Source organism: Varroa jacobsoni, unplaced genomic scaffold (assembly GCF_002532875.2).
Source record: "Varroa jacobsoni isolate VJ856 unplaced genomic scaffold, vjacob_1.0 contig00401, whole genome shotgun sequence".
Lineage (NCBI taxonomy): Eukaryota > Metazoa > Arthropoda > Arachnida > Mesostigmata > Varroidae > Varroa > Varroa jacobsoni.
Window position 1 is genome coordinate 95,713 of NW_019214458.1, and position 63,973 is coordinate 159,685.

The 63,973-nt window shown below is 40.3% G+C and overlaps 1 protein-coding gene across 1 annotated transcript; it reads right to left on the reverse strand.

Annotated features, from left to right (window-relative positions):
• Positions 1-35,570: 35,570 nt before the first annotated feature.
• On the reverse strand, positions 35,571-60,440 carry LOC111271160 (thyrotropin-releasing hormone receptor). Its single transcript, XM_022851757.2, has 3 exons — positions 58,471-60,440; positions 42,115-42,337; positions 35,571-36,996 (listed from the first exon to the last, which is right to left on the reverse strand). Exons 1-3 carry the CDS (start codon positions 59,809-59,811, stop codon positions 36,890-36,892), a joined length of 1,671 nt encoding a protein of 556 aa, XP_022707492.1. The 5' UTR covers positions 59,812-60,440; the 3' UTR covers positions 35,571-36,889.
• Positions 60,441-63,973: the final 3,533 nt, after the last annotated feature.

The window sequence follows — 63,973 nt, forward strand, 5'->3', positions numbered from 1 at the left end:
ACTGCTTCCAGTAAACGGCCTTCTGCACAATTGAGAATTGCCGAGTGCATCATCTGGGCTGGTTTGCATTTTCGTTCACAAAACAGATACCATAGGGTACATATCTACGTGTTGGTATAACCTATCGCGAACGCGACTCAAATAAAATTGTCATAAACGTATCCGTGCACGCGTCCTAGGCAAACGAGTTTGTGATCAAAGAACCTACTATCGCAAAAATTTCATTCAACAAGAACGCTTATAATATCTACGCCGTCCTATTACTGTTGTATGTGTTCCAGTTACCAATAGTGCGTATCATGCGGCCGCATAGCTATAATTACCCTTGTAAAGTCTGCATAGCGGGCCAGTACACAGTCAAATCCAGTCATCCGTGTGATTATTTTAATTGCAAATATACTACCTTATATGATCTTCGAAAGAATCGAATGTTGCCCGATATGTATGAAAGTACGTTGTACATTGATAGAATATGGTCTCTGCAACCCTTTGAAACCCACCCAAATGTTTCAACCCACAAATTACACCAGCCGCACGAATGAAGTACAAACTTCGAGGCAAGTGCGTCTGTGCGTCATTCTAGTTAACATATTTGCACTAGCCGGGTATTGTATCAGAACCTCGTGTAAGCCAGGTTCTCTGTGATGGCGTGCAAAAGTACTTAGGCTAACTAGGTTCGCTACTTGCTTCGATATGTGGCAAAGTTACTACATAGAATTATTCTCCATCTTTAGCATATACATACAAACAAAATATATTTTAGGACTGGCACCATCGATTACCACGTATCCAAAGTCTCATAGCAACGCCAGCATTTCAGCTAAAACGGCGGTCACATAGAAACTGCCAAAGCATCCTTTATCTGTATCGCGCTATTGTGCGATAAAAAAAAAAAGCTAGATAGTTTGTAAGCGAGAAATCGGCACTTACCTTAAACTGGCTCAAGCTCGTCAATCATGAAATCGGTCAATCTTACTCCTGTTTATAGACTAGTAATTAATTTAATTACTGTAAATAAGATTTTATTAGATAATATTAATTAGGCCTCCATCTATAATTTCTGATCACATTGTTACACATACGTCAATAGTACGGAACTTTTGCTGTCCTGTATTCGCATTAACTCTCGCCATTTGTGATGCGTAAAATAGGTTTGAATTAATGAATTGATTATAAAATCGTACCCGTCTCACCATAAACACTCTATAGCTGGCTGACAGTGTTGCAGAACCTAAAATTGAGGTCGAAGTTAACCGACTTTATCGGAAGCTTATCGCACGAGCATACCTCATAACAATGTTACACTCCCTAGCAAACGATGAAGCCTCTGCGAACCCGGTTGAACAGATATATTTAGCGAAGTGTTTTACAATTATAGTTTAATTAGAAACCCCATTGACTCACTAGCAAATGTTCGGCTGCTATATGTTAACGTTTAGAATATTGTCTGTTCATAAATTTATTATGGGAATAAATTTATGTGTCGATTTCAATATGTTATCGTAGAAATACTCTGAAGCCCTCCGCGTCACTATTGGACAGGTATTGTTTCACATGGCGACAAGGTGTATAAGTTTTAACTTCACTAAAATGCCATATTTCATGTCGTAACAAGGCTATTTCGTCATTGTTCAGGAATAATTGAAAAAAGTTTGTAGGCTATCTTTACATGCTCTTAAAGACGTGCTTGGCGCACGGCATTCAGGTGCCTAACTATTGACGCGACCTTATGCGTTTCAGAGTCCAGTATAATTCACGACGTTTTGAATTGAAGTAAGGTAGCCACTTACAAACTTTTATTTTTAAATCAATACGCGCCTAAGTTCCATTTTTACCCTACTGGATGTTTCTCATCAACAAATGTAGTTTGGCTCAATTTTTTAGCCGACTTTGTCTCGAATAAGAACGAAAAATTCTTTCGTCAATGCCGAAGCTGCTAAACCGTGACGAGGTAAACCTATAGGATAGTTGTGTAATGGTAAATATTTAAGTAAATCATCTAAAAGCTAAGCAATTTTTGTCTGCGTCCGACGTTGTCCATTCGTTCTATCTTTCACCATAAGGCGGCTCACACAAGGTTTATAATGTCCGACTTTCGTATCAGTTAACGACCTACGCTATAATTAGCTTTGTTTACATTATATCATTTACCCGAGTCTGTGATTCTGGCTTTATGTGAACTTGTGAAAATTCTCACTAAAACAAACTGGCGATTTGGTCATGATCCACCTGTAAAATCTATGCGGTACAAGTCGACTATAACAAAATCAGCGCACAACACAGGATTACCCGTCGTGTTTACAACAGCTGTAACAAATCTTTCAATTATCGAACACTACAAAGTCGCTTATTGTGGGGATCATTATTTCTGGGCGTCGGCAACTGATATTTATCTACAGACGGTCAAATGATAGACCCAGCTAGGTCTATCAAAAGGCTATTGATATTCGTCATTTCCTGAACTTGTACTACTCGGCCTTTATCGAAAGCCCAACGAACTCCATCTTTAACGGTAGAAGACGTTTCCGCATGGTTGTATTTGGGAATAATCAAACCTATGAAACTGTGTGCCCTTCATTCAGAGAGCATTTCGCGAACGCTACATCAGTAGAGTTGTGTGTAGATGCTACTTTTTAAATGGGGGCAAAGAGACCGTACGTTACTGAAATGTTGAAGTCATTAAAATCATTAACTTCATTCAAGGATTTAAACTTTTCGGACTGTTGTTTTTGCTTGAAAATACACAGTGTTAGTTATCTTGTATTATCTTGGTTGCTATCAGTGTATGTTAATCTAGGCTTTTATTCAGCAACATATGCAACACACTTCCCGTTAGATTAGGTGCCTCAATTCTACCTGAACGAAACGGCTGTTCAGTTAGACCTAATTCGGCTTCGTTTGACACCCTTTAAGCACAATTAAAGTGATTCTATCTCATATAAAACTGGTTAGAATGTAATCTAGTTTCTCTTATCCGTTATAATTGCTACCGACTTTTGAAGAATTATGAGTACGTTTTCAAGCATAATCTTCTGCCTCCGTCCTGGCTTCTCTTTATGACTTGGGCAATATATTAGCACAGCAAGCTGCTATAAGAAACCAGACAAAATTCATCCGTGCGGTAGGCGTAAAGCGATTAGAAAGGGTAGCGCGCCAAGTTTCAAATTTAGCGCGTGCAAACGAGCGTATAGCTGGTATAGTGGACAAAGTGTCATTTATAGTTGTGCTATCAATGAAAAAAACGGGCAGCAAAACCATTATTTAATCTTTAATCCATTTAATTTTAATACAACCCTGTTAACAAGTTATGTACCCATCTGGGTTGAGGCTAAACTGACGCGTTACGGTGGTGTCCTTTACTACGGCTTAACAGAATTTGAATCTCGCAAATACGTGACATGTTATAAACATGTATATTGGAACACAACAGACGTTAATTATTATCAACGTATATAGTTTAGTAATATTAGTTAATGTTTCTTGTTAGCGGAAACTGTGGCACGTATTTTCATTTATTGAGATAGAGAGAGATTATTTGACCGGTCGTCTTTATGCTTTTTATAGGGAATCCTTATAAATGATACCCGAACTAGGGATTGCAAATGAATAACAATGAACTTACAATCGCATAATTTTTGATTTTTCCCCTAGTGCTTGTACTTTTTCGTGAAGATTCTTAATAGAACGCAGATGCCCGCTCTAGAAAGTTGTAAAATCTTAGACTCTCATTCACCAGTTGACAATCTATGCGCCAACAATTCGTCGGAATTTACAGATTTGGTTGCGGACGCGCAGAACGTATCTATGAAGAGGTCCAAGTTTTGCAATAGCACGGCGGAACGCTATTAATGCCATAGAGACGACTCCCCAGCGATTCCCCGCGCCGTGCTTATTTTTGCCGCCAGCCCAAGAAAAGCGGCCAGAATCAATTTGCACTACGGAAACCGAAACTGTATTTTTATAGACCTATTTTTTTTATAAATAGATTTGAAAACTCATTTGACGAACATGGTAAACCCGTCGAGCAAACGAAGTTATAGAAATTTAAGCATTTCATTATTGAGTATTATATTTTCTGCAGGTTATCGCAGTTGCACCGAATACTTTCAATGTGTATTTGCTTTCAATGATTTCACCGTATACAACGCAGTCTGTCGTGGGGCTATACGTATCCACTATTCTCAAGCAGAACCAAGCTTGTCACCGCCAACGGCAGAGTTAAAGTAAATAGGATAAGCAGCTTTTGAAATAATATGAAAATGTCTGCGCCTGTTCTTTTAAGGCAAACGCAATCCGAAAATCTTCTAAATGCCGTACGAAACCCTTCCTATGTATACTTCATTTTATGATGAATTCATCCCATAAAGACCAGATTACTATTGGTCGATACAATGTCTTCTGTGCTTATTTTTCTTTGCAACCATTGTTGATTATACGACCGGCAACGGCAAGCTCCTATCTTTCAGTAGCGCACGTCTTACATTATAATCTCTATATTCCAAGGAGCTAGCAGTCCTTTGTACGATGACGATTATTATATTTTGTTTTCTCGCTGCTCCACGACGCTTCGAAGCGAAATTTTCTATGTTAATCATGAGACCATTTTATTAATCTATTATTGCGTCGCTACTTAGCACAGCTGGGACCTTCCGCCATATGCAATCCACTTCCTTTCGTTCCGATAAATTTCTCTGTGTTCTTTAATCAACAACGACCGTGTTGTTGCTAGCATCCTACAGTTGAATCTATTTCAACAGAAGCATTCCGCTGGGCTAAGCCTATCATGATCAAAAGTAAAGGGCCCGCAAAGCAGATCTATCTCCCATATGTCTATATGCAGGAAGCCGTAAGCCCGTGAGTTAGTCCGATATATCTATATGCGTGTATTTGCTTGGAATGTGTGGTTCAAGTATAGGTTCTTTGGCATCCCATCCTTGTGGCATGCCTCCCTGATCTTTGTTTTCCTCCTCTGGCTCGTGCGGTTTTTGCTTTTCATGTTTGTGCATGTCCGGAAACGTATGGGAGGCATGTGTTATTTCGCTTATCGCTTGTGATATCACAGATGATGCTACCAGTGTCCGATGCTAAGGACAAGATTAGTGGCCTTTGCTGTTGGGTCGAAGCGGGCTGCACTCAGACGCGTCCATCCGTCAAATTGGAAATGGTCAGTAACGTTCATCGTCCGCTTTGCCTCAACCGCTTGTCTCTTGTAGCAGCAGCGGAGGTGACAATTGTATCGGTAGTGCCGGCAACAACAAGAAAAGTGCGAGCGAGAAATGGGTAGACTCAAGGAGGTATCACAGCTACCGGTGTAACCCTTTCTTTCAGGCTATAAACCAAAGGCAACACGTCGTCTCACTCCGCGTTAGCCCATTTGTTGGATAAAAATGACTAAAAAAAAAACAGCGAAAATCCTATAGTTTTGTATTATAACTGCTGTTCCTGCTACTTCTATTCCGCCTTCGGTAGCTGCTACTGCTTTGTGAGCTGTCACCAACAGCGCAACAAAGGCAGTCGCGGCATACCAAATGGCAAATGGCCATCATCGACCTTCAGAGACTGTGCCTACACGGTTGTACACTCTTCAACGTTTCGTTTTAGCTGTCAGCGACAAACCCGAAGGATCATGACCGTCATGTGGTCGAAGCAGGAACCAATGGTGAACTAGGGAAGACGCAGGAAAAGAAGGAAAAAGTATGTCTCATATCCTCCAGCCAGCTCTGATCCGGCGCGATAATACACTGACAGTTTGAGCCGTATGTGGCATAGGATATTAGGGCATCGTGGCAGGAAAAAGTTACTGTGGCCATCCTGTCGCCTTGCGAGTAATGCAATCCGTCCGGGAGACGACGTGTGTCCATTGTATGAATTGACGAGGAAGCTAGACCGGCCAAGGTGAGGAAAACCGTCCTCGCGATAGCACGCCAATAACGTGTTGACCTACTAAATTAAAAAGAAAATGTGAGATGAACTGATACCGAACATTTCATCGTCGTGCTGGCGTGATGTCTAATGAGGTGAGTGACACCGGACGTAAAACCCAAACCAATATATTTAGTTGGAGAAAAGTTGCAAGGAGCAGGTAAATGGTACGTTGTCGCCAGAGGTTACTATCCAACTTCTAAGTCAGCACTACTAAGTTAAGAAGATAAAGATTTCCAGCCTCACGCATTGTAAACGTGGAGCGGAGGATGAGCCGAGAGAGGTCGTTGCACGGCTTACCGAAATAGCTGATGCAAATATTATGTAGTGATAAGTAGTAAAAATCGTTGTAGCACAATTTAGAACCGTATCGTATGATAACGATCGTAGGTTATATTCGATTGCCCGAAACTGTAGCAGCATTGTATGACAACAAAGAGAAAATCCAGTGGTGGTCCAAATGTGTTCAATGAAACTATACGTGTTGGCTGATTCGCTTACAGGATCCTTACTGCATGTAGTATTTTGCAACAAAGTAACCTTTGGCCGCGGCCGTCTTTCCGCATAACAGTAAACACACACGTACCGACTTTGTCTGACACTGCCCCACTAGTGGCTTCCCATTTTGTTCCGACATTGTGATGCTGTCTCCTTGATATACTTTCCATAAATACGAAATTGGAACTTCTATTGGGAATTCGAACTCTATCGTATCAGCAAATGGATGTCGCGGAAAGCAAAATTTGGACAGACCTTATTGGCAACGCTCTATCATAAACTAAGTTAGCCTGGATTACTCAATATCATTTCGTATAAATCTCCACAAGGCTACCGTCCGCTGTTAATACGAGCGAGTTGGTACTGGTTTTACTGGACAACCTCTCGTATTTGTCTAGCGTACCTAGGCCCCAGCACATCCCAAAAGTGCCAGTAACCATACTTGGATGTTCTCCATAAAAGACCTATGTCCTATAAGCAACAAGTCGACGATAATGAAGTGTTCTTCCGCAAAAAACCGCTATCTGTGAATCATTTATTGCGAAACCATTACGTTGTTAACCCGCGGCTACAGCATACTTGTCAAATTTCGTTTTCTTTTGGGCATCTGCTTTATAATATGTTTGTATTTTATAACCTCACTGAACTGGGACGAGATGTCGTGGCAAATGCTTCGTGGCAGACCGCCTTACCATTTAAACCTGTCGGCCTGCTTGAGATGTTCCGGTGGCTTACCCTGTGAAGCAACGTAGCAGACTTCTTGAGGAAAAATTTTGCCTGAGGTCGATACCTTCCCCGTTTTGTACTGCAACTATACCTAGTTGTAAGTTTCAGATAACTATGCTTTGCGAGAGTAGGCGTAAATTGCAAATAAATAAATTATTAGGCAGGTTAGTGTTTTAGTAACCGGTGAACTACCCGATGATATTCAGTTAACATCCGAAGAGCGGACCAATAATACAATTGTTTTTCTGTGCTTGTCCATCGTAAATTTAATGGACTAACGGTAGGACTGTGATTAGGGCTGTAAACGCCGCTACATAATTATTACAACTGTATAGTTCCCTTTTAAGTATACTCTGTGTGGAAGCGAATCATTGGGCCATTTTGTGCGTACTATCTATGAGAAGGCGGAGCTGCCCCCCCCCTTCAATACAGCTCTTCAATAGGCGATCACCATTTGGTTTGGCATGTTAGAACTTTTCAGTGTAATCCAACAACCATCTGCTGCTTCACAGACGACAACTGTTCGTTTGTGGTACTGCACGCTATAGTATTTTATAAAGTAACGCTTCTGTTTAGACCTAGCTTTCAAAGGCTAAAGCGAAACAATAATCTGTACACAGAAGAGTGTGTGATCTTACACAAAAAAAAAAAAAGAAAGCTATACGCCATTTGCGTATCTTACTTTCGTTCAAACGCCATTCATCGAGAGTTCCAGACACCGGGTATCGTTCCGCGTCACAGTTCGATGCAACCTCGAAGTTTGTTAGGAAGTCCATTTTATTCCACAGGCTTTCCCTCATTTTATTAGTAAGACATCTACGTAAGCACCCGGCCAAGCGGTGGAGCACACGATGCAATTTCGAGCTTAGACTTATTCAACAGATGCAACGTAGCTTTGTCCGGAGTATTTCGCCGCAACAACGATGCTTTTAACGATCTATATATGAACAATAGATATTTGCAACTAATTTCCAATGAGAAGACAGGTGCAAGCATTTTCAAGCCCCACTAACGTTATTAGTTATGCTATGGCCATGAAATATCTTCCACTGGTGCACGTAGAACTTAAATATAATATGAACATTGACTTCTTCCGCGAAAACTGATTTCAATGAGTTCCGTTGTGATGCCATACGAGCACTGGATCTTCGGTTGGCATTTCTCTTCACTAAGCGAGATGTCGTAAAATTTCTTTCAATGCTATAATCTTATTATAATCTAAAGTATTTGCAATAACGACGCCTATTACCCTGACAATCTACGATTGAGTAATTCGTCTTAGCATTTGATAACGGTGCCCCCTAACTGCTGCAGGGATGTCACTTAGACCATGGAGAGATTTGTCAAAAAATACAAATAAAACATGTCATAGGAAAAGCAGTCTAAGCGAGTAGATCGATACGCCACTGCCGACATCTGGCGTGGACAAGGTCCAGCGGAAGTGTCGACGCTGAAACGAGGCCTGAATTTCCCCTACGTTGGTTGTTGTAAAGGCCTGTTGTCAACATTAGCTGTTGCAAACGGCAAACCTTTCTGGACATGATGACACTAGGGTGGAAGAATATGAATAATGAGGACTTGGCACCACCTCCTAATTTTTTGTCTACATCAGAGAGAACAGTAAATCAATACGAGATCTGATCGAATTCGCTGGTGAGACTAAGGACGTAGAAAAGTTACTTGCAAGACAACACGTTGTACACGCCTGTGTACATTATTGATTGTCAATGCCTTGTTGCTTGCGTAGCTTACGTGTGCGGTCGTAATTTACGCAAATTTACGCTATTTAGTAATAGAATAGTGCGTGTCCAGGTGCTATGCTGCACTGTTGATTATTTGAATTAGGCAGGCTTCTCTTCGACTTCCGGCACACTGACCAAGTAGTGCACTTCAGACGAAAAAGCTGTTCAGATGCATGTAATGTTTACTATCTGAAGACGATAGGGATGCAGCGAAAGGAGCGAGTATCCGCCCCACGTCTGCTTTATTCAGTCTCATTGTTCGATCTGACATGTTATTTACAACTGCGTTTATCCGCAGCTAGTTTGTGTGACTCGGCTAACAGTACTAAAATTCTATGTTGGTAAACACGAAGAAATTGTTCGGAAAATTGTTTGAAGCTGCCTATGACTGAAACCATTTCTCTGTTGGGTTATCATTTCTCTGGGGAATTCTCTATTGTGTTATACCATTCTTTAACAACCCTGTGTTGTTTTCAACCACGTGAGTCACCCATAAAGATACCCAGACACATCGGTGCCCAGGTCTTTTTAGAGCTGGAAATTCGCCCGTTTTCGGACGACGCATGAGCATGTGCTTGCATCTGGAAGACATTTCTTGCTATGTACTTGTATTTAGCGCTTACTGGACACTTGAGACAGACGTTGCAGCTTGCTTAATCTCTCTAAAATTTGAATCTGCTTACAAACGTAACAGTCAAGGATTAGTTGTCATAGTAGTCTACCAATCTGTGTCGTTTGCCCGTAAGGGCTCCACTGAAAGCCTCCTAAAATCCATTGCGCTCTGAACGCTCGACGTAAAATTTTCCTTCCAACACGTGTGTACCTTCTACTTCACCGAACACAACGATTCGAATCGAACTTGCCTTCGACTGTAAAACAGGGTAATCAGGGCATAGGTAATGAGGTCTGTTACGTTTTATGTTTCTATTTAGATTTAATTTCAATGTGCAGCTAATGCAGAATGCTTACTTTCTGTAAGCTATAAATTATCTCGTGGGTGTGATCTATTCGAACGCAATTGTCAGTCTAAACTGAATATATACTAGGTTCTAGATGCATTTATATTGTATCGTAAATGGCATGCTTTATTAGAAGATCAGTACACGAGTTGCGTTGTCCTAACGCTTTGCATGGAGTTCGGTCATTCCCACTGAACAAATCGCAGTGAGGCAAGATAAGTAATGAAAGGGAGAATTTTTCACGGGGATGTAGCCAAACGTAACCTTTTACAAGACTGAGGTATTATCGCAGACCGAACTTCGTTAGCATCTTCAAGGGATACCTAAAACCTCGACTATGTTTTACTATACCGAGTAGCGTACATGTACGTACTATTGCAAATTTATGCATTTCAGATTAATTGTTTATTAACGAGACCGCAAACGTGACCGTTCTCCTTGTCAGTCAGCCAATACAAACAATCATTTAACTTCAACTGACCCTATTGAGCCGTGACATATTACATTATAGTCGCATCTATCGTATTAGAAAACAGGACTTTGGCGAATTCTGTAATAGTCATTGTTGTGCCAAGGCCCACTTAACCTATCATTCTTAATCGAAACATGGATATTTATAAGGTCAGTAGATAGTTATTAATTGCCAAAATACAGCATCTGCTGCATCTAATACAGCAGAAAATTTCACTATATCAGCTGTGACTACGATCCTGTCTATGTTCTATTTAATCGTAGATTTGATGTTCCAGATTGTCATCGTATCCTAAGTATCTAATGTAGCCTTTACGATGTTAATGGTTCAGAAAAAATAACTGTTTCTGAGGGGACCCGTGGATACTTCTATTTTTTTCTAGACACACACACAACCACAGTGTACACTGAGACCTTTCATATGTTTCGTAGGGGAACCGCTGTCAGCCATAGCCATAGCTATAGCAGATGGAAGGTTTTTCTAAAAAAAAACTTCCCTTATTCAGAATATTAGGGTATTCAATAAATGATGTACTCATCTATAGATTTACCTCATCTTCGTCAATGCGTCTGTACTGCATGTATAACTTGTCATGTAACAGCCTTGCCCAAGAGCAAATTTCCATCCGGGTCAATCAGACTAGCCAAATATTGGTCGAAACATATTCCTACTAGGTCAAATAACAGGCTTGTTCGTACTTAGACAAAAAAAAAAACGATCGATTAATGTGTTCGCTTTGCATTGCTGTATCCCTTTGACTGGTTGTCCTGATATATCCTTGAACTAATATAAAAGCTACTGATTTGTGGCCAATGATCGGCGGCCGAATTGCATTTTGCGGATTCTTCAAAAACTATAGCTCGTTATTGCAAGAATTTTACATTTGCTTATTTTAAATTTCATTACCCACATATTTGAATCGTCTTTCTTGTTTAAAGTTATTGCTTAAAACTCGTTTACTTCAGGTACACCGAACACTTCAAGCGCTTGTAATAGATTTTTTTTAATATATAATTTGAGAGAGTGACGATGTCCTTGTCCCATGTCGTGCTACTTTACGTAGGCAAATGACTATTACATCGTTCCCAAAGCTAGAATGACTTGCTCACTTCTACCGAGGGGCGACTGTCTCGCCAAAAGAAACGTTATTGTATCAGGAGCTATTTTCCTGTATATGCTTATTTCCCAAACAACCTAGTTTACACATATATTACTCTTCACTGCGACTCAGATGTACCGGAGTGATTACACAAGGCGGTATAGCGGCTCTGGTGAGAGTAGATCACGTGGTTTGCTATCGGGATACGGCGAGAGCTTTTTAGCGAATTCGCAGGCCCATAAATAGTCTTCGTCAACCGATTTTTCTTGGTCCAACGTAAACATCCCACCATATAAGTTCCACACTTGACCATCCATTACTAGAGATTTTATATCCGTATGCTGCAGCACTTCCAGACTGTTCGACTCTTGCTTGGCTTTTGGCTATACGCTCGGGTTAAGGAACAACAATGAGACTTGAGCGTCTCTGTTTGATTTCTCATTACCGTGTTATATACACCTACGTAGCAAAAGTGCTATTAATTAGTATCTATGAGTGTCATCGCTAAAATTTATTGCTGAATCTTCATTTGGAGCTACATCACAGCGTTTACTAGTGCTTCTAGCGATAAATCTGTCCGGCGATGAAGATCGATATTCATTCAATGGGGCCATTTATAAGTTTGATGCCGTTGCACTAATCTCTAATAAAGTCTTTAGACGTTGATACCTGCGGTTAGCTGTGTAACTTTTTTAAAGCTGCAAAACCATTGTTTGGGACACTAGGCTTGCTCCACTTTAAGTGTTAGTTATAAATGACTATTTTTATGTTCCTCAAAGCCAAAGCGGCACTATCTTCATAGGCAACCTTAAAGGTATAAAACAGGGTAACACGATTGGTATTTGCTATCGTGTAATCGTAATAAATATCCAGTGCTGTTTTTATTCGAATATCTTTGTTTTTATTTCAGTTTAAATAAACACAGTGCGAAATTAATTTAAAATATATGGAATGATACGCGATGAATGTATGGCACACGACACCTAATATGGTGGCAAGAATCACTCCAGAAAACAGCGATGCACGTAGAAACATGTAGCCGTCTAACGGGAACGGGCAATAAAATGAATCGCGCTATCCACGATGTTGGTGTAGTTGCGTATGCTATAGAAGGCCTTCGCTGCCAACTACCGTATTTTGCAGAAAACGAGACATACTTTTGATTTCTTTGTTTCGTTAATTATCAGTGTACACAATAGATTCGTCTTCTCCTCATTTTGTTGGAAAGTAGCGATAAAGATTACGTTATATCCTCGAATTGAACTATCTAACATTATTTCGAATAAATATGAAATTTCACATAAATAAAATATACGTTCTATTACAAAATTGGACCAATGGTTTCGGTTATAGTTGGACTAATACCGATGTCGAGCCTCTTGGTCTCTCTGTCAAAATCAACGTACGGCGAAAGCAACGACTCCAACAACTTCGACATAAATAGTTCATTTAGATTCTAATGCCTTTAATAATTTTAGTGTTTATTTAGTCCAGACCTCATTTAGGCCACCCGGTGGTATCCTTCCAACTTGCATATTTTTTCCTTAAGTAGATCATTGCCGAATCTATGAAATATAATTAATCAGTTATGTTAGCGTAGTGTTTTTTTTTTTTTTTTTTGTTTCCTATTAGTGTCAATCATTTTAATTATGTTGGTATCGTGTTGAACGCCACCGATTGCAACATGCTCTCAACTGGATCGCGTTACTGTAAATCCGCTATTCGAAACTGTGTCCTGAGCCCTATTTTGTACTATTCATCAACAAATGAATGAGTAGTTAGTTCGTCCTCTGAGGATAAGTCATCGCACACAAATGAAACTCAGCTAAAAAGCTCGATATTATTTCGGCTGGTTCTAAGAACCGGTAGGGATTCTTGTTAAGCCTAACGATATGTACGCCATGCGATAACATTTGAAAAATAGATCTAGAAACCCGAACTCAGGTACAACCGCATCGCTTGAAGCTCGAGTACGAGTCGATTTTTCCTGCTTTACAATGCAAATATTTACGACACGATATTCGAGTGTGAGCAGTGGTATATGCGAAAATTGTTGAACAAGAAACATGAACAATTGAGCAACAAACAGCCATCAACACTAAATACAGCTGCGAAAATTCCTTGTAGTTTTTATTGCTATATCTTCACAGGCTAGTAACACAAATTTATTTATCCTTTTGATTCATCAAACTATTAATCACAGATTTGAGATCTAATTAACTTCCCCTGGGCCTGGTCTACTGTTTGGATTTGAGCTTCGCCGAACGAAGGAGGCAACCCGTTTATAGGCGATCCTTTCCTAGAGTTCTCGCTTTTTTTTCGAGCGGTTTGTTTCTCTGGACATGTTGCATGGACCTCATCAAGCGCAAGTCTATGGAGCAATACGTGGACGAGTACAAATAGCTCAGTCGTTCATGGTTATTTTATTTATCTATATACAAGTTATATTAATTCAGTGCGTATTGCATTAAATCACTGTATGTAATGATGAGGCGCTTTACGACTCACGTGAAAGGTTTTCATTGAATCACGGGCTGCATTCACCATTTCACTACTGCTGGGAGCTTTACGGTAGAGCACTTCTTTCAGATCCCTCAAAATCCTATAAGGTATCCATGCGGAGGAGAGCAGAAGTCTAATGATGTCTGCTTTACATTTGTTCACGCTAGAGATTGTCTGCGTATGAGCACAGCATATATTAAAATGGTCGATTACGGTATTTCCACTTATTTCATACACGGGTCAGTGTCCCGTTAGCTGGATCTTGCCTAGTGGGTGCTATCTGCCTTATACTGTGCGCAAAAAAGGCTTTATCTGATCAGCATACCTATCATGTCGACGCAGTGATCGAACCGGCTATGGATCATTGAAAATCGAGGAAAATCCCTTTAAAGGGATAATTTTATCTATCGTACCACAAAAAGCGAAGAATAAGCTACGAGTGATACAGGCCTTAAAATAGACTCCAAAAGCGGGCAGTTTAACGCACTGTCAAGATACACAAAGCAGCCTTCGCGCTGATTCGTTCCGAAGCCGGCTCTTAGTTTTCGGAAAAGCTTGAAGCGGTTTCTGTGTTTGTTTTAGGCCAGAAATCGCACTCCCACAACCTTCTAGACTCGTTCAAGATCTGTTTCTTTTTAGCTAGATGTCATCTTCTCTAGCTAGAACAGTGGTACTTATTTGGTCTCAGATGTCGTTTAAATAGAGTTTTCTCATGGTTTGCATCAGTTTATTAACGAAAGTTGCCAATCGAAATGAGATAGCTTGATCGTAGACCTATCATTTTCTCATGCTTAATTAGTCGTTAACGGTTTGTTCGTCGAAATTTCTGACGTTCGCCGTAAAGCAATTCGACGTAGTATAAGACTGCGGGACGACGACGGACACGCAAGACTGAGTAGATTTACCTGCTGGTCAGAAACGTTAAAGCCGCCTTACAACAAGCAGATTGATGAGCTCATGTAGTTTAAATCTGCAGTAAGAGCTATGCTGAAGTACACTGTTGTTGCGCCCCACTCTCGCGCATTAAACGAACGGATTTTCCTGACGATCGGGCCCGGTACGCCTATTGTGGCTGGCCAGGGCCGCATTAACTCGGCGAAAAAAAAACATTTATTTCTAGCGTGAATGTTATTGCAGAGTTGCTGTCGTTGTCCTATTTCCGTATGAAAAGATTTGTGCGATGGCAATAACTTCTTAGGGACGCTTAAGTATCCTAAGCGGTGGATTCTGTGGGGAGCCAACACACTTGTATAAATTTGCTCGATTACAAGATAGTCCAAAAATTATCTCTGAATTATAGGGTTGAATAGGAATGCATCAGGTACTTGGCGCTATTTTTTAATATGTGTATTCAGCAATAAATTTACTATTCGTTCAGTCAACCAACTGATATTGATGCGTTGACAAGTGGACGCTATCGACAGAGTGCAACATTTCCCATATAACGATTTCATAGTAAAAACAAGTTTTTCGGTAACCGAACTCACGAGTTTTATCCTCTCTTGAACGTAGAAAGCATCAAGTTGAAAAGCATCTAGTTTGTTCATTGAAAAATTAGATGCTTCGTTGGGTGTACCAATTTCTAAAGAAGAAGTAAGTGATGTTTTGATATAACTGAGTGGTGTTACGCGAAACATAATAACTAGAATCTGTATTGTTAAGCGCAAGGTATACTACCGAAGCCTAATAAAGCATAAATACTAAGTTACTTTTCCACTCGGGTCAACTCCTGTACATAATATGTCAATTTTCCATTGATGTCCTAACGACGTCCGTGTTCTAGTAGATGTGGGCAGATCGAAAATGGACCTCGCTGTCCAGGCACTGCAAGTGGTAACGCATCGTTTAGAAAATTATCATCTGTATAAGGATAGTTGTTTAAGAAGTGTAGCAATAATTGCCTCTTATAAGCGGATTTGTTTATTGTAAATTTAATGTTTTTTTGTTTAATCGAATCTATAAAGCATGATAATAATGTCCGAATTGAATTTGCTACCAAGTTAGCCGCTCTAAAAAGGACACAGATTATACTACCGGCAGAAGCTGGTCACGCAGCAATGGGTTTAATTCGTTACAGCTATAGCCTTGAATAGCCTGTCGGCACACAGCGACCGCTAGGACTTAAAGGGTAGGTTCACTAATGTATGCATATTTGTGGTTCAGCCTGCATAATAGCAAAATTCCTGCATCCCGGACAAATTTTAGGATCCATCAGTTCGTTATTATTCCAGTGAGGCCAGCAAGATAAGGGATTAGTTATTGTCTAACCTTCGTCTGGTAGCCACTGGTGAAGAATACTGACCAGCTGGTACCTTACTACTTCGTCTACTGGCGTAGTTCTTCTCAAACACTATGCCTACCTTCCGCCATCTGTCGGTTCCGTGAATTCAAATCGAAAATGCGCCAGGTTTCTCTACAGAAACAACGCGGCTCAACGCCATTTGCTTTTTACTGAGGAAAAGGACCGCAATTTTTAATATCAAAATGTGCTATTTTTAAGCTTCTATTATCTCTAATAGTTTAAGCAAAGCCGCCAGTCCCTGTTATCGACAATAATTATAACGGAAATCACTACGCGCTTATCTATTACCCTAGTTTGTAGAAGGAAATAAAGACTGGCATTTATTGAGTTTATTTGATGCAGTCAAAAATGCTTCATTTGTTGGCGACAAGCAGCATTAAACCCAGGGTTTATGAGAGATACATCAGGGACATCGAAACGTCCATGTACGTTTTTGTTAAATTGTCAATTGGATAATTAATTAATACCTATATCCGATAAGTGCTTTGATATTTCTAGCCTGATTACGTCACAAAGGACTACAGAGGTCAGAAGTTGTCAGCAGCAGACGACAGAAAGGATATACCTGGAACAAGTACGCTAATATTCTATTAAGCCCTCATTTTTCAGAGCGTATACTAAAAGCAGAATCAACTGCTGATCTGATTGTGTTTCGGTAACTTTTATGACGGATATATTTGATGATACGATATTACAAAGCATCTATAGAAAAACTAACATAATAACAATAATAATCGGTCAGTAGCAGACTGAGCTTGCTCTCCATAATTTATTGATCACTATGACAGTATGACACCATGCGGCCTAAACTTAGGCCCAACATAACCAAACGCGTAACATAACGTCGCAGACTAGTAACAAATAGAAAATGGAAAAAAAAAGAAGGAAAATTACGTGGCAAAGAACGAGTTCTTGGACGCCGCCAAAGTGCGTATGATCTTATAAGAACGACACTTTTAAATAACGTGTATTTTTGTGTGGCATGAAACAATCAGTGAAATTCGCTTACTTTAAATGGAGCATTTGTTCCAAGATTCTAGGTGTGGTGTATAATACGATAATACCAAGCCGACGTTGGAGGCCATTAGGAAGCGGTATTAGTACTGCACTTCGCGTCTGAAATTTTTTCGCGATGTATTTTGCCAATTTGTCTTTCATTATACACACTACTTACCATTGTTGGGCTTTGCAAAGTTATTTACGAGAAATACCAATGCATCGGTTGATTGCACTGGGTTGTGCCGACCCGGTTTGTAAATTATAAAGCTACAAGGGACGACAATGTGAGTAGCATGTGATAGGTAAGTCAAACTTGTGAAAAGTGAAGAATATCAGAGTAATATCTAATATCACTTTGTTTTCCTTTAAGAGGGGGCTATAACGTTGAAATAGTGTTTTTGTGAACTACGCAATTCTGACTATGGAAGAAATCGCTTGCTTTACTACCTAAAGTAAAAATATCACCTATGTATTTTGTTGTACAACCATATTTATGGGCTTTATTCATTTTCCTTCGTGTTTTTGGTTAACTTTTTATCATTTACCATGCGAGAATCCTAATTATACAGTTGACTCGTCTGCACTAGGCCCTCTGTAGCTGTTCAACCGTTAAGAAACTTCAAGTCAATATAAATTATCCGCAGCCACCGATGGAATATATATTTCGAGTTATAGGCTCATAAATACGTATTTTTTTTTTCATCTTTTCGCAATCACCTAAGAACATATAATTTTGTTTTGAAAAAGAAAAATAACTTGTTATCGATGTGCTAAGGTAAGGAAAATATATGGCATCGAATTGCGTTCGGATATACATATCCGACGATCACCACTAGTATTCCTTGAGAATTCGACCGAAAGTCAGCCTCGTAACTACTTAGCTCAAATAAAACTAGTATATACGGTGTGCAGTACGACATATATACATATATCGTACGTGTAGAAGTTATCGGTCCCTAAACACGCTTGCGAATAGTTCGTAAATTTTTGCTGCTGCTCTGATGGGGTGTACGCAAATAAGAGAACGGCAAGTTCTGCAGATTTCATAGGTTTTCAAAGTGAGTCGTGGGGGGGGGGGGGGGAACGCCTTATCTTTAATAGAATAAAACATACGGGATTTGTTGAGATAAGCTATTTCGAACCCCTTTATTCCTAAAATGGACTTCTCAGAGGTTCTGGCTGCTTATATTTGCAATAAAAATCTATGCGTTTTATTCTATAGGGGTGGTGACGTCGTCTAGGTAAAGAGGTTGTCATTACTGCGTTGTTTCTCCCAGTTTCCATAGAAAGTTAAAGCAGAGGTTTCCTTTAAAGGTACGCACAATACGACTTCAACGAGAGAAGCAGCAAGAAAAGAACTCGACCTCCAAAATGCAGTTTTTATCGAGCAAAACAGACATGTTATAAGCTATACACTTTCTAAAGCACTACTCAGGCTACCAACACCAGATAAAACGTACTCAATCTCGTCGAGGACTATTTTTTTCATTTTCGACCTACATCAGTTCTTACCAAGCAATCATAAAAATGCGGGTGCCCGAGGCAGTCGATGGGTAAGGTCCCACATTAAAATCTTGAACGATCAGTCTCTGCCGATTGCCAGTCAACTGGCTCGTGCTTACTACCACAGGCAATTTTACCCACCTATAAAACGACAGGTAAACGCTGTTATCTTGGCCAAGTCAGCCTCATAGGGACTCTACAGCAAACTGGCGGCTAGGCGGGCGCAAAAATTATGCCTGACGTCAAGGCCGCACTTGTGTGTTAGCGAACGTAGCGATTTGTAGTTTATAGCTTAATAACACGCCGTTCTAAAGGTCCTTCTTCGAGCCTGCTTAGAGAAAAAACATCTCAAAAATGTTTATTTAATTTCATCGAAGCAAGCCGCCGCAGTCAAGATGTACTAGTATATAACGGACTTTTGAAGCAACAATTACTCTTAACGTTGTTACGACTAACATTTGCGTTGAATGCTATAGTACTGTGAGAGTATGCCACGCAGGCGGTTACTCAATATAGTAATTTAATGGAAACAGTCTTCAAGGCCAACAAGAAGAATCCTTTATCCAGATATATTAATACGATAGAGCAGCAGAACAATCAGCCCCTAATACTACAAGTAGAAGATCTATAAAGAAAAAAACTGATACAGATGCTGGTATCAACCGGATGATTGTTCGGTGCCTAAGTTGTATTGTAATAAAGAAACGTATCATCTTTGGTCTACTACACGATCTTGGCAAAAATGCCAAACGGGGTAGCACGCATCATTACTTGCCAAAACTGAACGAAGATTTACGAATTAGATGCAATTTAAATTACCTCTCAGATATCCTATACATTGGATACACATATATAAATGTTTCGAGTTCTACGCCCACTACTCATTTAAGATTGCTTTGTAGGGTCGATATCGAAAAGTCTCTATTATTTAGAACATTTTTAAGGCGACAAAGGCTGGACAATTCATGCAAAGGGATACCAGCTTCGATCGCATAAACAGGCGCGAATGTAAACGAGCGTATACTGTTGGATAGCAGAGTCGTCGCTATGGGTTCGTCTTCAAGAGAAATATTAGGAGTCGTACCGGAACAAAAACTCGTATGCCGCCGCATTATAAGTAATAGATCCCTGACAAATACGTGTTAAGCTCATTAGCTTCACTTAAGTATCGATTTAGTCCAAGTACACATTTGTTTTGGCACATACCTTGCAGCATATACTACAAAACTTGTTTGAATAAAGGAGCTTTTTATATTTATTTATTGTATCAGGGATTTGAATCAGCCCAAGAGGAAATATATTCTATAGCCGAAATATTATGTGGATGATTCCGCATCACGCTTCCGTGCGCATATATATATATACTGAAATATTGGCAGTTTCCTAATATGTTTACTCAAATTGGATCACTTGAAGTGAATGCATACACCCATAGAGCTAGTGATGTTACTAAGACAATTCTATACGTCACGTTTTTCGTTTTCGGGCGCGGTCTATTTGGATAGGGGGTCAGTAACCGCTCGACATCTAACGAAATCTTGTGTGTGACGGTATATTAACCTCAAACTGAATCGGCAAAGTAACTCAAGATGCGAACTTTAACTATCGAAGAGATGAACTTTAACTATCCACGAAAAAACAAGATGGAAGCTCGTACTGCCTGAATAGAGTGTATAATAACATCGGTAACAGATAACGTCGATAAGTACAAGCGATCGTAACAAGCAAGGATTCCTGCATTGCGCTCTTACCGATGGTTACACGGAAAGGCAAAAAGCTTTATTTAGGAACTGCTATACTCCCTACGCACAGCCATTGCTTATTATTAATTTACATATAATATACCAGTCAGTCATTGCTACCACGAATTAAATGAACCGATAATCTTCTATGCAGATTTAGAAAATTCGAGATTTAGAGCTGTTTCGATGTAAGCGCAGTGTCCTTGTTGTTGAGACCTAGAATTTATGCAGTCTATATTTTTAGCGGTTAGCTGTTTTGAGCTGTTATATACGCACTATAAGCTTCTGTTTGTCCAAAACTCAGAAATTTATAGAAGCTAACGATTTCTCTTTCTACGATATTGCGTGACAAGTACCAATTTGCCTTTTAAAAAAGGCGTCGGTCCTGATTGCCACAGCAAGGGTGTGTTTTTCAATCTCTTGAACATGTTCTTCTGCGAGGAAAAATACTGCAACATAAAATAGATATGCGTAATTATGAACCTATATACAAAACGGTTTCCTAACCGTTTTGTATATAGATGTGTTATCCTAAACACTGTTCAATAGCCACATCATTACGCAGCCAATAAGAGAGCTGTTAGTGCTGCCGCTAACGTGGCTACAATAGAAAGTGCATGAACGTCCTAGGAGTTTACCGATGAACCTTTCAATTTTTCACTCTTTTACGTATGGGTAAACGCTCGGTTATAAGTAGTATAAGTTCTAAAAATAAAGTTACAGGATATCACATCATATTTGATATCTTAAGATTTATACACTCGAACACAATCCTAACGAGGAGGCCTTGGCTAGTAATTAATCAGGTTAGCCGATCTAATTTAACGACGACGTAAAAAACGCATAAAATAATTTTCTATTGTTCTAATTTTATCATATGTAACGGAGGAAGTATATCAACAAAACACAAGTATAATTTTGTGATAAGGACTTATAAACTAAATGAATTGATAGAAATGTGACCTTTGAAATAGCCGGATTTCTATTACAAGGCAAGTAGAGTCACTGAATCGCAAAATAACATATTAGGCTACACGTAGACCTGCTGATCCTTGATAAGGACTAAACCTTCATTTCCGTATAGACCACGCTCGACAAAACAGCATGGCAAAATATATATATAGGCGCCACAATTGCTGCACTAAGTGCGACTATAGGATCAGTGTACACTATAACATGTCCGCGTTTGTTTGGTCGGTTTCCTATAATTCGTAGGTATATATATCGATACTAAACTCTGATGACAACATCTTTAGACCTAGACAGGACACTGTGATTTATGCTAAAAAGCGATTAATGGGGCGCTAAAAACAAATAATAGTTGTAGAACACCAGATGTATGCTAATTACCCCGAAAATTTCGTCAGTTGGTGTTTTACGCTTTTAACTGGGGGGGGGGGGGGGGGCGTCTGGGCGTCTTATCAGCCTTCCTACGAAAGCTATTGTGATATTTTTTGGCAGTTTTAAGTACTGTACATGTAGAACCCTCACTAAATTACTGCACTCCGGAAATCCACTAAATGTATAAGATCGTTTTTGGCTCCACCGACAATCCTCTTCCGTGCATGTTTGAATGTCGAACTCAAAGTGACGATAGAGTTATTTTTTAGGTAGCTTTCCTGAGGGCTAGCAACGAGTTTTATCCGCGTGGGGCTATGGATCATCCGCGTCGTCTAATCCATGTATCTAGTTTTTTTCATATATATCTAACCTTGTGCAAATGTTTCATTTAACTCCATCATTTACTAACCATCATTTACGTGTCGCTCTTTTTTTCTTTTCCCACCAAAAGCTTATATGGGAACTGCGCTGTAATCATGGGCATCCTATTGCCTCGAGCACCTCAGACGCTTTGAATATCAGGGATCCTGGCTGACCAGAAAGCCTGAAGGCGTCGTATCGACAAAATCTTACCATCACCACAGCGCTCAATTGAAATAATGCACATGACGATGATTGTTGGGCGATGCCTTCGTAAGCAACGTTCACTTTACAAGATGAAGAAGCTGCAATTCAGAATCATATCACGATAGTCGAACATGAAGCTATGCAAGCATAGATTGGACCTTGTGTTAGTCTTCAGATGAATATTATACTGTCAATGGGGTCAGCAAGGTACGAAGGAAAAAAGGAACAAATTCAATGAGTGACTTTTCCACTAGTGTACTTGGTTGTACAGCTGGCCAGCGTTTAAAGAAGGCTGGTGCCTTTTTACTGCGTAGGGAGCAGAATAGGTACGCATTCTTGCCTAGCATATAAGTTGATATTATATATTTGACGATCAATCAAATTGGGCCTAATGCTTTGTAGACGGGCTTTATCCTGTCAGCTGATCTATGCTGGAAAGCATGACTGCGTCTAGATAAATGTCAAAGGCAGTCTAAGTTCTACCTTGATTATTCTAGTAGAATAAAATGTCTTAGAGGATGTACCGCTATAACATAACCTATGCTGCATAAACAAACATAAATAACAAAATTTAATCGGACCATATAATAAATTGTTTGCACGCCTTCCACAGCATGCAAAGCTCCTTTATCGTTGGTTCATAGCAATTTTTAGTTGGAGAAAACTTTGTAGTTTTTGTCGGGATCGCATGTCCCATATTCTAAACTTGCTACACTAATCCCAATGGAATAAAGCTAATGTATAGGCAGAGGTTAGTACAGCTTTGTCAAAAGTTAACCATCGACAAACTACTTTAAACATATGTTGATAGTATCAGATGAAGTTTACTAGTTACAACTTCGACAAGAAGTGGACCTCGTGAAATTGTGTCAGAAACGTATAATGACATTGGATTGTGTGTCGGTAGGCTTTTTTCTATATTTAGTTTAGGCGGCTGAAAGTATAGGCAACTGCTGCATTGGCGAATCCATCGCTAGTACTAGATATGTGGTGGCATACCCCAACACAATAGTCTGAATATAAGCAATGTGATGTAAGCTTGTTTTGCAAAGCTATGATTTTCTCTAATTCTGTTCAGCTTTTTACAGATGAGAAATGAGCCTGTCACCGTAAAGGATAATTTGCTTTGTAAAGAGCTGGTTTCAGCGATTGCTGAAAAACGTAAGAAACAGGGGTGTGTTGTGTCATACAAAGTAAAAGACGTTCTTGTCAATCTATTGATTCAATGGTCTTCTCTCGAGACATTAGCACAAGAGTATCACGATCTTATTTTTCTGCACCCTGTGTTGGTTCAGCACTAAAGTGTAATCCTTAAAGCAGATTATAGTAAAAATCACTCTATTCAAGAGGACAACTAAGAATTAGTGAACCTGTATTTGAATTTTTTAATATAAATTTGTTAAAAGCACGTATTTTTTCTTGTTACAACCATAAGCACAGGAATACTTAAAATCTTTAACGTCGTTGAATATACCGTTAAAATGCGCGAGCCCGCCTCACCATTCGGATAATGGAAGCATCATTTATGCTAAATAGGCGACAAAACTAGAGTTGTTGTAGTCCTAGGACTCGCAACAGTTAAATACGGGGGTAGTCTAAAAAGTTTGCAGTTTCAACATAGAAATAACGTTACTTGTCAAAAGTATTATATATATATATATATATATATATATATACGTTGAATAATATTCATGAAGATTTCAGCCATGTTGAACGTTCAATTTCGTACCACTTACGTATATATATGTACAGGATATAAATTCTGTGCCATACGACCTCGTTGAAACCCTTCCGACACGCGTACCCAAACAATAAAAGTGACAGTGTTGCCTTTTTTTCAGGTATATGTTCCCTAAAGATGCATGTAGCACCAATAAGAGATTCTCCTTTTAAATGTCACCTCCTTTTAGGTGGCGGCTACAAGACACGTGTTCTGCATTGTATGTTGGTCGGGGTATAAATGGGCGTCAAAGTTGTCGCCGCCCTTTGCACTTTTCTGCTTTTGCCATTGAACGCGATACAGGCATGGTGAGTACGTACGTCTTTACATATGCTGTCCTTTCTCCTCTACTATGTTTGAAAGCCAACCGCGGAGTGGAAGAAGTCCGAAAAACATGTAGAAAAGGAAACGATGTGCGAGACGTACTTAGCTTGGACTGCTCGGTTCCCTTCGAGACGCTAACGCCGCTTTTATACCCGGCACATCTAGTACATTTCTTTAAACCTGACTCCTCATTTAAATGCCTGAGCTTCGTGATCGCGGCGGCAGCTGCAGCAGTGATGATATCCTTGCTGTTCCTTTAAGCATGCCTCATTCTAGGACCCAACCTACAAATAATCCCCACACAAAAGCGCAATGAAATTGCTTCTTCAGTGAAATGGCTTCCAGATGGTCGAGTTCCAACGGTAAGATCGTGGACTTCATCTAACTACTTCGACCTACAAAGGGTCTAAGTCTGTACAAAATAACTCACTGCTTTCATCGTTCAGACTTCCAAAAGCCAGCCGTTCATTTATCGGGAGCGAGCTTGAGTGAAGAACACGCAGTGTCCTTCATAAGCAGCTGTAAATAGGTTTTTTAGGCTGTGCGGTCACTGTAGGTTTCGGAATAGTATTCATCTCACATATTTATTTTCTATATATATATATATATATCCCATTCCAATCAAATTCGTCGATGATTTTATAATGCTCATTTATCGCATAACCAAATATCTTTTGTTTCTACTGTCATCCCAACAACCTCACTGAAGGTAGCACAACATCGAGACATAGAACAAGATACTTTAACTAATGTTTACGCTGTCAGCGGTTTAGCGGTGTGTAAACTGTTCTCAGCTATATCATCAAAAAGGCTGCATACACATTTATATACTATATTTACACCCATAGGGAATTCTCAACTTTTCTGATGGTGAATACTCGATATACACGTAGCGTATACTTTACACGTTCCCCTCAACAATTTATCTTACAAATCGTGAAATGTTTACCCTTTTTCCTATTTCTGCAACTTTGAAACGGCTCTTTGTATTCTTTACGCCGACTGGCTTACGTTTTTGGATAGAATATGGACATAGGTGCATAAACCATAGGAATTCAAGTAGTTCCTTTTAACTCAAGCTAAAAGTAGATGGAATTTGGCCTTTTTTTTAAGGATTTCATTTCTCTTTAAGTGCAGGCCACTCCGCAATCAGGCCGCATTTGGGGACGGCCGGGTCATGCTGCCGGCTGAGGTGATACCATGCATAAAACAGCTGGCGACAAAAACCTAACCTAATGGAAGGTATTCAACTGTAGCGCATTTTTGAAAACAAAAGGTACCAAACATATTAAAATGTTTCGCACCGTGCAATCGGTAAACATTCAGTACCTGACAAATATGTTACGGCAGCTGGCTCGGTGGACAGGCGTGCCTATTCACGTGTGTGTAGATTTGTATTATATATAAGTTGGACATCAACTTGAGCTTATGGTAACTTAATGGTATAAAGAAACAACGTGTTCAAAGCCGGCCGAGCGCGCAGTCGAAAAAGATATACAAGTTAAATATCCACTCTATATAAAGGCTACGGAATAGGTCAAGATTAATTGTTTCCACTTAGTTTTCAAAGAAGCTCGTCAGTTGCACGTACATAACCCTTTAAAGCATTACGACATCTTGACAAATGTATGTTTTTTCTACTCGGGATATTCCTTACATAGTAATCGAAAATAATTATTTTTTATATCTGATGCGCGTCTCACACATCTAAACATAATAAGGTACGGAGAATAAACTTAAGGTACAGATTGTTGTCGACTTGCGTGACAAAAAAAAGTTCGACGTTCTACACCTACGGAGTGTTTACATTCCATTTAGCTTTCGAGATATGTAAGTTCTTCTTGTGCTTTCTGTTTCGTCTGAACTTACTATTTTAATTCTTTACAAAAAATTACCGCCATCATGGTAAAATAAATAGTTTATAAATAATTCGGAATATAAATTAGAAATGGTTCGGATTTCGAACAGCAATCGTGTATTGAGGATCCGATACAAAAGATCTGCGTAGCCTGTGTCGGATTCTGATCTATTCTAAATGGATATAAGTCGGATGAGGAAAAAGAATTGACTATTCTCAAAGTATTTGAATGGTGTCAACACGTCAAAGTCGTTATCGCTACGAGCATTGAATGAGCGTCGTACGTTATCATTTAGAAGTTTAATTATTTTTACCGCTGACTGTGTTTATGGCTGAATAGTCTGCATGTATAACTGAACTGTCTAACGCGTATATAATCGTTTGTACACCATAGGGTGCGAACGCGCCGTCCCCATAATGGCTGCATAGTATTCCAGTAAAATTGCTTGAGAAAAGCAATGAAATGTCTCTATGCAAATTTTCTTGACAGGAGCAGAGACGCCTACCACTATCTTGCAGTTAAACCAAATCGTTTAGACGGATGAAGGTCGCGGGTGCGTTCCTTAAGCTCGCAGTGGAGAACGCACGATGGCCCAGTGTCTTGTGAAACACAATGTGTCATCTGCAAGACCGCGGCTATTGCGAAAAGCTTACCCGTCATGGTCACTTCTAGTGAAAAGAATCTAAATCGGCCGAAAGATAATTTCTACGACTATGCCCTAGTGCAGAACGCGAAACGTTAGTAAAAAAACGCATAGTGGCTAGAACCATCCGTCTACGCTTTTTAGTGGAATCTTCAGATGAAAATACTGCGAAATCTCTAGCTTGAGGCGGATAAAGTTTCGGTTTGTCTGAAGCTTTTACCATAACATGATGACCCCCGCCTTTTGTGCCCATGCTTAAACGTAAAACAAAGTGAGGTTTTCCCAAAGTAGGTTGGCCGGCATTTTGGGCGTATTCTCGCGCCTTGCTTTACCTGCGTAGCTTTGGCATGTCTGTGATGGGCTTACGCAAGCTGGATGCTACTCGAACGATTTTTACTAGAGGTTGTACAACTAGGAAGGGGATATATGCCTGACTTCAGGTTGTGGGCTTTTCTTTTCGGCATCTAAGGTGCTCTTTTATTAATGGAAAAAGGAAATACTAATAGGCTTCGTTTCCGGTATGGAAGATATGTTTCGTGGCTGTCTGTAATAACCATAACGAGATCCAGCAAGCTTCCTAGAAAAAGCCAGGGGGAATTATTGTATTGAAAACGGTGCTTGGAAGATTTATTGCCGGGCACATTTGCCACGGATTGCACCTTGATAAGGGACATACTTCGAAAGCTGTGCGAGAATTATAGTTTTTCAATGGGGCAACATAGGCAAACGAATGTTCGGTACATTGGATTAAATATGGGTAGATACCGATTCAATCTTCAATATTAATTTTTAAAAATCAATGAAATCTTGCTGCTTAAAAAGAACGCGGAGACAGGAGCTTCTGTGCATGCTAGAAAACACAACTAACTTACGACAAAAAAACTGATATAGCACAGTCAACCCCGCACATCAATTATATCACTCCACGTTTACATCATTAGGAGACAAGTCCAATTTCATTGTCTGTGTGCAATGCTAACCTTCCTACTATCTAAAATCGTACCCACAACGTTTTTTAACGAGATGCAGCCAAGTGCACATTGCCAATTTTTAGTATGCAAAAAATATTTACATGCGTTTATTATGAAAATTAAGTTAATTTTATTATAACTCAATTCCATAAAGCACACAACTCATCTCTTTGCTGGGGCTCTTGATTTCCCCGCAGATACATTGCATAGGAAAATACTGTAAGATCTGCAAAAGAGTCAAATTGTAGAGCGAGAGAAAGGACAAATACAAATAGGCTTCATTTGAATGAGGTACCCTATTAGATGATCATGCCATTCTGTGTATGCATTAGATCTTCATCAATGAGCAAGAAGGTTCTTATTCGCGTTTCAACGTTTCTGCGGTGTTGTGTGCGCGATCAATGAAAAACGGTGGACAACAACCCGACGCAATGCCAAGAATCGCTATAAATGAGATAGAGCTAGTTATTGTTTTGATTAAATCGTTTATTCTATGGGGCATTTTAAAACTCAAGCTCTACCCTTGAAAAGTGGTATAACTCAGTAAATAAATTAAAAAAATGAAAAGCCTTCTCGTATGTATCGATGCTAGGAAAATCCTACAATCCGCTGATCGTTTTGGTACTAGCGACATACAACCTGCTAGTAAACTGTCAAAACAAGCTTCGAAGAGACCGGTGTCGACGAAAAGCGAGTACCATGTGTCTCCTTAAGCTAGTAGGTGAACGCATTACCACTGCACCGTAACGGCGACGGGCTTTCCTGAAGTAATCAACTTTTCTATCGGTTGAATCAGTTAGAACCCCACTCAGTAGATCCGATTTGGAGAAAAGTCTCGGAAATTTCTGCTAAGATTCTACTTGAGGTTCTAAGGTTCGATTGTACAAAAAAAGTTCTCTGTTATAGCCAACTCGTCTCAGCAGTTCTGTGTTCAAGGGGTGCTAAATGGTAAAGTAAATTCCTAGATGGTTGCCCATAATAAAATGTGTTTAGGCGATTTCACCTTAGAACAAAAAAAATCAAGTTTAACAAATACAATTTTCGTTCATTCCAATCCATTACGACTAATTACTCTGAATCACCAAACTGGTAGTGCATGTTAGACGGAACAAAATACTTCCTTTTATACTGCACACCTTCAATGAAACCAGTCGATTGATTTATCGTACTATTACATATTCTTTTTAGATATATATCTACTAAATCTTGACTTGTAGAACTACAATGAAGATCAGCGCCTCATGGTCCCACTCGGACAAATGCTTCATTTACAGAGTTCTATGACAAAACATCGCCCCGGACAGTTCGAGTTACCCTCATAATGCATCCTCATGCTTGTTAGGCTGAGCATTCTATTGACATACTCGATGTCAGCTAGGATAATTATAAATAGGCTAAATAGACAAATTTACTATGATGATGTACCTCTGTGAATACATTCACACTGGGAAGATATCTACGTGAAATTGTACGGAAAACTATTATACTCAAACAAGACCTCGTGACGACATTGTTGAAATCGAGCATACGAAACTGAAGCTAATAAGATCGAGGAGCACTTGGAAGAACTTAGTACTTTCAATGTTCTAGATCTCATTTAGAAAGATAGGGCGAAATCAGCAGCTGGATCAATACGTTACCGTAATGGGGCGTATTTGTTTATTGAATATGCGGATCTGTGAGGTAGAAATCGAGCCTAAAGATAGGTCGTCCAGTAGGGACCTGGATATAGTGCTTAATATCAGTTTGGGAAATAATTGTTTCGCCAATTAACATGTGTCTAAAGCGAAACTAATATTAGAACAACTTCCACGTTTCGATCTGGTGTGTGATGATTTTTAGGTACAGTAAAAGATCGAACCATTCGTTAAACAATCTCAGGCTGTACACGCTGGCCATTGTAGCGAACCAAAGTCTTTCAAAAATTAGTGCTATATATATATATATATATATATATATGAACTTGCTGTTGCTCTCAGCCCTATGTACCCCCATTATTTTCAATTCGAGTGCATAACTAACAGCTATTTTCGCTGTTCATTTATATAACCGCTTTTTTTGTGCTTCCGGAGGCTGTTACTCCTGATAATTCCGGACCCTAATATCGGAAATAGCTCCTTTTTGCTACGCTATAAAAGACTTGTTATTAGCTAAACCAATTAACTTGTTCCCTCGATAAATACGGCTTTACTTTATGATCACCCTACACCACGATGGGTCAAAAAGTGTCGGAATTTTGGCACTGTACTATCTGCACGTATCTCAATAATACAGATCCCGGCCATTCCCCTTAGGAACGTGTGCAACAGTTTGTTTTTTTATGGTCTATAAAAATCTTCGAGTTTAACCGTAGGTAGTAACATAGCTTCGCTTTTGTTTGCACTTGGATATTTCGATTGTCTCAAAGTTTTTGCGTTCCAGGTGTTTTCATGGCTTTAGCTAAAGGAAGAACCAACGGGGGCTACATTCGATGGATACAGGGGTTAAGACGAAAAGCCGTTCAATCTTTCTACGAACAACGCGTTACAAATAGCGACGTGTCAGCCGTCGCACTATCGCGGTAGAAAACCCACCAGTTGTTCTTTTAAGGTTCAGGTCTATTTACCGTACAGAAAACATTACAAAACGTCCTTAAAACTTCTTAGAGATATCACCAAATTACTGTAGAAGCATCTGGCGTGAATTCGTAATACATAGTTCCCAGAACGTTGAAAAAAAATCACAACAAAATATAAGCTTTTACACTCCATCTTGTAGCCTTCCTTAATTTTGGTTTTCCTCTGAAGCGATACCACGTCCATATTGAAATAGATTCGACTAGACTGGTCTGCAAGTGCTGAAAACTCAGGTCCTTCAGCGCACAACCTTTGATGTGAATCTCTTCGACTCTAAAGCTTGAGATGTCTACTTGTCCTCCTTTATGTGTCTCGAGTTTAACCTCCGGCTCTTACCACGAAACGAAGTCTGTCTTTGCTGGGGTTCGAACCTACACCGCAACACATCTCTAGGATTTGCACGCAAATTCGTTACCCACTACGCTACCATCGAGACACGTGCGCCCTCGCTAAGGCTAATCTACACTGCCACAAGGTTTTCATCCGTAGCCGCTTTGACAATGCGCAGAACAAGAGCTGTTTCCAAAATCCTTTTGTCTATTGGAAAGCCATTAGTATCACTTGCAGGTACGGTTCACAATCCGTTTAGGGCGTCAGCAGTTTTTATGAGCTGTGGACTTTGGTTTTGACACAGAATATGAGGTACGCTCTGTAGCATTGGATGCCACAAAAGAACACAGCACTGACTTAAACCCGCTCGTGAAATACAAATCACACGCTCAAATGCTTTTAAATTACTCTATGGATAGGAGACAGGTAGTTGAATGTATCGCCGAAAGCCCAATTATATCGAATATTAGACGACAAAATGGCAGGCATTCCTCTTTGACCCGGTAATACTTCCCGCTTGCACGCGGCGCATCTACTTAACTGACCATGTGTTTAGGTTGACGCCAACCTTATGATAGGAACTGTATTTCAAGGCAAACTCAGAGGTCAAAACAACATGCTCGTCTGCATTTACTCAAAATAAACCATGACATTTATCGTAAAAGGCCTTTTTGCTTTCCATAACGTAGGATCTTTTGCCAGATAAATGTACCGCTGTAGAGTACACGTCATCAGTGAGAGATGTTTCTAGTCCAATGCTGTCTAGATAAGGACATCTCACTAGATATGATAGGATAATTTCTTTACGCGCGATAAGCTAGCGACATGGTCAAGTCAAGTGGACTCGTAGGCAATTAGCGCTTCTAAGTATCAAGATTGAAACACTTGAGAAATGTGAGAATAGAAACAATGAGATATCTACATCTGGAGCATTCTGTAGCAGTAGTCGTCGGTGGTAATTTCTGACACTTGTCATTTCGAAACGTGGGACGTTTTTCTCTGAGCTCTATGGATAGAGCCAGATCTGAACGACGCCGAGTAACAAAGCAAATTAACCCAAGTAAACATCGATACTTTAAACTATCGATGGATATGATACCAATATATCAGATCGATGCCTTTTTCCTCATGGTATTAGGTCTTCAATGAGCAAAGTTCGTGCCCAGTAAGCCTCGCAGTGATGAATTACAATTATAATACAAAAGCTATGTCGATACAAAAAATTCGATATCGAAATGAATGATTGATGTTTTGTGTAGCGGTAACAATAAGAAAGTGATCTTGAGAGGCTGACCCTTATCTTTATCAGATGCTCCAAAATGCAGACGGTTTTTTATCACGACAATTCAGTTGTTGCTACTTTGCGTTCTTTTTCCAACCGGTCGTTCGTGTAACCCCATTGACCACTAGTTAACATCTTCTTTTCTTTGTGTGATCTGACCTTCCTTCAAGGAGAGCTCAAAGAGAAATTTCGTTCGTCGACTCTTCTCCTTACCTCCTCCATCCCTCGAACCTTTTTCTTGCCTTGCCAGGGGCATAGTCCGTACCGCTTTTGAGCCTTAACAAGGTCCAATTGTAATAAATTGTCTTCATAATAAATAAAATACGACATGAACTCGTTTAGGTATGGCAAGACAATCGTACTTAACTAACGCGGACGTTGCCTGCTCTGTATAACGGACCGTAGCTGTTAACGGTGCCTTGAACGCATTACAGGGCAGCTACAATTTACGTTCGACAAATGTGTGAATGGTTATAGTTTTATGTAAACACATCACCACGTTCTCGCACGTAACATCAATCTGTGCCAACAGTGTTGTTTTCAGTTGGTCGGTCATTGAATTGGGAGATAATAGGAAGATAATTTCTTTTTTCTTCAAAATTTTGTACGCATTTGTTTGCCAAGCTATGGACCGTGCCAACATTTGCTCTCGCCAAGTTGTTCGCTTTAAACAGAATGGCCTGCCATAAGGGATAAGAATTGAATTTAATGTTTACTGAAAAGTGACAATCCTTTTACCCAGCCTTTTTTTTCCAACACTTTTACCACCTATTTGGTACCTATTAGTTTCTGCATGCAAGAAGTTTCATGTAAAATGATTATACGTAACCGGAGGATCGAACAGACTGTACACCATAGCTTATGGTCAACCCTTACAAAATATGTGATCTAAAATGGAGCCTTACGGATACACTTGATTAATGTGTTAATTAGTAAGGCACATATGTTGTACCACTAATCTTTAATGATGTCTTTGCATTTTTTTTAGCATTTGTGCATGTGGGCCGCGTTCGTGAAGCTTTGTTCTAAAAATAGGTGCTATCCTTTATTGTACATGGGGGTTACTTATTTAAAACCTGTCAAAGTTAAAGCGCATTTTGCTTCATAGAAATTCTCTATGGGCCTTTCATGGCACGAAACTTAACATATTAACGATGCTGTGGTTTAGCGCCGATCATGACCTAAACGACGATCTCTTTGTTACGCGTTGTGGTCAGAGATCGGCATTTCTCCTAATAAACCAGACCTCAAATGATATGGCTGAAACGGATAGTGCAGGGGCGTGCATTGAAGACCCATCGCAGACTAGACACAATATGGGCTCTAGCTTGAAAAGTTATAAAATATTTATTACTTCATAAACTACTTCGAAAATGCATAATATTATAATTTTAACATAATTTAATAACCTAGATAAAATACGACCCCTTCTCAACTGCCGTATTGGGATATGATATCAAATGTAACAATGAATCCTGAACCCACAGACAAATAACTTTAAACAAACACTACACGAATCATGATACGGCGCGGATTTTCAAGTAAGCGAATGATTCACCGCTAATGCCGTCATCTTAGTTCAGACATATTGGGTGTGCATAAGTAACTTACTATCAGTCTCGATTTGTAATGAGTTATCTCAATTTATACGATGGCAGCTATGACCACTTCATCGAGAATCCCGCTCGTATTGATATAGGCTTGAACTCCTGTTTTGGGTATCGTTCAAACCATTCCAGAGATCGAACCAGATGTATTCGCCCTAAAAAGCGGGTCAAACACATAACTGCCATGAAGGGGGCCAAAGTAGTCCACTTTATGCACTAATACTTAATCTAGCAGTCTCATAAGGGATAGCAGAAGGGAACATTTTTAATTTTGAGGCATAAAAAGTTTCAGTTGATCACATGAAGAGGTCAAGCAGGAAAAAAAAAACGTTTGCGTCACAAATTACGCGATCTTGGCTAGACAAACGAATTGATTTTATCCACTCTCGTGGGCTAGCTACTTGTGTTTTGTTGTATCATTAGAACTACTATCGTTTCGTTTCGTTCCGTTATTACACAAAAATTAAATTGTTCTATTTTTAATTATCTAGCTATAGATTATGTCCGCACACACACACACACACATACACACTATTCAAAGAGTTCTCGAAAAGGTACAATATCATTTATTGAAGCAACCGTATAATGACTAAACGATAGAGTTTACGATGGAAAATATGCCCTGCATAGAGGCCTGCACCGCATCGATAGCTCTAGTATATACGCTAACGGATAGCCGGGAGCTAGCGACACACGTACGCAGTCTGCTAATCTGGGCCTTTTTTAGTTACGATGAAGCGAAACTTACTATGTTGTTAAATTTGAAAAACTTGCAAGTGTCTCAGCTTAAAGTGTAAGATTCAACTTGCAAATTGTCTCAGTGTAAGATTCAATTATATTAGACGTTCAATAATGGCTGCCTGACGGCCCTCCGGTAGCTACAGATGTGTTGAGGTTGAACGAGCTAAACAAGCTGGGATGACTTCTTAATGGCAGATCTACATCGGATATATTCTATTCCAGGCTGGCTTACAGTTAGAGACGAAACTCAGCTATGTTAGCTAATATTTAGTGGAAGGCATACGCATTCTAAACTTGAACGATAGCAGAACCCACCTCTCTCTAGTCACATATGTCTATCTAACGCCTAGCATTAAATAGATAGTAGTTTGTGTTTTAGGCCCAGTATTGGCATTAAGAGCTACTTGAGAAATATTTTCCCTAGCAACGACCGGTCTACACACATTTATTCGCTGGCACCAGGGTACGGGGGGATAATATTCGACCCAGACTGACAGCTCCATCATCGTCTTTTTACTCGCACTTTATCAGCGGTGCCACAGGCGTAAGTGTATGTATATCTGTTGCACTGTCTACTCATTTCAGACAACGCGACTTTAACAAATGCAGGTACGTCATAAAATGTACAACCGAGGAATATTGATAGAGCATTATTGCTCAACGGGGTATTACGAGTGCATCTGAATCTCTTTTAATTTTGTACGGCTTAAGAGCCTGTAAGGTTAACGAGAAATTTTTCAGACGTTTGTTCTAGCGGTGTACCCTACTAATCCAACAACAGTAGATGACAGACAGACAACTTGTTTTATAACCAGCTTTAATGATTTGATCATCGCTTATCTTTATAAAATTTATATCGTGCTTGTTGTTAGGCCCCTAACTCCATTGGCGTGTCCAGATCACGGTAGATAAACTAGTATAGCAGTGTGTTCTCCGTATCTTTGTATACGCCTATGTGTTCATTCGAATTATTTTAGTATCTATCTAGAAAAAGTTAATCCAAATACGAATGATCGGGCAGGAAGTAGTTTGCTACAAAATCAAGGCACAATTTATTCTATTTAAGTAACCGTTTTTTATTTACCATCGAAGCTTTCCATATCATTCTTTCCAACATTACTTCACGAAATAACACATAGCATTATCACTACCATGCACATATATATATCTTTTTATATATTTATATATATAGCCTGTCATTTAGTGTATATATCCTTCCGTTTGTGACAGTAAAAGGACCCATCCTAGACAATCAACTCATAACGCAGTTTCTTGCTTGCAATATTCCATTTCCGACTGCCACGCTCGGTGCATTATTCTGATTTCATTTTATTCTTTAGTCAATACATCAAATCATATTGACGAGATTTTATCTTTACACCGTGTTTATACATGCGGGAGGGTTATATCGTCGACCCTCTAAGAAAATTACCATGGCCAACCAAGACAAGGACCACAGAATGCGACAGACACGACACTCGGCGTTCGTCTCTTGGCGGTTATACACAGCATCAATGTTCAACATCAGCCCTGGACCTTCAATGAAATGCTCGCTTCGCCTTGTGCCCTTTGTTGCCTATAATATCCGCTTATGGTACAATCCTATCTATATTACATGGCTTTCTATTCTCGAATCTGCGAATTGGTCTGTAAAACAATGTCATGTTATAAACCAGTTCCCGGTACGTGGGCGGTAGTAGTTAGCCAGAGTCAATTAGAACGCTGTAGCGTTGGTGCTAGAAACATAGGCCGGTATTCATATTCATACGCATTTAGTAAAAGGACAAGAGTAGCTTGACAAGGACGCTAAAGGAGGGAAAGGTGGCTTTTAATTTGAATTTCCTTCCGGCTCAAAAGTAACTTAGGACATTATGTTAGGTAATTGCCTGTTTTAATAGAATGGAACATTGTGGATCTCCAGCATGGACTCTAACTATCTGGCTTAATAGTCTAAAATCATTGCTAACGTCAGTTTCAGAGCTCGGAACATGCGATATAGTTTATACGCATATACGGAACGGCTCGCTGGTAGCAAAGAGAGCCGCGTCAGTTGTAAATGATACGGCCAGTGTATGATTAATGCATAAAAGCAACTGTTTGACTTACCTACAAGGTGTTTCTTTGTGTTTGGATGTATAGAAAAAAAGCCCGATAGAGCTGCTTCTGTGTTGGACAGACTTACTTTACTCATGCACGCCAGGTATCCTTTCATTTTACATATTACTTTTAATATATATCAAAAATCGAAGACGACCAAGCAATTTCATCGCTTCATCAGATCTTCGCGCTAACCAAAAAATATTTAACCTTTTACGCTATATATTTTTTTCTCAATGGAAAAGCAAATTATAGCTCCTTCCCTTGACTCGATTCGTTGATCCGTCTGCATCAAGGGAACGGGTCCTAGTGATTTGAGGGCGTCCTTAGTATTGATCCTTTCGCGAAGGACGATGCAAATTCGTTTGCTGGCGGACGGTCATGACTGTTGAAAAACCTCGTTGCTCCAAGCGTACATCTCCACACCCGCAGCCTGAAGATAATGTAATAGATATATCACCGTAGACGATAAAACCATTAGGATCCGTAGATGTGAAATAGTTTACTATTTTCGTAAAATACGGTCTACTATATTAGTTAGTGACAAATTGTGGTTAACATATCGGCTTACTTTAATGGTCGTATTTTATGGTCTCAGTTGTTTCCGCAACAAATGCTTTAACGACAATAGTGAAAAGCGCTTGAAGATCTTATTTACTGAGCGGGTAGGTTGAAAGATGGGCATGTGTGTAGGAGTAGCGGGCCTCACATGTTATCACATAATGCGGGAATAATGGAGTAGTCCCCGAAAATAATCAGTCATACATCGTTATTTGAATATTAGAATGCACCGGGAAAGCCAGCCGTTGTCGGCAGACAGTGGACGGGTAGGAATCTAGTACAATAAGTACATGAGTACTAAAATAGGCCTGAGGCCGAAGTTGCTCGCTACCCTATAGACCTTGGCAACACCTTTGAATCTGAGTTTGCTAACAGACTGAGCAAGCGTCCAACTTTAAGAACAGAAGTAATGCAGGCAACATTTCATGATAAAAGCTTTTGCGAGGTCCCAAAGCATTCGGTGAGACTCAGCATGGCCACGGTTTAAGCGGTGTAGCCCGTTTTCGAGTTTTACGTCCGGTATCGTTGTTAGGCATTCCATCGGATGGGTGGCTGGCTCCCAGAACGAAACGAAGTGTATCCACGCCCGGGTTCGAACCCAGACCACGATGCGGTATAGCCTATCGGAGTGCAATGATACACTTGGTCGTGCGCGATCCTAGCCGCTGCTACTGCTGTTACACAACTTCGAGTAAAGTACCTTTTATTGAGACTAAGCAAAAACATTGACGACGGCAACCGTAATGGCAATATAGCAGGAAGTGACTTAACACATTGGGAATTTAAAGGATCAAAAAGAGGAATAAGAGGAAAAAGAAGGCAAGACGTAAGGCGCAGGTTAGCAAAGATATATGAGAAAGGACGTAAGGTGCAGGTTAGCAAAGATATATGAGAAAGGAAGCAGAAAGCCCCGCACTGTGAAAGGGAACGGATAAAACAGCCTTGGCGTAAATGGGAACGCCGCTTCCGAAACGGCAACGCATGAGATCTTTGAAGGCATCCTAGACGTGGATAGAGTTCTGATGGAAGCAAGTAGTTTCAGATTAAACAGAATAAGCAGTCTATGATAGGAAAAGATCAATTCGATTGTGATATTAGTGTTGCAAAGGAAGCTTACTTAAATGAAATAAAATTGCACTCTTTAACAATTTTAAAGAAATCTTACTCGAAGGGAAGCTTCGCCTGAAGCTCTAACGAGAGAATATGGTGCAGAAGGTTAGGTAGTCAAGAAGCCACAAGGGAGCAGAAACATTACGGGACAATATTTGAATGATTGCCTGTCAACTGAAGCATGCGTTCTATTATGTTACCTCTGTAGCGTATGTTGATTGTTTCCGTCGATTACAACGGTCCTGAGTTCATGCATCCCAAAATATGTACAGGAAGTGCAAATAAAAACATTCGTAGTAATCAAAGCTGCCGATGCACAGGACAACAAAGTATGAACAAATTGCTCGTACGTATATGGTTGACAAGTTAAGAATGATTGTATGTTAGTCTAACCTTTCACCGAGTTTAACATAATGACAAAATTAGAACAAGACTTTGGTAAGGTGGACGGTCACTCTGTGCAACAATGAGGCTCGCAAACCTGATTTTTTTAAAATTCCCTGTACATCTGTACATTGAGCGAAGGTGTGTAAAGATGCAAAAAGTGTCGGAGCTATTTATCCGTGCTCTAGTATTGCAGAAGTGGTAAGTTTATCGTTCTAATCATATTTACATATTCCAAAGGCTCTGCTGCCTGTTTGGAAAAGTTACTTAACGTATCTGGAAGATCCGACGTAGGCTATCTAAAAGTGTACACTACGAGGCCACCTATAGCCATGTCATTGATATAATTACTGAACCAATACTGCAAGTGAACTAAGCTATTTCGGATCTAGTTTACCTCAGTGAATTATCATATTGCTCTGTTAATGCTAAGTTATAAAACTACATTATCGTGGTTGTATAATAATTAACTCTCGAAGTTTTTTTTACTTGTCAGCACGTATTTAAAAGGGAATAGTTTCGCTTTATATGGATATTCATTTTTCATAGGGCATTTCGTACTAATATCAATCAAAGTAAACAGAAATTTCAGTTCTTTATTCGTATGTACTGATAACGAAAATAAGACTTATTTATTTCTTCAGCAGTAAGTTGGGAGTGCCTTTCCTAACATACAATGATTTTACTTTAAGCCTGCTATAGGGTTTATTAGGGTTATTTAGGGATAGGACGCTGGAATTGATGCGATTACTTTTAGATCCACATATACTTAGTGACTAAAACTGTCATACAGACTGAGAAAAAGCCACATTCTATTTGCCGAAATAGGATTGTGGTTCAAATCTGAAAATCTGCTGGATTTTATTCGATAATCAAACACCTTGTTAGCGCATAAGGTACTATCTGCATTTCTGTCTATGTAGAGTCAGCAGTCGATGCTTGTTTAATACGAATGGTTAAGTGTAGTTTTAAGAACGGGCCTTCAAGCGGGTAGCATGACAATTGAGTATTTGTTGCTCGATGGAACAATTAGAGAAAAAATAATTAATGAGTATCTCACTGAGCTTGCATATTGTTGTATTGTGACAAATGCTCATAATGAACACCTAATTATCGACCGGTCGAAGCAGCCGCTGATGGAGTTTCGTCTCGTAAATAGGATTAAGACGACATCGAAGAACCACCATGCTGGCCAAATGTGCGTTGTCTTCTGCGAGATCACTGATCTTTTAGAAGAGCTGGGATACCTGCCGAGGACCCATCAGTAAGTAAGGCTTCATATGTTTCCATATGTGCAACCTTTTTTGAGTGTATTCAAGACCCGAATTAGTACGGCTACAGAGATGGGCTGTCGCCTGGTCCTGTTGGTTACAAACCGCTGCTCATTCGAGCAAGCTTAACGCGCTCGAATGAGCAGCGACGTGAACGCCATAACCTCTGATTTAGGTATCTCTCCCTAGAGCATTCTCGTGTCAAGCTCACAGATGCACAGTCACTGAGCAAAAAATTGACCACGTCCCAGTAAAGGAATCGATATATGCAGTTAGTGGGTACGTTTTCCGCTACACCCCTTTATTCAACAATACTTAAAAAAGATCCACTGAATATATTAGACCTTCTTATTTTCTTATTCACGGACACACGTGCACAGCTTTGTACTTCTAGCATCCCCATTTATATATATATATATGTGGGATGTACCCAGTATCGTTTCGAAAACAAGGCAACATCGGTGATATCATTTGCATAATTCGACTAATGGATAACCGCCATTTGTCTCCCATCCACTGTTCCCTTCCGCAATACCAAGTTGGTGGTGTATGAGGTAAGAAAGAAAGGTAGGCTTCTATTTCTGCACAGCGTGTTGCACCGTCGAGTAGGGTCAGACAGACGATGTCTTACATTATTCAGCGTCACTGAAGTCACTATCAACAGTAGTAGTAGTAATGTAAAACCAACGTCTATTGTTACGATGACCCAATGTTAAAACTAATTAAAAATTTGGCCGTAGGGGCTTACCAGCTGAAAAACCGCCCCAACTGCCTGTACCGCCTATGACTAGCTCCTTTTTCGTATAACCTGCGGCGCAACTCGCAACTGGGTCGAGCAAGCATGTGAAGAAATCGCCGTGGGTTCTCTGCGGTTAGCGCGCTAACTTTGATACAAAGAGAGAGATTTTTCCTTCTTAACCACGGAAACATACTGGTTCCAAACAACGTGTAACAATGGTTAGTGGCTACTTCCGGCAAGGCGGAGGGAAGCTCTGAGCCAAACGTGGGCCAGTCACGGAAACGGAAAACCCCATCGGGGCCCCTTCACCACGTGAGCTGCTTTAACCCTGTAGGAAAATAAGGCTCAATCTGGGTGGTTAGTAATCTTTTCGATCCACAATTAACCCGATTCAGCCTCTTTATGTCGTTGTCGCTTCGAACAGGTGTCGGGCTATAGTTCCCATGATGGAGATTTAGGCAGAGATAAGTAAAAACCGGCAAGCGCTTGGGACTATTGGAGGACAGGAGAGAAGTCCAATATTATAATACCGGATGTCTTAACGTGATGAAGCCTCTTTGCAACTATTACTCAGACTAGTTAGATAATTTTTTACAGGGTATTTGTTCGAAACCACAGTACAAGGCTGTATCTAAGGGCGCGGATTTGTTAGACGATGAAGTAACCGACATTTACAGCGGCAACGCGCGAATGATAAACGTGCCATTTTTACACGGCTATGCTTTAAGAAATACGGTTTATTTAGAACGTTTTTGCGAACTGTCGCATTGGTTACGTGTACATATATACCTTTAGCTGAGGAAACGCAACCGAAATACATACACACAGCAGCATAATTCTTGACAAAATATCACTAATAGTCTGTTTAAGATTTTGTGCCACATATGCTGTCCAGCTTCTGTTAGATGAAGGGGGTGTTTGCTGTACCCACGTTGCTAGAATCCTAATCACCAAAGAAGCAATCCACTGCTACTGATGCTGAAAGAGGTTTTTCCTTTGGTCAATACCGGCGAGCTATTGCATGATATTAGTCAGCACTAGACAAGCTTCAATTTGAATCAATATTAAAATCAATTCAGATTTGGGGTCCAAGGATACAGGATCCAAGTTTAGTGGACGAAAAAGCCGCAGCAGAAGAAAAATAGTGACAGAGTCTGGTCAATACAAGGCACTGACCCTTGATCTCCTCAAAACAGAAAACACTGGGAAAAGGATTAAGAGCATGTTTACTGAGGCAGCCAATTATAATACAACACCTAAAGCATCGGCTTGGTAATGTCCGGGTTCGCTACTTGCGGTGACCTTTCGTTAGCGACGTGGAGTCAGCTGGAGACGCTAAGACCGTTGCTCTCTTATAGAAACTAACGGTAACTGTGCCCGCCACCGCGCTGGAGCTGCTGTTGTTTAGCCTTGTCAAAATCACGGCGATTTTGCTAACGACGCATTGCCCTTGCTGCTGCAGCTGCTACTGCTACACGGTGCTTACCGCATGATAGGGTACGTCGGAAAGCGCGCCGAAACTTGGCTGACATGGCGTTGTAGAGTACAGGATTGATCGCCGAATTGACGAAGATGAGCGTCTTGCAGAGCATCAGGTACCACAGTTCCAGGTAGGGCTTCCTGGCGAACGAATTGTAGACGAGCAGTACACGGTACGGTAGCCACAATGTTGCAAAGAGCACAACTACCACGATCAGCATCTTCACCACCTGCAAAAGAACAGAAACAACAATTACTAGACACATAAATGTATGCATGAACGTCGAGCTGAGTCGATCCATAGTAATGAACCGGCTTTTCAGATGACCAGTCCAGTCAGATAGGAAGTCTACCGCACTAAGGACACAACCGAAGCTGACAAATTCGCTTCTGTTTTTTGCAATCCGTCTCTAATGCTTCGTTCAACAATGGTTAAATGTCGCACGTCATTGAAAAGTCCTTGTCGTCGTTTTGCCATTGGTTTTTTGAGTGTACAGCATTCACCGTGGGTCTAGACTCCAAACACACAATTTTTGGTCGATCCAATTTTCCTTTATTTCTTTCATTGCCGTAAAAAAGAGACCCAAAAAAAACTGGGTGAGATGAGAACGGGCGTTTTTTTAGTTGAGAATAATGCTCATAAATGATTTGCAAAAATTAAAATTAGTTTCCGCCTAAAGAAGCGGATCCATTTGAATTCGAGGGTCCGATCAAGAGCGCCTTGAGACACTTAAAGAAGGGTGATTGCTAGATTGGTTTGTATCTCTTGGTTATAGCGTCCTGGCGGTACGCGGAACAAGGGTCCTGAATTGCTTGTTGACATCGGCAAAATTCCCTATCGTAACTTGATTCCTACTTCATGTCTTCACCTAGTCTCCTACATGGGAAGTCTGGCAGCGCCTTTTCATTCGCTTTGTCCATACTTAATCGTTAACAAAAGAACATAGTGGCCTTGCCGTAACTTTTACTGGAAGTGTCTCCGGGTCCTGTCAGCTAGATAGCATCGGTTGCATGGGTTGAGCATAGCACGAGTTGCGCTAAATACAGAACGGAACTATTTGACAGGGTCATTTATACCTGCTTGCTATAGCTATTCCTACACGTAGATATACTGCCTGTGTCTTTACCTACAAGGGATAATTAGTGTGTTCTATGGTGGAGGTGAGCACTAGCGAAGGAAGCTAGGAGAATGAGTGCACTGAATTATCTTAACTAGAACACCTGGCAGGGCTGTGATAACCAGTGCGCTTCGTACATTCAGCGTGGATGGGGATTCATGATGGCCTGCATATAAAGAAATGTCTAAGGGGCTCGGCAACTCGTCCGCAGACCGAGAAATGTTTCGACGACTTTGAAGGTATTGTCACGAAAAGCTGTTTTTCGTTTTCTAGATATAAATAGATACATAGAGAATGAGGCCGGTTTTAAAATGAAAACAATATACGAGACCTGAAGAGCTAACCAAAAATGTTGGCTAATTTTCGATATGATTAAGTAACTTCTCGAAGACCCTGCATACATATCCATACATATACCCATTGAACGATGCCATCGAAAAAGACAGGGCTCGCATCGATATTATCAGAAAGCGAGTTGAACGAAGGACGTGAGCACCCAATAAAGTGTTCTACGAGAGGTGCACTAAACATCTGTTCGGTTTGCCTACCCTACGTGCATATCCTGATCTTAGCACGTTCTGAACAACGACCCATGTCTTATACAGACTATGCAGTATGCGGCATTGAGAAGATACCACACGTTTTTTTTTTATGGCATTAGATGTTACCAATAGAAAGCGTATTCGAAGGTAAATAAAACCAATTACAGTCGCGCGTCTTGTAGCCATGGATTTCATTATGCGATGTTACTTCTTGTCACAACGAGGCCAGAAGAAAAAACATACTAATTGTAGCAAGATATTACATATTTTTTTTTTATAAGCGTAACTCATATAGCTTAAGTTGGTTGCCACCGGCGCACAAAGAATGAAAGAGGACCAACGACTAATCTTAAACAACTGATGCACTCTCTAAAGTGTTTGCCCTTCGCAGCGGAGCTTTTTTCGCGTTGACCACATAATGCCAGAAAATGACAAAAAAAAAAAAAGAACGGTAGCCGGTACATTTTTTTATCACTACCCGTTGGCCATAGTTTGCCGTATATATGGCATCGCTCTTATGAAAATAAAATGTCTATTTAAAAAATGGCTTTATATTGATAACTGATTCGTGATAAAACTTACCTTAGATAAAAAAGATAGACTCTTTCTGCAAAAGGTCTACGCCTTTTATTTAACTAGTCTATTTTATCTGTGGTTTCGTACGGTTGTGCTTTACTCGAAGTTTGCATTTCATCTAAGCATAAGACAATACGTTAGTTAAATTCCGCGGGTAGTTCCACTTATGCTGAATCTGCCGTTAAATCAGTTATTCCGTTAGTATGCAATATATTTGTTCCATAAATAAAACACATTTAGCGCCATGTAAATGCAGATGATTCTTCGCTTTAATGTTCTCTTTATCCACTGATCTATTCAATACATTTTTAATCCACATACTCATCTCAGGCGACCTCGTAGCGCAACTTACACGCTTGCCCTACATTCGAGTAGTAATATCTGCCCCAGTTCCGCATGACAACGTCTTCAGACATTCTATGCAAAATCGCTTAGCACAGACATGTGAATGAAATATAGGAATCTGCTCTGAAAAAGCAGAAAAAAAGACAAACGACACCGCCGTCTAGACAAAGATGCCTACATTTTTAGGAAGAGGGAGTCGCGCTTATGAGGTTCTTTACTAGACGGGGCAACAGGGCACCGTAGGTGTTTGGGACGCATTAGTGAACTCCTGACGGAAACGCTTCTACATTTAGTCTCGGTTGTAAAGAAGCGCTTGTTTCAAGTATTATTTCGAACATTCCAGAACGAGACGACCCATGAACGATGCCCTCAAACCCTCATGCCCTTCAAATTACCGCGAAGCTGCCGCAGGTTGTGTCCACATCATGTTACATGACGGGCTAATAAAAAATGCTGAAGACCAACAGCGGCAGAGGGTACCTCGTATCAAAGAAACATTGGAGGGATAATATCATGGTTTAACTTTAGCGCTTCTAGTGGTGGAGTGTTTTTGCAACTACTACATAAGTAAACTCAAACAGGACTAGAGCAGGGCACAGATTGCGGCTCTACATATCTACGTTGTGTTACACAATATAAGCCTCCATGAAAACCAAGTTCTATCTAAATTCTAACTTTTTTGTTTTACGTATGCACATAAAAGTGCTAATTTGGCGGGAAGTCGCGTAGGGCAGGTTTAAAGAAAGTCATGGAAAATCCTGCCCTGGGTTATGTCTTCGAGGTGCAGAATGGCAAGTAATGAAATGAACATACCATGTCAGTAGCCACAGATTTGACCTATTCAATCAGCATTTAATGGGAGGTCTTAGGCAAAATTTTCGGAAATGAAACTTTTTTCATCACGGAGCAAAAGTGCCAATCCTATTCTTTTTGCTATTAATTCTATCTTATGGCAATTATCTAGAAGTATCCCAAGACAAATTCATTGAGTGTAGAGTTAAAATTTAAAAAAATGTTCTACTTCATATAAATTCAATAGCTGTTACAATCATTGTTGAAAGTAAATCATCATACCATCTATTGAGCTGACAATGACCTGCCAAATTTAGGCTAAGATCTGGGTTATGTTAGAGTCATTGTGGAAATTACCGTAATTATCAATATGACTAAAAAGACATAGATGATATACTATTATTGGCCAATGGTTCGCTTGAATTTTGAGCTAAATCAGAATATTGCGCTCGAAGAGGGGTAAGTGGCTGTTGCAAGGATTGGCAAAGCGGGCTTCTGTCAAAAATGTAAACCCTTTGAATACGGATTGCTTATACTCACGTAATAAAACTGCTTTAATGAAGTTCGGCAGATACCGAGAAGGCCCTCCCCCCCCTCCCCTCCCCCCACCCTTATGTACTTCAAATGAAGCGTGCTGAGAACCAAACACAAAGAAAGTAACAATTTTCGAATAAGTAATCTCGAAATAGTAGATAAGGCGCTCGATCAGTGCAGCTTTTACATTTTTCAAACTGCCTATTAACGAGTACTCATTTTCGCGGTAATCAACGCGGTAAATACGGCTGGACTGGAACAGCTGGCCGTGATCCTCTACGATTCCACATGAAAAAAGGGGTATAGTCTCATGATACATTAATCAAATGTAGCAGTCAAAATAAGGAATTGTCGACAATTGACTTGGTCTAAATAAACTATAACGCAAGACTAACACTTTTTAAAACTCATCATGAATGATACTAATAAGTAAATTGTTTAAAAACTTCCCGTGAATAACGTAAACAAATCTATGTATATAAAGAATAGAGTTTACAATGTGAGTGGTATTTGTTATTTATACCGATAAAGAGAAGCACTGTATAGTCATGTTGTTACGCGGTAGAGGTCATTGTAGTTAACTATTGTTAATAGAAGACCTTCACCAGGTGGACTATCGGAAATGAATGAGTGTCTTCAATCGCTCAAGATGCTCCGCTATAGATTTGGTAGTGTAGTCACACCATCGTATCCGCTCCGGATCATCCAGTTAGTAATTGCCATTGTTCCCCAGCTTCGAAATAATACATAGTTGTCATAGTGGTATTATTGATCGAAATACAATATCTTGATTTACTTTAAGTGGCCATCTATGTAACGAAAACAACTGAGTACGAAGATGCAGTTTTAATTGAAACCTCGCTCGAGTTTTTCTGTCTATGAAGATTCGTAAGGAGAAAACTGTCGAACCAACAGGTAAGTAACAACAAAAAAACTGTTCGTAATAACCGTACTCATTGTTTTTTTCTTTTATCTTTTTGTACACATTGGCCGCTTTTTACCAATAGTTTTTCCTCGTAACTTCCATATATCTGGTGTTCCAAAATAACAAACCATTTACCCCCATTCTCCGAGAGCACTGGTCCCATCTCAAAATTTTATATATATATATATACATGTATGTAGGGATTCCTAGGACGGCTTCCCGACCCAATACCCATCCTATACACGTACAATCGTCCCAGCGGCTTTACACAAAACGGTGTCCACCTTCAGCCCAGTTCACGATAAAGCTCTTTCATTACCAGCACACGTGGCGAACTTTCGTCATATAGTCTCTAGAATTTCGAATGTCGGTCGTGTTAGCTCCCATTTTCTACTTTTCTGCTTTTGAGTAGGCAAAAAAGTTCATGCCTGCTAGACTGAGCTTAGTTCTGCGTATTGTACTGTAGTGCACGTGCATGTCTCGTACAGAAAAATACTGTTCTTTTTAATGAATCATTCGTAGTAATTTGTGCTTTTCGTTAATAACAGGTTGTTTTCGAAAATTTGAAATAAAAAACATAAAAGCACAACATTTGTTGTTCGCTGAAATTTCTAGTCTGACCGGCCACACGACTTGGCTATATACACACAATTCTACATTAGTTATTTATTGGTTGTAACGAAAACTACGCTACGACATATAGTAGCTGTGTTGGTTCAATAGTGTGACTGTTATTTGTGAATTTTATTCAAAATTAAGGTAGTTTAACTGAGAAAATGGCGCTTATATTGGTAAGATCGTTTTTAAATAAACTTGGTAGGGACTGAAATAAAAACGCTCCATAGCTACAGTCAGCTTATCTCTCACTTATGAAGTCCAGCTTTAGGTTAATTCCATTTGATTTTCTAAGCTATTTATCCACGGAGCTGATGCCTTGCCCTCTTAATTAATGCAGCAAATACTTGAACTTAGTTATGATGTGCAGTTTATTGCAAAGTTATAAAAAAAGCTCAATACTCCCATATATAGTATATACCATCTTGGTACGTTTAGTAGATAAACGTCTTTCGCAGAGAGTCCGAAATTAGGATCATGTCGTCCTACCTCTTTGTCCTTATAAGGTCGCCTCATATGACAGCATTTGGATGTTTGAACCAACTGTTTGCCAGTGGTCGTAATCGGCCAAAATGGTGTCTCCACGGGAATTTTATGACATCGATACTACCGTCACTGATAGGATTATTACGTATGCAGCGGTTCCAACCTGATGCATAGTTTTCACATATAAGGACACAAAGGGCTCGTTTAAGAAGTTACTTCTGTCGATGTTTTGTACGTGCATTTTCATAAAGAGCCCTCTGCGGCAATATCTCCGAAGATGGCTGAAAGATGAGAACCCTTTTCGTATAAAACGATGAAAGGTTTACAAACCCGACGGGGAGTCCCTGAAAGAATTTAGGTTTTCAAATTGAGTCTAGTAGTTAGAAGCTGGTCACGTTCCCTCTTTCTCTCTTTCGTGACGTCTTCAAAGTTTCGCTAGCATAAAATATGTAGTTATCCAGTGAAGAGTGAGTTCTTTTGAAAGATGTGAGCACTTATACACTCATTTCGATGAAGTATGTCTATGACCATATGTGTTTTCGCACCCAGGGAATGACAGGGACCGAAAGCCCAGTTCGCTTCAGGTTGTCACCCTCGAAAAATGCTTTGACTTAGGAAATTCCTCGGCGGACTTCCAGAGCTACCGATTTTTTAGACCGTACGTTTTAGACGTATATCCGAAACGTGGAGTTCAACGCGTGTAACATATAGGTTCATAGGATCAAAGCGGACCGTATTAAAAATCGAATACAATTTTTTAGGAAGCATGGACACAAACAGAGATCTTATTAACGACATGCAGACATGAAGCAAGACCATTTTAATCAAACTCACATGTGAGGACCTATCTTTTATACTAATACGGAGCATAAACCCTTTGTACTTCCGCATACTGTTCTTAGTTTAAAGTAGTTAGTTAGAATGGTTTGTTTCCGTCAATCAGGTATGAAGTAACTATTTTTTATAAGAAGCTCTTCAATAAAAATAATATAAAGCGCGCCCTAACAAATAGCGATAAAATAGTGATTATTCCAGTGTTTCCACACGACTGCTTTTCAAGACCTTCTAGGTGTGCTGCACTGCATTTAGCAGGAAGCGAAACCCTCTATGCGCTTCGAGAACCTAAAAGGGAGTCACATGCCTAGTGAAGTCGAGGGTATTGGTGATAACTGAGCTGCCAGTGAAGTTGTTGTCATGACACAGTTTGACATAAATCGCGTGTTCAAATCTACATAGACGCGCAAAGGGCTATATGCCGCTAGAGTGATGACTATGATGTGAGACGTGACACCAGATCACTAAGAGCCCAGTCTGGAAGGAAGAGACGTTTTCTGTAAAAGACAAAAATGGTACCATATACCAATAATGCCCCCCTGTGCGCGTACCTCATAATTTCTGTAGAGATGTCTAAGAAACTCTAGAGCCAGCAGCACGGGGGCATTCCAGACCAAAAGCTGGCCAAGAACCAATAACCTAGAGTAGACTCCAAACAAAAGGTACCGATGTAAAAATATAGAATGTGTTATTTTTTTTTTTTTTGTAAAAACCAGTTACTTTAGGAGGTAACGTACGAGCGTTGATATAATGCATCAACGGATCGGTTTACTCATTATTCTGGTGTTTATGTTCAAGGAAGTGCATCTGCGAGATCTTTTACATCCTGACACGGCTCCATAGAGCTTGTTGGCTTTGTCTAAAATTTTTCTCAATTGTGGTTGAATGTAAAGGCTCTATCAGCAATAACTGACACAAGGTAAGCCGCTTCAGGTGTTGGCGCAGCGGTGAACAATTTTGCATTAGATCATCAGAAGCCATGCACGTTCAGGCCAATTAAAATGATGAGATAGACCACACCCTTGAAGCGGCATGATTATACTTACTATAAATGGGTAGAATAAGGTAATTATTATTGAAGAAACCTGTCAACTAAGACTGATATTCGAAACATATTGTGATAATTAACTACTTTTAACAATGAAACAATAGACTTCGTTCTATCCTACTAAGTCCCAGCCTCGACATTACCGTCGGCGATGAATAATGTTCTGGTTAATTCTACGATAAGATTAGCCAAGAACCTTCACGATTTTCTTCTACAAGACATCAGAGATGTATAAAGAAAATGAAAGCTCAGTTCAGTATTTGCAATAGTGCAGTAAAAAATATTGGAAATGCCCTTTGTGCATCTATTGCGATCGGTCCCTTCGTTGGTCGAGCTGTAGCAGCGGAATCGACTTTGACACTAAGAGCTAAAAGATATAACGCTCAAGTACTTGCTAAATCTAAATATAGTATAAGTTAACACTGAATATAGATGGTCTACCTTCTACATTAGTATATCTCTTATTCTCTCTATTTTATTGTAATGACTACACTCTAATACCCAGCTATGTAACAACTGGCTTGCCGATCGAGTCGAAAGATAAAATGATCTTCTTTTCATTACCGACCACCGTAATGTATACGATTCACAGATTTAATTAGAAAGCTCTTTTCTTAAGCCGCTCTATCGGAATGCCGTGGGCATCATGAAGGAGCTTGAAGCTAAACTATCGGGTACAAACTACCTTTGATACAGTAGTGGGGTTTAAGATGCCTCTTCCGTTCATTGCTTCATCCGGATTTGCTGCATCTTTTTCGCATTATCATTGGGTTAGATTTATTGTATCTATATAAAACGATTACTATATAAAACAATAGTACAGATTGGCTAATTAGGTTGTTCAACCCATGAGCTCGCGACACCCGTCTGTCAACAGATATGTATCAGGTACAACTATTGTGTAAAAACACATAACAAATATAATAATGAATTCATTATAAAAACTCAGTCAATATGTGTTTTCGTAGAGCGCCCGGTGAGATGGACGCATGGTATTGCAAGACTGGTAAAACAAAGATGTGTTTCGAGTCTTACACCCGGCTTCTCTACTATAATTGGTTACTTCTCACCCTTTCCTAAACGAACTGTTTGTCTAGTCTACCTTTTCACGCCGATCAACGTCGGTGTTCCTAAGATTAACACGTAAATATGATGTCGTGGGGGCATCACGGGGGTAAATATAAGTAACAAATAGTATTAACGGCGTCTATTGTATACATGTACTCCTAATATCTATACAATAACGGTGTCTGTTCCAGAATATCTCTTAAGCAATAGTAAATTAGTAGTACCGCGATGCATAGCCTAGGCGACAATTCGAGCAACAATCCGAAAGCTTTAATTTTAACGCTCTGTTTTTCAGATCCTCTCGATGTTCAGGTTTTAAAATCGAAGCCGTCTTTATTGATTTGTAATATACTAAGTAGCTTCGGTGCTTTCATAAATTATATTTGTAACTGTGTCTGTGACATTCTATTCCCACTCTAATTCGTGATGAGATACGCTATGCGATGGCATTAGATCGTAGGCTATCATAGTCATTAGATTAGTTAAATGACATGAAGGCAGATGACTCAGTCATCCACTGTCGAACTACGTAATCATCATTACCCGATACAATGTTCGTGAGTCCCCTAAAAACGACAGCTAATAATCTTTCTGCCGGCTAGTAGCTCATCGAATATTCTCGAAAAGTGATAATCGGAAAGGGGATCCGTAGAAGACTGAAGTTAAGAGAAGTATAAGAACTGAGGGGACCAGGCCGAGGCAATCAGAACCCCAGCAAAGTAATCATATGTCCCAGACTTGACGAGGCCTAGCAAATAGCCTATTGTCTACACTGGTTGCTGTTACCGTACTCATTGCCACTGCAGCACAAGGGACCCTTAGATGGAAATTGGCCTTTCTGGACAGTCCGAGATCACTGAGTAGATACGGTAGCGACGGACAACTGTACACAACAACACTAGCAATGGTCCGCAAAAAAAACGAGAAGTCCTTGGAACAAACAAGGTTGTCATCATTCATACAATTGGCCCATACATGCGATGATTAAAGTGGATGTACGAACGCTGGATAACTATAATTTTGCTAGGACAAAATGGCCTTTTAAGCCGAGTTAATGCGGACTCACTCTTGCGAATGGGGTGGAACGACCATGCGGCGGGCGAGTGCAATAGACATTTTTTAGAATGTCGCCTCCTACTTGTAGAAATATCTACACACACACATATATATACTCCTATTTCGGGAGAAATTAATTGACAGGCAAAAAACATCTTTCAGTCTTGAAACCCAACGCTCAGTGACCATGTTTTTACTTTTCGAAGGCTAAAGCGGTACGGAAATTGATCAAAGATTACTAAAGATATTAGCCAAAAAGCCTCAAGTAAAAACACTGTATGTAAATGGTTCCAGAACAATCGTTGGAGCGTTGAACACCATCGAGAAGGTGACCAGATATCATGACTCAGAGGACAAGAACGCGTTACCGCAGTCGAACAGATTCTTCACGGAAGCAGAGCCTGGAGTCTATAGACTTTTTCGGTCAAAACTAGCGTTTCACATGTAACGTGTCACAGAACAATGAAAGTGTTGAAACCAAGTAAAAAAATTGATCTTCTGTGAATTGGCTTTCGGCCAGCTGGAAGTATGTTACATGTATTCCACGTGCAGTTTGCTTAATTTCACTCAACAAAAAGCCCGCCTGAAGTACACAGCCGCTTGAGAGGTAACATGGTTCAGTCGCAACCGTCAACCAGATAAAGATCAGACTTGAGAATAGCATCGTCGTAGAGAGAGATCGACTTCGGTGGTGGTGTCAATTAGGTTCGGACATCGTGTGGTAATAGTACTTGCAATGGACACCAGGGAGATCATCGTTGGAAATAAAATGAAACATTAAATTCAGTCGTTATCTCGAAATCCTCAAGGGAGTCATGAACGGTTGGCGAGGCAATCGGAAACAGCCAATTTGGCTACTTAGTGACAACGCCAGACTCCATCGCTATGCATCAGTTATTGTTTAGGTGGAGCTACGAAGTATTCGACGTTGGCTTAAACCCGCTTATTCTTCTGATCTGGGCGCGTGTGACTGCGAAGCTTTCGAGCACCAAAAACGGCAACTGGTGGAGCAGCATATTCCATTACTAATTACGAAGCCATAGATTGTAGAATTGCATATAACGACCCGAATGGCATGTACATAGCAATCAAGTAAGAAATAAGGGTGAATACTTTTAAGAAATATTAAAAAACTATCATTCTAACTTAAAAATTATTCAACTTCAAAATCAATATATATGTATATATATGCGTAGGAGTGGTCAACCGAATACAGATAAAGTTGATGAAATTGTTACGAAAGTTCGACACGTACAACAGTTCTAAGTTATTTCATATAAGTAAGTTCGATGTTCGAGTGTTACGCGGCTAGACGCAAAATAATTTACTTAATCATATTCTCATTTGCAAAACTCTACAACGAAATCGAAATTCCAAAGTGCCAGAGTGGCAGATCTCAGCTGATCATAGTAGGCTTAGATATAAGAACATTGTGCAGAAAAAGTTTACATTGGTGACAAAGAAGGCGACGCTACGTGTAGAATCCGGCAATATGGGCTGCTGACGCCGGCCAAAGGGATTAGTTCGTACCTTTACTGTCAACAACCACCGAGGTTGCCATCGAAAAAAATCGACTACAACTAGTAAATAAAACGGACCTCGTCTTCCACCATAACAACGTCAAACGAAATGCATTTTTAGCTAGCCGGCAAAAACTCAGAGAAGTTGAGCAGGGATGAATTCGCTATATAGCCCGGATCCTCTGCCGGAGTTTCTGCCGAACTTCCTTAATAGCATTCACTCAGCTTCAAAGGAAGAATACAAAACATGCCGCTTAGAAACCACATCAAGCTCTACGGTTTTCTGAGTGACTCTTTTGTCGTAGATAAAGGTGGCAGACCTTTAGTTTAACCAGTTCGCTTTGAAGTATAAGAATAAAGCTTTTTTGATTTCAAAACCGTCAATACTTTCTCGGCCATCCAATATATTATGTGCTCGTCATAATAGAGTAAACCAGTATAAAATAATATAGAAAAGTCAAAATATTCTCAAGAGCTCGGCATCTGTAACCTTATTAGCGACGGAGTATAATTCGTGATTATAAAGAGAACGCATATGATTAGTCTACACCTTTTTTTGTCGAGGGAAGTATAGGTCAAGCGAAACGCACTCTAAAGGTCATAAACTAGTGCAACATACTCTTGTACTGTATAGCAACGATCTACTATTATATACGTAACGTTTAAACCTCTAATTGGGTACGTATAAATATTTATAATATTGTTAAATATAGGACATCGTCAAGATGTACTGACTTGTAATGTTTCAAATATTATCTTGTACAAAATTGCTAACAACGCACAACGGAAAAAGTCCCGCTTGATAGCTAAGCTATATTCAGTAGCTCGTTACGAACACACGTGAGAGGTCCCGCCTTCGTTTGGTTAGGTACATTGCTCTAATTTATTCAGCTAATATATGTGGCAAAAAGTCGCATCGGCAACGAAAAAGGGGACAAGTTTGTGTCGAGTTGAAAGGTTCATTTTTTTCAACGATGAAGGATTGTTACTCTGATATGTGACCGACAGCAGCTGCCGGTACTTGACGTTCGAAGCTGTGCTTTTGGTATGCGATCCTTGAAATTTGCGTAGGTAAAAAAAAAGTATCAGTTATTAGGTTCTATATTAGACGTATCTACAGTTTTTCAGGGACGTGCAACAGGCTCTTAATGCGGTGAGCATTAAGAGCCTGTTGTAAACATAGAGGACCTGACTCGGACGGCCTTTTACTCGACGGTAGCATACTAGTATACAACTGAACATATTCTTTTGGGTAAAGACACAAAACAGCTCTCGAGTTATTGGCGACACAGTGGGCTGGATTAAAAAGTCAACGCAGGAGTAACACGTGTATTTAACAATTACCACCAAGCCATGGCTGTGCGACTGTCGAGGATGCCCAGCTTAGTAAGCCGGGCTTTAGTGGGTGGGATTGCCGTGATAATAGGCGAATACGAAGTGTGGTCCGCATATATTAGCCCTTAATCTCCCGAAAAAAATACAAAAAAAACAAAAAGCTGCTTGGTTTAATGCGCAAACCAAACTGCAGACCTATGTGATTGATTTCGAAGTTTATTCTAATCCTTCCTACGTAAGAAAGCACCGGATGCTAAATTCTAGAAAATAGTTTTGCCCACCCTAACGACATCGTTTCTTGTTACTTGAAGCGCTCGCTTGTTAACAGGACAACAGTTTTAATCTAATGTTGATTTTGCCTTCTGATTTCGTTCGTGATCCAAGTATGAGCCCTGGGATTTTCTATTACTTCCGTTAATCGATTCTGGGATATTAGCAAAAGGATGCAAAAATCATGATACTCTACGAATTCTTGAGTTAGTTTTCTTTGTCTGCAAGCAGAAGGACATATTAACCCTTTATAGACGCCAAAGAGCTGAATAATTAAGGTTCCTTTTTGTAATGATCTAAGTACTTGTAGAGTACAACATAGGTGGAATGAAAGCTGCAATGTTTTTATTACGCAATTGAAGAATTCCATTGCAGTTGTCGGTAGTACACTCGCCGTCGTTTTGCTTGCTGCTCACGCCACGAGGGGTGCAGGTCATTGCCACGGTCCTCTCATGTGAAAAGTTCCGCGAAGATCATGATCAGGTAACGAGACGTGGCCTTGTGTTAGAAGACGAGACGCAGACGGAGGCTCTTACGCCAGAGTTCACCACCCCGATGTCGACCACACCACTGCGATTGGACGACACCTGGTGGCCAGTCTAAGCTAACCATATTTAGCAAGTTCACGTCTATACGAAGATTCCAAGCGCGTGTACTTGCGAAACGTCCATCTACCCGGGCAGCAATAGAAACAATTGATTAAATCAAGCTGAAGTACTATGCAACGACGATTGCCGTGTGCCTCTTGTCCCTAGGAGAACTGCGTTGTGCAAACGTCACCTCGTTATTATGGTCTGCAGCTAGCGCCGCTGGTTTAACCTGTGCGCTAAATCGCAGTTGCAGGTCTATACCAAAAAGCTTCTCTGTCTCTGCAGATTGACTTGGGATAACGCACATTATTTCCTGCCTAGGCCGTTTGCATCTTCTTTGCCTAACTTTCTAGCGTTTATTGATTCGACGACGATCACCGTGTTACTATTACGATAAAGCAGACTTGCAAGTTGATGCAACAGTGTGCCTTTCTGCGACCCGCTTAAGTAACACTACTCATCTACAAGGCATAGTAATATGAATTATGCCATCTTGTCGCTATATTCTATTACCCTTGTCACGTGATTTCCATTATTCGAATGTTTCTGGTGCCCCTGTAGCGTGAGGTGCGTGACGTGCCTACACGTTCATACTAAACATATCGACTGGAAGACCGTCATAGCAATTTATCGTCAGGAAGAAAGGTGAAGTCATCGGACCTCCAGGCAAAAAGAGTCTCGCCGGCCCCAGTGGCTGAACGGCAATAAATCAGCCTATTGCAGCTATTAACGTATTACAAACGTACCTATATATTTGCATGGCTCATTGGACTCATGATATATTGCGCTAAGTTCTGATTAGAGCACAACAAGTAAAATTTGTTTTATCATATTAATTTCCCTTTCTACCTTGTCTGTGCTGTGGGGCGTTGAAACACATTTAACCAAACTTACGATGAAAAGACACATCGAAACTCGTTGCATTTCCGAAAATCCTGCGACCTTTGTGATGGCAGAGAATTGTTCTTCCTTTATGAATTGTGCAAACGCCATGACGATTAGTTAATCTATGAGACAGTGACACTTCGAACCCTCTCCCCAAGCCGTTGACCCTAAACGTGTACCGTATTGACTTCTCGCAAAAGTAGCAATAACTCTTTTTGCCACAGCACGGTCGCTTTGCAGGCGAACTTCTTTGCCCATATCAAATTCTCGCCGCACATTTAAACCACCACCTAAGCTAGCCCAAATATTTTTTCCAGTGAGGAAGTGGGCTTCAATAAAAGCGCTCGGCCCTTGACGTGTTTTCGTTCATTGGACGCTGGGACACACCGGGCCAAAGATTAGAAAGGAAAACCAACTATCCTTCCCTTGCTAAGGAATTAGGGAGTAGAAGTTTTGGCTCCTTCAAGCGACTGCTGCAGCGCGACAGTCTGTTAAAAGTGGTGACCAAAGACAGGATACCAACAGGTGTTGGCCCGGCAAGAAGTCAAGTCAGCTTTGCGAAAACCAAGGAACTTGCCAATATGCTAATAGGATGACCCTTTCAACAAACTCCTCTCTCGGTCATGTAAACGAGTGAGGAGAGACGACCACGACCAAGGGAATATCGTCGCCAAACTTAGTGCACCGACTGGAAAAACGGTATGAGTATCTAACGTGAGTAGCAGTAATATCAGCTCTAGTTTTGTTAGTCCTTCACAAGACGAAGACGGCCATATGGCTAACATTAAACAATGGAACTAGAACAATTATATCGTATGCTTATAAAGTAACTTTGATTCGTTTTTAACGAGGTTCGAAAGCGCGCAGTTAATCATCAGCCACTCTATTATACATCATGCTATTAAAGAGAAAAGATCATTTTGTTACAGAATATTGGCGAGAGAAGTGTCATCTGAGTCTACACGAGAATCCTTTTTAGTATGCAAGAACATGCAGCCAATTTGAAGTTCAAATGGCCATGTTCGATATGGGGGTAGCCTGTGTTTGCATAGGTGCACTAGATTTGTTGGGTTGCTGGGAATATGTCATATATATATATATATATATATATATATATATATTTCTGTGAAATTTCTAAATGAATTACGGTGAGGACTGTTGACATTTTTGCGTTATATCCAGCTTTAGGGACGTCACGTCTTCACTTTACAGAAAGATCTTTTATTAGACCTTGTGCTGTCTGCACTGAAGATCAGTAGCTTAATTAATAAAGATGGTTTAAAGAAGATAATTCCTGAGAGGCTTCCCTTTCGCTATATTGTTTTGTCCCTGCTTTCTTATGGATGGGGGGCAAAAATCTCAGCCAAGAAGGCCTCCCGTAAGCGCTTATAAACTAAAAACTAAACAAATTTATTATTTCGTCGTATGCTAGTGGTACAACCATAATCAAGCGGTGGAACAACATTGTACATTGTCCTTTTAATCTGTTAGATTGAATTAACTGTACCATTGACAATGGCATCAATGATGAATCTAGAAGCTAAAAATATATTTATGCCAGAACGCATACGACCCAGATTAAGTGCTGATCCGAACAAGGCATCTTAAACTAATTTAGAATCCACGATACTGATGTAGATCTCAGCAGAGTAATTATTTTTTCACTTTTACTGTCTGTTGCATGAGCTCCCTTCGGAGATTCAGAGACTTCCGCATTTATATAATTTCACCCCCCCCCCCCCCGCACGCTTCCCTTTGTAATTCCATATCTATCTGAATTCGTTTGAATTGCACTGAGCCAAAGCTCACCAGTAAGCAACTCACCTGAATACGCGACTGATTATTCGCGTTTGCCTTAGCCTCTCCATTAGCCTTACAGGCCATAGCACCAATGTCCGTATGGAATAGGACTCGAGCCATTCGTCCGTACAGGACACAGGACAGAATGAGTGGAATGACGTAGAATAGGATGATGTCAGCAAAAAAGAACCGCATATAGAAGGATCTATGTAAGGAATACGTGCATGTCTCTATGTAACGGTGCTCGTATCCGCGATAGTGAATCGGCTTCGTCGTTGTGAGGAAGAACAGCCACGGACAGCAATAACACAGAGCAAAAAACCACACGGCAAGAATTATCTTCTTAGCACGCTTCACCGTGCACATCGTCTGTGCCTTCATCGGTAAACAGATGGCTATATAGCGTTCGACGGTGAACGCAGTAATTGACAGCGACGAGACATTGATGCCCAGGTACTGGAAGAAAACGAATAGCGCGCAGCCCGTCCGACCAAAGACCCACTCATCCTCGAGGATGTACTGGGCGAGAATCTCGTTCGGAATCGCTGACAGAAGTACTATGAGATCGGCAACTGATAACGAGACGAGGTAACAGTTTGTTGGTGTCCGCATCGAGCGCGTCTGGGCGACCACAGCAACGACCATGGCGTTGCCGGCCACTCCAATAACGAGAATGGCCCCGAGAACCATGGAGCCTACAACAGTATCGACCATGGGCCGGTAGCGAGGCTCCCGTGGACGGATAGTTGGTTCACTGACGCTATTGGCGCGTGCAGTTGCGTTTGTAACGCTGCCACTGAAACTGCTGTTGGTCGTGATGTTGCTACTACCCCCTATATTATCAATACTACCTGCGGCGTCACCGTTTTGACTGTCCGCATTGCCTGTGGCGGGCGACGATGAGAGCGACGTCAGTGCAGCTTCTTTACGGCCAGAGTGAGCAGCAATGTTTACATGAGTGCTACTCGCGAAGCCAATGTCCATTATTTTCCTACGGTTGGTGCCGCTTAATTCGGACGGCGCGGGCGCAGTAAGATTATCTGTTAGACTATTAATATAATGACCATTGTTATCACCGTTATGATCAGCACCGGTGTTGTTATTAGAGCTATTAATAATACTGCTGTTATTTGTATTCGTTCGATTACTGCTTGTATTGTTATTGTTTGCCCCTATAGTTGTGATTGTACATGGGAGCGTATTGTTCGCGCCTGCGCTTCCGCTGCCGCCATGTGCTTTTCCGCCGACGCATGTCGACTTAACCGTTCGCGCATCAATGACAAGAAATAATGTTACTAGTAGCAGCATCCGTCGTCTTACGTGACAGAACGCCGGAGCGACTTTTTCGCCGAAGCAGCACATCATGCGATAGCGACGGCTCTGGGCACAACAGAAAATAGCACAGAACTAACGAGTATAATCGAATGTGAAAGCACTCGGAAACGAGATCTTCGATAGATTCGGTTTTCTTTGAAATTTCAGCCGACCTAAGTTAAACGTGGCTGGGTAGTGGTGAATTATACAAACGCACAGGCTGACACACTATCACATTGTAGACATGGCGCATGTAGCAACAATCAAAAGAAGAAGACGACATGGTTGTAGCTATTATTTCGTAGTCATCTAAAATTGTTTCGGAGCCTGGATATGACATGGTTTCGTTTCTGTTTTCTGAAAAACCAGTACAAGATCTTTCTCGACTCGTTAGACTGCTAGGTTACGTCCAGGGGCACGAGTAACAAACATCCAAACAAATGATCGAGTTCAATGGTAATCGCCATGTCACATACACATGCGTGCACGAAACCACAAAAGCGGCGACACGGCACTGTGTTAGCTAATGGATAGAAGAGTACGCGTATGGCTGGGCCCGTTGAAACAGGTGAACTCTTAAGAACTTCTTCGCAGTACTTTAAAACTCCAATAACGATCGAATGTGCTCACTTCGTGACGACTGACGACCGACACGTAAAGCACGCTGGTTTCTGCTGAACTCCACCTCAGTAAGACCTTTCCCACATCACAATGTTCAGCTTTTCCGCAGCTTTCCCAATAGGAAAGGACGCACTGTGAAAGAGGGCAGCAGCAGCCCATGTGATCGCCGGGTGTCATGAATCTTGTTACTACTATGAACCGTATTATACCGCACTCGTTATTCGGTATTTCGGCACCCATGATACTGCACTTGTAGTATGTTTGCCTACTGAACTTAGGGGCTCATGAAGTTATCTAGATTGGTTCCGTGACAGCCATATCGATAGCTAATCTTGGAGACTCTAGATTTGAAGCCGGGCGTAGATACATTTCGTTTTACGCTAGGATCCAACCGTCCGATGGAACGTCCAGCGGCGGCGCCGGACTTAAGACTCGAAACATAGAAAGCTTGTTTAGGTTCGTTCTGTGCTGCTAACGTAAAGCTTAAACCAAGACAGTTCCACCGTACATTATTTTCTCAGAGGCCGAAAGGCTAAACAGAAGCTTCCGGTGATTTATAAATGGGATCATTAATTATTAATAAATAACAATCAGAGATTTGAATATCACTCGAACTACCACATCCCAAAGTAATTAGACAAACCAGCATAATTGTCCAGTAATTGTTGTCGTACAAATCATTATTTAATTATTATATATAAAAATTAATATTAGTTAGCTTCAAATAGAATACGCAAAGTATCTGGCTTAAATGCATAGTACAGACGTCACATGCCATACCGTGCATTGTATAAGGACTGAAAGTCCTAAAAACATATTGCATTCGAGCAAAGCTGTCACATGTCCTTAAACATTTCTCAAACCCTACTTTTTGAAGTCTCCTGGGGGTTACAGAGGCTTGGATACTTTAACTTCTGCGTATCATTATCTTACACAGAAATCCTGAATGCTAGCAGTGGTTATTCGACAAAATGAAATTGCTAGATAAAGCACTGCATACAAATAGTAATAATAGAAGTACGTTTTATAGTAAAATACGTTCATTGACACTTAAATGACAGATTTCTAACCTAATGAAAAAAAACATAGCTAATAGACAGAACAATAACATAAATTATATAGCTAATTTATTAACTATGTACATGGAATAAAAGTTTGAAATGAAAAAAACATAGAGTGAAGTAAAAGATTTGTAAGCATGAAAGGAGATCTCACCTTGTCACTATATTTAAACACATACGAGATTTTTTGATTCGAAGCCGCTCAGCACTTGATGAACTGAAAAAAAAGCTTTATAATTTTACAAACCTAACGCACAAATTGGGATTAAAGCACTGTCGTTCGTATAATAACAATAACCTGTACGTTGCTATCAATTAAAAAAATCATTAGATCTGCTACAAAGGCGCAACGGCTTTACTACTGAGCGCACATCTCTGGCTTTCGGCAGTCTTTTCCATCATCCTTGCGACACGAACGAAGAGCACGTGCCCAAAGAGATCTCGCGTCGATGCTCCTATTAGACTCCTTTGTCGAACAACAGCTTCTCGCATTCGCCTCATAATAGCCGAGGCTCGCTTCCTTTAGGTCCCATTTCACAACGGTACGAGTACATTGCTACGATCAGTAAGCGGCCGCAGACCAGAAGCGCAGAAAGAAACAATCATTGGCCCTAACGCTATTGCGACCACCATGTCCAGTTACCTCTTGCGGTCATCCCTCTTAGCTAGGCGACCACAACAGAATCCCCGTTTGTCCCCTTACAATCGGGCGGAAGCAAATCCTCTTCGTAGGTTAAAAAAGGACTGAGAAAAGACGACATGCCGCAGTAATGACAAACTGTGTCACTCATAGCTTACCTGGGAAGATATTCGAGGTTCTGTTTACATACCGTCTTTTTCAAGCAATAAACAACATAAACAGATTCACTATTTGTAACTGTATTAATGACGGCCGGCCAACGAGAAAGGATTTACCCCTAAGCTGTCGTTCCGTCCGCCCGTATAGCGTTATTTTAGGACCCGTATATGATAAGTGGCCCTTTGTATTTATGACATTTTTATGTTTAACCGAACTAGAGACGACGATAGGGGCAGCGCTAGAACGGGGAAAATTTTATCTCGGATAATTAGATACGTAAGAGTCGATAATGCGGTTTGGTTGGATAATGGAAATAGAAACGCTAAAAGCATCATTTTGCACCATTGGAATCTCACTGTTGCAACCATGAACCGGGTTAATGACGGTGAGGTCATTGAGCCTACATGAAGGTTTCATATTGGGGCAACACCACCTACAATGGCTTTCGCAGTCGTCCCGATGCTAGACAATATATGAATCGTCAACTCTTCAATTATCTATTCGTCTATAGCTGCGTCTCTTCCGATAAGGAACGGTTGCTATTAAGACTGACCTTAGTATAGCATTCCCTTCCTTTAGAAAAATTCTGACGAAATTCCAGTTCAAGCAAAAAACGGCTTTGTAACGTTCGTTTTGGGATTAATAAATTTCACTTGGAAGTATTAAATACCTATTCTGTAATAGCTGCAACCGGGATACTCTTTGGCAAATATCGAATTATAGCTAGGGACATAAATAGTAGATGAACCGCAAGCAGTTTCATCTCTGTGTCTCGACGACTATCTTTAATAGGTGCATTTTATTTATTCAAATAAATAAACAGGTCTGTGTCTTTACAAAGCTCGCTTTGAAGTAACAAACTGCTTTCTTGTTTAGGTTGTGATTTAGGTTGAAAACAATTTGAGTTTGCTATTTTCATCTATCCAATCCACACATATGTAGGTACTATGTATTTTGTGAATGAATAAAGTCCTTATATTTATTGCAATTTTTACCAATAGTTTAACAAATATGGGATGACAGGTATGGCCTGACAAAGCGAAACGAGGACAACTATGATACCTCGTGAACTTGGTTTCATAGCTTTGGACTCTTTTGTTCCATTCTTTCGAATTTGTGCTGGCTCCAACGTTTGCACCCATGGCAAATTAACTATCTGTCAAAAAAGTGAACAAGCTCTATTTTTGCTCCGTGAACGGGTCTCTCGTGAATACATTGTGTTGACATTGCGTTTTAAATGACCGGACCACACATAGAAAGATAGTCAACGATAACGCGAGCAAAAGTAAAAATAAACGGCAAAATGAAAATAAGTAAAGTCTGTCAAGGTTATCAGAGAGAAAAATATGTAACGGGAAGAAGATGGGGCAAGACGAAAACGGTACCAGTGGAAGCCGATCTAAGAGACACCATCGTGGGTCTGGGCACTTGGTGAAAGATTATCTCAGAGCACGGACCATTAAACTTTATGATTCACAGGAGCTCAGAAAGCAGAATTTAGTTATGCGATTGGAAAGATTTGTTGCGCGTTGAAACTTGCACCTCTCAGGTAAATAAGACTGAAGGCACTGCTCAAGATATAAGCTCTATATAGAACGACGCGTACATGATGAATGATTTACGGCCTCTTAATGACCTGCGGACCCTATGACCGAAATTAAGCTGTCAGTTGTAATACACGTGGGATCGCTCATACGCTGTTAAATGTTACTTAACGAATCTTGTCAAGCGT

Excerpts from the sequence above, each read along its gene's own strand:
- LOC111271160 (XM_022851757.2), bottom strand. The coding sequence starts at position 59,811 with ATGATGTGCTGCTTCGGCGAAAAAGTCGCTCCGGCGTTCTGTCACGTA. Across the intron at positions 42,338-58,470 it reads ATAATCAGTCGCGTATTCAG|GTGGTGAAGATGCTGATCGT; the intron begins GTGAGTTGCTTA and ends GTTCTTTTGCAG. Across the intron at positions 36,997-42,114 it reads CCGACGTACCCTATCATGCG|GCTGCGGGTGTGGAGATGTA; the intron begins GTAAGCACCGTG and ends CATTATCTTCAG.